General features: G+C 45.6%; 2 protein-coding genes across 2 annotated transcripts; one reads left to right on the top strand and one right to left on the bottom strand.

The window, feature by feature from the left end:
• Positions 1–30,613: 30,613 nt before the first annotated feature.
• On the bottom strand, positions 30,614–35,375 carry LOC123097735 (uncharacterized). The gene is made up of 2 exons (XM_044519553.1): positions 34,771–35,375; positions 30,614–31,171 (listed from the first exon to the last, which is right to left on the bottom strand). Exons 1-2 carry the CDS (start codon positions 35,032–35,034, stop codon positions 31,007–31,009), a joined length of 429 nt encoding a protein of 142 aa, XP_044375488.1. The 5' UTR covers positions 35,035–35,375; the 3' UTR covers positions 30,614–31,006.
• Positions 35,376–35,954: 579 nt separating this feature from the next.
• LOC123097734 (CASP-like protein 4B2) lies at positions 35,955–38,427 on the top strand. The gene is made up of 3 exons (XM_044519552.1): positions 35,955–36,386; positions 36,471–36,606; positions 38,044–38,427. Exons 1-3 carry the CDS (start codon positions 36,085–36,087, stop codon positions 38,233–38,235), a joined length of 630 nt encoding a protein of 209 aa, XP_044375487.1. The 5' UTR covers positions 35,955–36,084; the 3' UTR covers positions 38,236–38,427.
• The last annotated feature ends 33,662 nt before the right edge of the window (positions 38,428–72,089 follow it).

Raw genomic sequence — 72,089 nt, 5'->3', positions numbered from 1 at the left:
TGTTGCAACGGGCAACCTTGGACGCAAGATACATGTAACAGAAGCTGGAAGCTTCATAGCATTGTACTATCTCGCTGATAAATTACAGTACGTACTATACAAGTACTTCCTCCGTTCCTAAATATAAGTCTTTGTAGAGATTTCACCATGAACCACATACGGATGTATATAGATGCATTTTAAGTGTAGATTCATTCATTTTGTTCCGTATGTAGTCCACCTAGTGGAATCTCTACAAAGACTTATATTTAGGAACGGAGGGAGTACTATGTAAAGAGTTAGGTGTCGCACGGTGTCCAGAAAATATGGTGATAGTGTGAGGTGGGCCATGTAATCACTGAGCCTGCGTGTTTTCACTGCTCTTGCACTCCTCCGCCGTAAGAATGGAGAAAATTGTAATCTAGTAGTACCTCCTTTCGCCGAAAGCGTGGGACATCCAGCAGTCCTACCACCTCAGTAATAATGACCAATGAGCCGTCAAATCACATAGACCCAGCAGTAAGTTGGACGGACGAAGCAACCATCACTCTTGAATCCGCTTCTCCCTTCAACGCAGGCGCCAGTGAGAGGTCGCGTCCGCTCTGCCCGGGCATGAATGCGGCACCGATTCTTTGGAGCGGCGCTGACCGTTTCGGGCGGGAAGCGCGCGCGGGCGATGGAGGGGCTTTGGGTGGGCCAGGCTGGTCAGGAGCGGGCGTGGCAGCTGTCCGCCTGTCCCTACCGGACGCCCGGAAACGAGAGGATGCACCGACTCTCGCGGCTAAAATCGTACACTACACACCATCTCTCTGTAGGAGTAGGTCGATCTGTCGCTCTCTCTAACACACACATGCTGTTAAACACACACACGCACACGCACACGCACACACAGGTTCATAGAATAGGAAAATCGTGCGAGTGCGAAGCCACAGGAAGTGAGATACAAATGGAGTACGTACAAGAAGAGAAGAGGCATCTCTTAGTTGTTTGGATTAATTGTTGCGTTTAGAGACAGAAATCAGGGCTTTGATTGGAGGAATGACCGGTCAAGTTTCTCCTTCTCCTCCAATCTGCTTGCACCTTGGTCCCGCTGCACCTTCTAACGTGACTTATTACACCTAGACGGAGGGAGTCGTACGAGATACGGTGGCACACTGACTTAGGTCGAATACAAGTGCCCAAAATTGTGTGCATGTTATAATAAGGATTCACTTAAAATAGTACGTGAGCGAACAGAGGGATCAATTGGACAGTGTTCCCGAGCAGTAGCGAGATGTGTGAGGTAAGATACACCGCTGGCGCTTTTAATTTTTCTTATTAATTTGTTTGTTTCACCCTCTGACTGGTGGGACCCAACGTACTACGTGGAGAGAGGTAAGGTGACTAAGGCTGCATTATTTCTGCACCACTGTGGATAGTCTTACCACCAAAGCCACATGACACGATTATGATTTAAATCCCAATGACTCCCACACACACAAAAAAACACGGCATGCTTGTCACACGAATGCAGGAATGTATAAAAGGTTATTTTCCTCTCGTTGAACATAACGGGAGGGTTGTGTAGCTGGTTAGCCTGTTCGCTCATCAAACTTGAGGTCTCGGGTTCGATAACTACACTTGAGCATAATTCGTGCCAGGAGGATTCTTTGACTGGTCAAAATGGATGGATACGGAGCTATACGATCTCGTAGTGACCGTATAATCACCTCATCACGTATAAGCTGCAGCCTCGGCGCTTGTTTTCTAGGGTTTGCACTCTTCACACTCTCTCCAGTATATATATACACGCTGGAGCCTCAGCGCTTGTAGTTGCTCTCTTCACACTCTCTCACCCTCTCCAGATCTAAACAAGACTTCGTTGGCCTCTCTCTCTCCCCTCACTGCTGGTCTGCTTGTAGTTGCTCTCTTCACACTCTCTCACCCTCTCCAGATCTAAACAAGACTTCGCTGGCCTCTCTCTCTCCCCTCACTGCTGGTCAAAGAGCCGGCAGGATCCGTCCGCCGGGAAGGGAAGGAGGCTTAACGCTGTCGCCGTCGGCGAGGGAGGGAATCCACTACCGGCGCAGCTGTTCACTTTCACCCAGCGGCGGCGCGGGAGGGCCTCCGACCCCTTCTTCTTCGCCGCCGTACATAGTGTGGGTCGAACGGCCTCCGGTCGCCCACCGAACCACACCCCAAGAACCTTAAGGTATAATTTACTTATTCCACATGCATTGCTCTAGCTGCATGTGGGCTTTTTCCGCTTCTGCACTCGAATCTAGGTGTTGGATCAAACAGGAAAGTAGTGGGGAAAGTTGTATACCATGAATCTAGGACGTGGTTCAAAGAGGAAAGGAATGGGGGAAAGTAGTGGGAAAAGTTGTATAGCATGAATCTAGGACGTGGTTCAAAAAGGAAAGGAAGGGGGAAAGTAGTGGGGAAAGTTGTATCGCATGAATCTAAGACGTGGTTCAAAGAGGACAGGAATGGGGGAAAGTAGTGGGGAAAGTTGTATAGCATAAATCTAGGACGTGGTTCACAGAGGAAAGGAAGTGGGGAAAGTACTAGTACAGACTGGCTATCCAGCACCTACGTTGGTCGAAAAGGGAAAACAATGACAAACGCAGTACGCACATCTGTAACGAACTGATCTTTTGTTTTGGGGGACAAGGCTGTAGAGTTTGAGCAGGACTAGATTTGCTGCGCTCACATAGGGAAAGGTGTCTAAAGATAACAAAACTGGGACCAACACAAATATGCTCCTTGGTTGTTTGTTCTTTGTTGCAACAGACTGTGCATCACCCCAGTACATCGGTAGATGCACATGGTGCTGGTGCGTCCACTGTCCCGTGCAACTCTTTAGCTGTTGTTAATCTAAGGCCCTGTTTGGTTAAAAACTCCCTAGTCCCTACCTGCTTGGTTCCAGGGACTAAACATGGACTAGAGGTTATTAAATGACATGCTAAAAGACCATGTTACCCCTAGTAGTGAACTAATAGAGACAAGGTGCGATGCGTGGCAGGGGCAACTGTTGGAAAAAGTCCCAAAAAGACTCTCCCTCGGGGTCTTCTTTCTTTAGTCCCAAATGCCCACTTTTAGTCCCTAAAAGTCCCTCCTGTTTGGTTTAGATGGGACTGACACGGAGTTTTTTTAGTCCCTCCACCAAAATGTCCCTGTAAACAAACACCCTCTAATAATGCCGCTGGAAAATTGATGCAATGCCACAGTTAAAAGCAAATTACATGTTTAACGAATTTTATTGTTAATATAATCTCTCTGTTAATATTAATCAATGCCACCGTTTGAGAAATGCTACTGTCTTGCTTTCTTTCCCATTTAGATAAGGTAGATGCTTCTTTTTGTTGGCTTCTGTGTCATCCACCGTTATTGACCACTAGTTGTTTCCTTTGCACCTCTGTGTAAACAGGGTTATCTACTTCACCTCGTTGCCATTGTGACCTTTTGTTGCACTGCACAAAACACTTTTGTTTTAAGAGTGTTTTGTGCAGTTCAACCAAAATGTCACACCGACAACGTTGCTTGATTGCTTGATCTTAGTGGAACTGCACAAGAGGAGATCTTACTTCCTATCCGTGTTGGCAAATTTGGTTCAGATCTTCTTCTTGTGAGTTGTTTGAATTCCGCGTCATGAGAGGTCAGTACTAGCCTTCTTTCACATGATTCTGCAGTGTGCTTTCATATGTTGTGCTACTTGTACGGTAATGTTGCTTGATTTTAGTGAACTGCACAAATGGAGACAAGACTTCCAATCTGTATGTGCACCGTAATATCCCATTGAGGTAAGATAAGGGTATTTCACAACTGTTGGCCTGTATTTTGCCACTTTCATCAGAAAATTAATGTCATTGTTTAGTGCTATACTTGTGCAACCTAATTGACATGCCAAATCTTACATTGAAGGCGAAGCTTGTCTGTTATTGAACCAAGTGATGAAGGGGAAGAACAAGCGGAAGAAAAACAAAAATCAACTCCTGGTGCTGTAATGAAGCACTGGAACTGTGATGACACAAGTAATGATATAGTTTTGCATCTTAATTTATTGCTATGGCTGGAACGAGCAATTGTTTTGCCACTGATTTGATGCCACTCTTAATGTAATACGTAATTATCTCTACTTGTGCAAACAGGGATCTTCTTTGAAGATACCATATATTTTAGTGGAACTGCACAAGAAGATGTTGGAAACATTAATCTAATCGAGGAGTATATAGTAAGCATGGCCACCACAGTAGATAGCAACAGATGGTTCCGGAGAAGTGCTTCATCTGTATGCTCTACACAATAAGCCTCCTGACAAAGGTTGGTACTCGCCCACTGATTTCATCCATATGATTGAGCTTTGTCATCTCTATTGGTGTTGTGCTACTGTTTAGATGCTGTCATCAAAAAGTGGTATTGTCCTTGAGAAGTGCTTCATCTGTGCTGTTTTAAATATTTCCTTTCCTTTTTTTCGAGCAAACAGGGATGCTAGCATTTAGTTATCCTCTTGTCTTTGCACAACAGGATCATCCTCCTCTGAAGAAGAATATGGAGTACGTGAAGTGACTAGTTCCGATTATGCCAGGATGAAGAAGCCCTGTCTATCTTCTCATCAGAAGGAGCAGTTGAAGGATGGTTACATTACCCCCCACAAGACCAAACTAACTTCAGCTCAGAAGGACTGACAAATCTCCATTTTCTTGCTGTGATGCGCGAGTACAATGTTGTTCTAGGATTCTTTCCGGTGAGTTCCATTTTTGTAAAAGTGTGCTCTACATGGACCATGTAGGTGCCTGTTTAAACTGTCAATTCATAGTACAGTTTGCTTTATACTAATCACTTTTTTGTATTTGTGCAAACAGGGGTGCTCAGCTTGATTTCAATGGGAACTGCACAAAATGTTCATGAATACATCGAATCATTCATTTCCACCACAAGAAAGGAGGTGCCGATAAGTTCAAGGCGTTGCAACATATAAGGGCGAAATCATACAAGCTACGCGCGAATTTGGTTGATTTTGGTGGAACTGCACAAAAAGAACAGCTGGTTTATTTAGCACGAGGTGCCATGTCAATGTCCGAACTGATGGCAAACCCTGCCCATTCCACAATCGTAGGCATTTGATATTTTGGAATGGGAAAACCTTGTCAAATTTTGCTCATTGATTTTAGCAAGAAGACATGCGTTTGATATTTTCGAATGGGACGCCCTTTGCTGTCAGCAGCGTCGATCCATTTTTTCTTTATTCTTTAGTTGTGAAGTAAATATTGGCTCTGACATGTGAATCGCTGAGATGCATAATCATCGATTGTTTTGAATGTTCTCTATGACATGTGAATCGCTGTGATTGCAATGTACAGGAACGCTAAAAAGCTGCTCAAACTCTTTGTACTCCTTCTGTTCCTTTTTACTTCGCACATTGTCCGGTAGCATACAACTGAAGTGCTCAAGTTCTCTAGCAAATGACTGTATCTCATGAGCTTGCTCAACCACGGAGCGCTCTTCAATCATCCTGTAATCATAGAATTGCTCCATGATGTACAGCTCAGTGCCAGCAACCGGAGGGTAGCAGCGGTGGCCTTACTTGGACCCGAGCGGCGGCGACCTACCGTGTTCTACTCTTCCTCGTTTTCTGTGTGGCGCGGCCTCGTTGGCAGCGGGGCGGGGCCTCGGCGGAGCCGGCGATGTCCTCTGTCTCGTTGCCGGCGGGCGGCGCCTCGGCGGAGCGGGGGAAAATCCTCCCCCTCGTTGCCGGCAGGGTGGGGCCTCGGCGGAGCCGGCGGTGTCCTCTGCCTCGTTGTTGGCGCCGCGGGGCCTCGGCGGAGCAGGGCCTCGTCGACGCCAGCGGAGCGGGGACTCGTCGGAGCCGGCATTGTCCTCTGCCTCGTCCTCGGTCTCGCCAAACAGCGCCTCGGCCGCTTCATCGCCCTCTTTGTAGGCGGCCGCAGCCTCCGCCACCCGCATGCGGTACCGCCAGCGCTCGAGGCGGCCCTCGCGGGCGGAGCGGTACGAGTCGAGCAGCGCCTCCTGCTCCGCCCGCTCCGCGGCGATCTGCTCCTCCGCCTGCAGGTGCTCCTGGAGGAGATGGTGGTTGTAGGCGGCGTCGGCCTGCGCCTCCCGGAACTGCTCCTCACGCTTCTGCCTCACCGTGTCCATATATTGGGCACGGGCCTCGCCGATGGTCATGGTGCAATGCACCGGCGAGGATGGCGCGGAGGAGGGGGTTGGCGCCGGATCGTCGACTACCATGTTCTCCATTGGGACGTCGTCGTCCTCCGGCTGCCTGCCGGCCAGCCAGTCGGCAGCAATGGCTGCCATCTCCTTGTGGTCCGTCGTCCGCCCGTCCCGAAGAGCGCTGGAGCGCGAGGAAGCCATGGTGGGCAGTAGTGGTGTGGACAGGAGAATAGGAACGGATGCGGATGACTGCGGCTATGGCCGGCGCAGCAGTTTATATAGCAATGGTGGGCGGCGGAGGGACGGACGTGTGGCGCCGGAGTAGCCGCCTCGGCAACCGCGTATCATTAATGTGGGCGGCAGAAGGACGGACGGACGACACTTGTGTCGTTTGAAGGCGGAGCAATCGCATGCACCGGGAAGCGGGGCGGGCGGCGCTGACCGTTTCGGGCGGAAAGCGCGCGCGGGCGAGGGAGGCGGTCTGGGTGGGCCAGGGCAGTCAGACTCGTGCTTGGCAGCGGGTCGGTCCAGCAGCCGGACATGCTGGCTCGCCAGCTACCTCGCCGAGCTGAGCGACGACAATCAGACGATGGACGTAGCTTCCGACCAGGAGCCGGCGCCACTGTCCAAGCCGGTTCATGCCGTGTTCACCATAGAGCAGGTGCGGCCGCACTTCGACGCCCTAATGGCGGAAGAGCTACCAGCGCAGGAGGACCTGTGCTGCAACCTCCGTCTCCTCAACGAGCACCGGTGAACAAGCGAACGACAATGCCGTCGCGGACATGTGGCCCTATGATCCTGGCTTCCCGAATGAGCAGCGGGCGCTGTATCAGACCATCCGTAGGGCCCGCGAGGCCCTCTCCGTCGTCCTTCGAGTTGTTGCGCTCGCCGTGGCGCCGCCGTCTCGCGTTGTCAACATGGTCAACGGACATGAGGATGAGGAGATGACTTTACTTGGAGAGGATGACAGCAAGTGCCTCCTTATTAGTATATAAAACTATAATTTTTTTGCTTCCTCCTGGTTTCCTGACATCACGGTCCCACACCATTGTGAACCTATGTAGTCAATAAACGAGAGAATTGCACAAGAAGCGGCCGACAGCTGGGACCAAGCAGCTCGAGCAGTATTTGTGTTTTTGAGGTGTGAGCACTGCAGAGTTTTTCTTGAGCGATGTTTAGCCCAGATATTAATTTTTCTCCTCTGAACAACAACGAAAACATCGCTGCAGCTATTAACTGGGCGGGCTGTGGCCCGTCTAGCCCAGGCCAGATATCCAGCCCAGATATTAATTTTTTTCAAGCTGAAAATGGCTAGCCCAGCTATACTTTTTTTAGGAATACCCAGGCAAGGTCAAGTTGTTATTCTCCGCCCCGCTGGGCTGCAAATCTTTCCTAGGAGGGATGCATTAGGCTTAACAAGAAAATGGGCTTTAAGAAATAATAAATGGGATGTAATTATAAAAACTGGGCAGTAACTATAAAAAATGCACCAAACACGTAATTACTTTATAAAATATTATTTTTGGATATTGAAAATTTTAATTTCATTAATTGTTGCGAGCGCAATGTTTCGTTGGATTTTTACGTAATATAAATTTATATTGAAATTGTATTTAATCTGACTAGAAATTTCGGGATAAAAATATTTCGGATCCCATCAAAATGTGGGAAATTTTATTGAATTCTGTTTTGAACGGTTGGTTGAAATGGGCTGTACTTTTAACAAACTGTAAATGGGCTGTAGTAAATTCCATTAGAATTCAAAAATTGGCTGCACATTCTTACAAATCACAAATGGGCTATAAGTTCTCTGCCACACACTTGTGGCCTTACTAAGTTGACGCGTCCCCTAAAAAAAAGAGTTGACGCGTATGCAAGGCTTTGTCAACTTATAGTCAACACACGGTTCTAGCAGCAGTGGCCGTTGGATGTCCATCCAACGGATGCCGTGCTTCTTCTTCAATCTCGGATATTCTAGCTTCACCCGCCCAAAAAATGATTCCTCCCCCTGACATCTGGGGCGCACCGTTTCGGAAGCTGACCTGTGGGCCTACTAAGTTGACGCGTACCAAGGGCTTTGTCAACTTAGTCAATATAAACGATTCTAGCTGCAGTGACCGTACGATGTCCATCCAACGGCCGTAGTGCTTCTTCAACCTCTGGTCTTCTTGCTCCAGCCGCCCAAAGCAGCGCCGGTCGTGCCGCATGCTCCTGCCTCCCGTGGCCGGCTGTGCTGCCGCAGAGGCCTCACCGCCCCCTACTATTCCCACCGCTGGCCAGGCCCTGCGGCGACGGCAGCCTCACACCGCAGCCGAACCAGTGAACCCTCGTACTCCTCTCCGCGCGGGCTTCCACTGCCGCGTCTTCCCCGGCTCCGCGTCGTCCCCTTCCTAGGCCTCGCCGTCGTCCACCGCCCTGGTGCTCTCGGCGCGGCGTGGTCAACGTGGTCAAGGAACGGCTTCCATCAGACGTGGACTGTACGTGGAGAGGCTGACAGCTGGGTCCACGACGGCAGCAAGGAAGTGCCTCCTTATTACGCGGAAAATAATGATTCCTCCACCTGACAGCAGGGACCCACCGGACGGGCCAACGTATTTCGGAAAAAAACGTTTCCCCCTGACTGCTGGGACCCACTGGACGGGCCACCGTATTGCGCGAAAAAAACGTTCCCCCCGCTGTCAGCTCGGACCCACCGGAAGTGCCTCCTTATTACGCACAAAAAAATGAATACTCCCCCTGCTGGTTGGGACCCACCTTGGTGGGAGGCTGACTTGTGGGCCTACTAAGTTGACGGGGACGGAGTGCTTTGTCAACTTAGTCAATATGAACGATTCTAGCTCCAGTGACCGTACGATGTCCATCCAACGGCCGTAGTGCTTCTTCAACCTCTGGTCTTGTTGCTCCAGCCGCCCAAAGCAGCGCCGGTCGTGCCGCATGCTCCTGCCTCCCGTGGCCGGCTGTGCTGCCGCGGAGGCCTCACCGCCCCCTACTATTCCCACCGCTGGCCAGGCCCTGCGGCGACGGCAGCCTCACACCGCAGCCGAACCAGTGAACCCTCGTACTCCTCTCCGCGCGGGCTTCCACTGCCGCGTCTTCCCCGGCTCCGCGTCGTCCCCTTCCTAGGCCTCGCCGTCGTCCACCGCCCTGGTGCTCTCGGCGCGGCGTGGTCAACGTGGTCAAGGAACGACTTCCATCGGACGTGGACTGTACGTGGAGAGGCTGACAGCTGGGTCCACGGCCGCAGCAAGGAAGTGCCTCCTTATTACGCGCAAAATAATTATTCCTCCACCTGACAGCGGGGACCCACCGGACGGGCCACCGTATTTCGCGAAAAAAACGTTTCCCCCTGACTGCTGGGACCCACCAGCTACATCTTCGCACGCAAGGAAGTGCGTCCGGGCAAAAAAAAAAACGATTCGCCCCCCTGACTGCTGGGACCCACCAGCTACATCTTCGCAGGCAAGGAAGTGCCTGACAGTCGGGACCCACCTGGTCGAAGCGTACGTAGCGTTGTCATTCTAGTCGCGAACGTGTACGTACATACTGGTCGATGTAGAGGCGCGCACGTGTCGTAGTAGAGGCGCGCACGTAGCATGTACACGTACGTACAGCGGCCAGGGTGCAAGAAAGAAAATACGGCCACGTACGTACATACGGGCAGGGGTCTCGAACGCCTACTCGCGCATACGTACGGCCAGGGCTCCTGTACATGGCTGGGTCGGAACGGAGAAACATCGTCGTCGTCGTGTTCATGGGGAGCCAACCGGCTGGGTCGGAACGAAATGCGTCGTCATGTTCATCGGGAGGGCTTGGATGGAACAGCCGATGGAAACGAGGCCTGGCGTACCGCAGAACGGAGGAAACGGCCTTGTGTTCGACCGACCACGTTCGAAACGGGATCCTGTTCATCGGGAGGGGTCTGGCGTGCCGCAAAACGGAGGAAACGGACCTCCTACGGTCGAAACGGGGGTCCTGTTGATCAAGAGGGGTGTGGCGTACCGCAAAACGGAGGAAACGAACTTGTGTTGGAGCGCTACGGTCGAAACGGGGGTCCTGTTCATCGGGAGGGGTGTGGCGTACCGCAAAACGGGACTCCACGGGATACTATTCATCTCCACCGTCGACCCCCTCCAGCCTCCACGGGCTACTGTTCATCCACCGTCGACCTCCTCCAGCCTCCACCTGCGACTGTTGATCCACGGGCTCCTATTCATCCAGCCTCCACCGCGCGCTACTCCACCGGCTACTGTTCGACCAACCCTTTCCACGGGCTCCTGTTCAACCACCCTCCACGGGCTACTGTTCATCAAGCCCTCCATTGTCTACTGTTCATCCTGCCCTCCACGGGGTGGTCCTGTTCATCCTGCCCTCCACGGGGTCTTGTTCATCCAGCCCCAACCAGCTCGATCGATCAGGGTACTGTTCATCCAGAGGCAACACCACGGGGTCCTGTTCATCCACCCCCACCGGGAACTGTTCATCCAACCCCCCCCCCCAACGCTCACTCTTCATACAAGAGGCAGCATCGATCGACTTCAGTTAGCAGCAGTAGCGAAGGAATCACTCGATCGGGTTCAGTTAACAGCCATCGATCGATCGCTCGGGTTCAGTAACGCGTAGCCTGCAGTGCAATCTCTCGGGTTCAGTTAGAGCCCAACGCCTCACTCGGGTTCAGTTAGAGCCCAACGCCTCGCACACACGCGCGTACGTACGAGAGAAACGCGCATCGCTCGGCCCCCGACGACCCACCGTAACCGGGGACTCCCCGATATTTTCTGCGCCCTCGCTTCTACCATGGTTTTTTCCATCATGGACGGCCCAAAGAATGTCATGCAGCTGCGTCTCCGGCCCGCCCAGGATGAAAAGCCCATTTTCTGTCATGATTTTTTGTCATAGAAGTAGGACCCCACCACATCTATGATGATACCGGGTTTTGTCACAATTATCGTCATAGAAGTGTCATAAGTATGACAGAATTTTTTTTCGTTCGGCCCAAAATGTCACGGATGTGTCTTTTTTTTGTAGTGCATATATTTCAAAGAAAATCTCCGTCAGTTTTTATCCCGTTTGGACTCCGTTCGGTATGGATTTTCTGCTTAACAAAAAACATGCAACAAACAGGAACTGACACTGGGCACTGGATCAATATGTTAGTCCCAAAAATAGTATAAAAAGTTGCCAAAAGGATATGAAAGTTGTATAATATTGGCATGGAACAATAAAAAATTATAGATACGACGGAGACGTATCAGCCAACTAGATTGGTTTTTCTTGCAATGGGAGAATTGCTTAGCTTTGGGTTCAATCTTGCGGTGCTCGATCCTAGTGACAGAAGGGGAACCGACACGTATTGTATTGTTGCCACAGAGGATAAAAAGATGGGGTTTTCATCATATTGCTTGAGTTATTTCCTCTACATCATGTCATCTTGCTTAAGGCGTTACTCTGTTCTTATGAACTTAATACTCTAGATGCATGCTGGATAGCGGTCGATGTGTGGAGTAATAGTAGTAGATGCAGAATCGTTTCGGTCTACTTGACACAGACGTGATGCCTATGTTCATGATCATTGCCTTAGATATCGTCATAACTTTGCGCTTTTCTATCAATTGCTCGGCAGTAATTTGTTCGCCCACCGTAATAATTTCTATCTCGAGAGAAGCCTCTAGTGAAACCTATGGCCCCCGGGTCTATTTTCCATCATATAAGTTTCCGATCTACACTTTTAGTTTCCTATTTACTTTCTTTGCAAACTTTTACTTTCCGTTCCATAAACCAAAAATACCAAAAACATTGCTTTGCCGTTTATCTGTCTCTATCAGATCTCACGTTGCAAATAACCGTGAAGGGACTGACAACCTCTTTATCGCGTTGCGTGCAAGTTGGTGTTTGTTTGTGCAGGTATTCGGTGGCTTGCGCGTTGTCTCCTACTGGATTGATATCTTGGTTCTCAAAACTGAGGGAAATACTTACTCTACTTTGCTGCATCACCCTTTCCTCTTCAAGGGAAAAACCAATGCATGCTCAATAGGTAGCATGCATCCAGCTTCCGCTATTGGTTATTGACCAGAGATGTGTCTCGGTCATGTCTACATAGTTCTCGAACCCGTAGGGTCAGCACGCTTAACGTTCGGTGACGATATATATAGTATTATATGAGTTATGTGATTTGGTGACCGAATGTAGTTCGGAGTCTGGGATGAGATTACGGACATGACGGGGAGTCTCGAAATGGTCGAGAGGTAAAGATTGATATATAGGACGATGGTATTCGGACACCGGAAGTGTTTCGGGGGGTACTGGGTACTTATCGGGTCACCGGAAGGGGTTCCGGACACCCCCGGCAAAAGATATGGGCCTTATGGGCCAAGAGGGGAAACGCACCAGCCACAAGGGGCTAGTGCACCCCCCATATAGGTCGGCCTAAGGAGGAGAAGGAAAGGGGAGAAGGGAAAGGTAAGTATGGATTAGGATTCCGACTTCCTTCCCTTTCCTCCCCTCTTTCGTTCCCCCTCTGACAAACATGGCAGGGGGGCGTGGCCAAGGGCAGGAGCCCAAGTAGGATTCGGACCTACTTGGGGGGCCCTTGGCCTCTCCCCTCTCCCTCCCACCTATATATATGAGGAGCGGGCGCCTAGCACACACCAGACAATTGCCTAGCCGTGTGCGGCGCCCCCTCCACCGTTTACACCCCGGTCATATTTTCGTAGTGCTTAGGCGAAGCCCTGCGGAGATCACTTCACCATCACCGTCACCACGCCGTCATGCTGACGGAACTCATCTACTACCTCGACGTCTTGCTGGATCAAGAAGGCGAGGGACGTCACCGAGCTGAACATGTGCAGAACGCGGAGGTGTCGTGCGTTCGATACTTGATCGGTTGAAGCGCGAAGAAGTTCGACTACATCAACCGCGTTGAGAAATGCTTCCGCTTATGGTCTGCGAGGGTACGTATACACACTCTCCCCTCGTTTCTATGCATCTCCATGGATAGATCATTGCGTGTGCGTAGATTTTTTTTGTTTTCCATGCAAGGATTCCCAACGGTGGCATCATGAGCGAGGTCTATGCATAGATGATATGCACGATTAGAACACAAAGAGTTGTGGGCGGTGATATTCATACTGCTTACCACCAACGCCTTATTTAGATTCGGCGGTATTGTGGGATGAAGCGGCCCGGACCAACCTTACATGTCCACGCACATGAGACCGGTTCCACCGACTGACATGCAACTAGTTTTGCATAAAGGTGGCTGGCGGGTGTCTGTTTCTCCTACTTTAGTTGAATCGAATTTGACTACGGCTGGTCCTTGAAGAAGGTTAAAACAGCAAACTTGATGAAACACCATTGTGGTTTTATGTGTAAGTAAGAACGGTTCTTGCTAGAAGCCCGTAGCAGCGACGTAAAACTTGCAACAACAAAGTAGAGGACGTCTAACTTGTTTTTGCAGGGCAGGTTGTGATGTGATATGGTCAAGACGTGATGTGATAAACGTTATTGTATGAGATGATCATGTTTTGTAAAGTTATCGGCAACCGGCAGGAGCCTTATGGTTGTCTCTTTATTGTATGAAATGCAAACGCCATGTAATTGCTTTACTTTATCACTATGCGTTAGCGATAGTTGTAGAAGCAATAGTTGGCGAGATGATCACGACGCAACGATGATGATCAAGGTGTTGAGCCGGTGATGATGGAGATCATGACGTTGCTTTGGAGATGGAGATCAAAAGCACGAGATGATGATGGCCATATCATGTCACATATTTTGATTGCATGTGATGTTTATCCTTTATGCATCTTATTTTGCTTAGAACGGCGGTAGCATTATAAGATGATCCCTTCACTTGATTTCAAGATAAAAGTGTTCTCCATGAGTATGCACCGTCGCTACAGTTCGTCGTTTCGAGACACCACATGATGATCGGGTGTGATAGACTCTACATTCACATACAACGGGTGTCAGACAGTTTTAGACACGCAGAATAATTGGGTTAAACTTGACGAGCCTAGCATGTACAGACATGGTCTCGGAACACTGGAGACTGAATGGTCGAACATGAGTCATATAGTAGATATGATCAACATAGAGATGCTCACCATTGATGACTACCCCATCTCACATGATGATCGGACATGGGTTAGTTGATTTGGATCATGTATCACTTAAATAACTTGAGGGATGTTAATTTAAGTGGGAGTTCATTAGTAATTTGATTAATTGATCTTAAATTTATCATGAACTTAGTCTTAATAGTTTTTGCATGTCTATGTTATAGATCAATAGCTCGCACTCCCCTATTTTTGATATGTTCCTAGAGAAAAATAAGTTGAAAGATGATAGTAGCAATGATACAGATTGGGTCCATGATCTGAGGATTATCCTCATTGCTGCACAGAAGAATTATGTCCTTGATGCACCGCTAGGTGACAAACCTATTGCAGGAGCAGATGCAGACGTTATGAACGTTTTGCAAGCTCGATATGATAACTACTTGATAGTTTAGTGCGCCATGCTTTACGGCTTAGAACCAGGACTTCAAAAACGTTTTGAACACCACGGAGCATATGAGATGTTCCAAGAGCTGAAATTTGTATTTCAGACTCATGCCTGTGTCGAGAGGAATGGAACCTCTGACAAGTACTTTGCCTACAAGATGGAGGAGACTAGCTCAGCCAGTGAGCATGTGCTCAGAATGTCTGGGTACTACAATCGCTTGAATCAAGTGGGAGTTAATCTTCCAGATAAGATAGTGATTGGCAGAGTTCTCTAGTCACTATCACCAAGCTACTAGAACTTCATGATGAACTATAATATGCAAGGGATGATGAAAACAATTCCCGAGCTCTTCGTGATGCTGAAATTGGCGAAGGTAGAAATCAAGAAAGAGCATCAAGTGTTGATGGTTAATAAGACCACTAGTTTAAAAAAAGGGCAAGGGAAAGAAAGGGAACTTCAAGAAGAATGGCAAGCAAGTTGCCACTCCCATGAAGAAGCCCAAAGCTTGACCCAAGCCTGAAACTGAGTGCTTCTACTACAAAGGAAATGGTCACTAGAAGCGGAACTGCCCCAAACATTTGGCGGATAAGAAGGATGGCAAAGTGAACAAAGGTATATTTGATATACATGTTATTGATGTGTACTTTACTAGTGTTCATAGTAGCCCCTGGGTATTTGATACCGGTTCAGTTGCTAAGATTAGTAACTCGAAACAGGAGTTGCACAATGAACAGAGACTAGTTAAGAGCGAAGTGACGATGTGTGTTGGAAGTGATTCCAAGGTTGATACGATCACCATCGCACACTCCCTCTACCTTCGGGATTAGTGTTGAACCTAAAATAAATCTTATTTGGTGTTTGCGTTGAGCATGAATATGATTAGATCATGTTTATTGCAATACGGTTATTCATTTAATTCAGAGAATAATTGTTGTTCTGTTTACATGAATAAAACCTTCTATGGTCATACACCCAAGGTGAATGGTTTATTGAATCTCATTCGTAGTGATACACATATTCATAATATTGATGCCAAAATATGCAAAGTTGATATTGATAGTGCAACATATTTGTGGCACTGGCGTTTAGGTCATATTGGTGTAAAGCGCATGAAGAAACTCCATGCAGATGGGCTTTTGGAATCAACTGATTATAAATCATTTGATACTTGCGAACCATGCCTCATGGGCAAGATGACTAAAACTCCGTTCTCCGGTACAATGGAGCGAACCAATGACTTATTGGAAATAATACATACCGATGTATGCGGTGCGATGAGTGTTGAGGCACCCGACGGGCATCGTTATTTTCTGAACTTCACAGATGATTTGAGTAGGTATGGGTATATCTACTTGATGATACACAAGTCTGAAATATTTGAAAAGTTCAAAGAATTTCAGAGTGAAGTAGAGAATCATCGTAACAAGAAAATAAAGTTTCTACGATCTGATCGCGGAGGCGAATATTTGAGTTTAGAGTTTGGCCTTCATTTAAAACAATGTGGAATAGTTTCACAACTCACGCCACCTGAAACACTACAGCGTAATGGTGTGTCCGAACGTCGTAACCGTACTTTATTAGATATGGTGTGATCTATGATGTCTCTTACCGATTTACCACTACCGTTTTGGGGTTATGCATTAGAGACAGCTGCATTCATGTTAAATAGGGCACCATCTAAATCCGTTGAGACGACACCATATGTGTTGTGGTTTGGCAAGAAACCTAAGCTGTCGTTTCTTAAAGTTTGGTGTTGCGACACTTATGTCAAAAGGCTTCAGCTTGATAAGCTCGAACCCAAATCGGAGAAGTGGGTCTTCATAGGATACCCTAAGGAAACAATTGGGTACACCTTCTACCACATATCCGATGGCAAGATCTTTGTTGCCAAGAATGGAACATTTCTAGAGAAGGAGTTTCTATCGAAAGAAGTGAGTGGGAGGAAAGTTGAAATTGATGAGGTAATTGCACCTTCTCTCGAATTGGAAAGTAGCACATCAGAGAAATCTGTTCCTGTGATGCCTACACCAACTAGAGAGGAAGCTAATGATGGTGATCATGAAACTTCAGATCAAGTTACTACTGGATCTCGTAGGTCGAACAGAACACATTCCGCACCAGAGTGGTACGGTAATCCTGTCCTAGAAGTCATGTTACTAGACTATGGAAAGCCTACGAACTATGAAGAAGCTATGATGAGCCCAGATTCCATAAATGGCTTGAGGCCATTAATCTGAGATAGGATCCATGTATGAGAACAAAGTGTGGACTTTGGTGGACTTGCCCGATGATCGGCGAGCCATAGAGAATAAATGGATCTTCAAGAAGAAGACTGACGCTAATTGTAATGTTACTATCTACAAAGCTCGACTTGTCGCGAAAGGTTTTCGACAAGTTCAAGGAGTTGACTACGATGAGACTTTCTCACCCGTAGCAATGCTTAAGTCTGTCCGAATCATGTTAGCAATTGCCGCATTTTCATGATTATGAAATTTGGCAAATGGACGTCAAAACTGCATTCCTTAATGGATTTCTTAAAGAAGAGTTGTATATGATGCAACCAGAAGGTTTTTTCGATCCTAAAGGTGCTAACAAAGTGTGCAAGCTCCAGCGATCCATCTATGGACTGGTGCAAGCATCTCGGAGTTGGAATATACGCTTTAATGAGGTGATCAAAGCATATCATTTTATACAGAATTTCGGAGAAGCATGTATTTACAAGAAAGTGAGTGGGAGCTATGTAGCATTTCTAATATTATATGTGGATGACATATTGTTGATTGGAGATGATGTAGAATTTCTAGATAGCATAAAAGGTTGCTTGAATAAGTGTTTTTCAATGAAAGACCTTGGTGAAGTTGCTTATATATTGGGCATCAAGATCTATAGGGATAGATCAAGATGCTTAATAGGACTTTCACAAAGCACATACCTTATAAAAGTTTTGAAGAAGTTCAAAATGGATCAGTCAAAGAAAGGGTTCTTGCCTGTGTTGCAAGGTGTGAAATTGAGTCAGACTGAAAGCCGACCACTGCAGAAGATAGAGAGAGAATGAAAGTCATTCCCTACGCCTCAGCCATAGGTTCTATAAATATGTCATGCTGTGTACCAAACCTATTGTGTACCTTGCCATGAGTTTGGAAAGGGGGTACAATAGTGATCCAGGTGTAGATCACTAGACAGCGGTCAAAATTATCCTTAGTTACCTAAGAGGACTAAGGAAATATTTCTCGGTTATGGAGGTGATAAAGATTTCATCGTAAAGAGTTACGTCGATGCAAGCTTTGACACCAATTCAGATGACTCTGTGTCTCAATCTGGATATATATTGAAAGTGGGAGCAATTAGCTAGAGTAGCTCCATGCAGAGCATTGTAGATATAGAAATTTGCAAAATACATATGGATCTGAATGTGACAGACCCATTGACTAAACTTCTCTCACAAGCAAATCATGATCATACCTTAGTACTCTTTGGTGTTAATCACATGGCGATGTGAACTAGATTATTGACTCTAGTAAACTCGTTGGGTATTGATCACATGGCGATGTAAACTATTGGTGTTGTTCACATGGCATTGTGAACTAGATTATTGACTCTAGTGCAAGTGGGAGATTGAAGGAAATATGCCCTAGAGGTAATAATAAAGTTGTTATTTTATATTTTCTTATTCATGATGAAGGTTTATTATTCACGCTAGAATTGTATTGATCGGAAACCTAAATACATGTGTGAATACATAAACAAACACCATGTCCCTAGTAAGCCTCTACTAACTAGCTCGCTGATCAAAGATGGTTAAGGTTTCCTAACCATAGACATGTGTTGTCATTAGATAATGGGATCACATCATTAGGAGAATGATGTGATGGACAAGAACCATCCGTTAGCTTAGCATAATGATCGTTCAGTTTTATTGCTATTGCTTTCTTCATGTCAAATACATATTCCTTCGACTATGAGATTATGCAACTCCCGGATACCGGAGGAATGCCTTGTGTGCTATCAAACGTCACAACGTAACTGGGTGATTATAAAGATGCTCTATAGGTATCTTCGAAGGTGTTTGTTGAGTTGGCATAGATCGATATTAGGATTTGTCACTCCGAGTATCGGAGAGGTATCTCTGGGCCCTCTCGGTAATACACATCATAAGCTTGCAAGCAAACGACTAAGGAGTTAGTCACGAGGTGATGTATTACGGAACGAGTAAAGAGACTTGCCGGTAACGAAATTGAACTAGGTATGAAGATACCGACGATCGAATCTCGGACAAGTAACATACCGATGGACAAAGGGAATTACGTATGTTGTCATAACGGTTCGATCGATAAAGATCTTCGTAGAATATGTAGGAGCCAATATGGGCATCCAGGTTCCGCTATTGGTTATTGACCGGAGAGGTGTCTCGGTCATGTCTACATAGTTCTCGAACCTGTAGGGTCCGCACGCTTAACGTTCGATGATGATATAGTATTATATGAGTAATGTGATTTGGTGACCGAATGTTGTTTGGAGTCCCGGATGAGATAACGGACATGACGAGGAGTCTCAAAATGGTTGAGAGGTAAAGATTGATATATAGGACGATGGTATTCAGACACCGAAAGTGTTTCGGGGGGTACCGGGTACTTATCGGGTCACCAGAAGGGGTTCTGGACACCCCCGACAAAAGATATGGCCATATGGGCCAAGAGAAGAAACGCACCAGCCACAAGGGGCTGGTGCACCCCCCATATGGGCCGGCCTAAGGAGGAGAAGGAAAGGGGAGTATGGATTAGGATTCCCACTTCCTTCCCTCTCCCCCCCTCTTTCCTTCCCCCTCCGACAAACATGGCACGGGGGGTGTGGCCAAGGGCAGGAGCCCAAATAGGATTCAGACCTACTTGGGGCGCCTCTTGGTCTCTCCCTCTCCCTCCCACCTATATATATGAGGAGGGAGGGCGCCTAGCACACACCAGACAATTGCCTAGCCGTGTGCGGCGTCCCCCCCCTCCACCGTTTACACCCCCGGTCATATTTTCATAGTGCTTAGGCGAAGCCCTGCGGAGATCACTTCACCATCACCGTCACCACCACGCCGTCGTGCTGACTGAACTCATCTACTACATCGACATCTTGCTAGATCTAGAAGGCGAGGGACGTCACCGAGCTGAACGTGTGCAGAACGCGGAGGTGCCGTGCGTTCGGTACTTGATCGGTTGAAGCGCGAAGAAGTTCGACTACATCAACCACGTTGAGAAACGCTTCCACTTACGGTCTGCGAGGGTACATAGACACACTCTCCCCTCGTTGCTATGCATCTCCATGGATAGATCATTGCCTGTTGATGTCTACTACACAACCTTCTTCTTGTAGACGTTGTTGGGCCTCCAAGTGCAGAGGTTTGTAGGACAGTAGCAAATTTCCCTCAAGTGGATGATCTAAGGTTTATCAATCCTTGGGAGGCGTAGGATGAAGTTGGTCTCTCTCAAACAACCCTGCAACCAAATAACAAAGAGTCTCTTGTGTCCCCAACACACCCAATACAATGCTAAATTGTATAGGTGCACTAGTTCGGTGAAGAGATGGTGATACAAGTGCAATATGGATGGTAGATATAGGTTTATATAATCTGAAATTACAAAAACAGCAAGGTAACTAATGATAAAAGTGAGCAAAAATGGTATTGTAATGCGTTGAAACAAGGCCTAGGGTTCATACTTTCACTAGTGCAAGTTCTCTCAACAAGGATAACATAATTAGATCATATAACTATCCCTCAACATGCAAAAAAGAGTCACTAATAGCGGAGAACAAACGAAGAGATTATTGTAGGGTATGAAACCACCTCAAAGTTATTCTTTCCGATCAATCCATTGGGCTATTCCTATAAGTGTCACATACAGCCCTAGAGTTCGTAGTAACATAACACGTTAAGACACAAATCAACCAAAACCCTAATGTCACCTTGATACTCCAATGTCACCTCAAGTATCCGCGGGTATGATTATACGATATGCATCACACAATCTTAGTTTCATCTATTCAACCAACACAAAGAACTTCAAAGAGTGCCCCAAAGTTTCTACCGGAGAGTCAAGACAAAAACGTGTGCCAACCCCTATGCATAGATTCCCAAGGTCACGGAACCCGCAAGTTCATCACCAAAACATACATCAAGTGAATCAATAGAATACCCCATTGTCACCACAGGTATCCCACGCAAGACATACATCAAGTGTTCTCAAATCCTTAAAGACTCAATCCGATAAGATAACTTCAAAGGGAAAACTCAATCCATTACAAGAAGGTAGAGGGGAAGAAACATCATAAGATCCAACTATAGTAGCAAAGCTCGCGGTACATCAAGATTGTGCCAAATCAAGAACACGAGAGAGAGAGAGATCAAACACATAGCTACTGGTACATACCCTCAGCCCCGAGGGTGAACTACTCCCTCCTCGTCATGGAGAGCGTCGGGATGATGAAGATAGCCACCGGTGATGATTCCCCCCTCCCGCAGGGTGCCGGAACAGGGTCCTGATTGGTTTTTGGTGGCTGCAAAGGGTTGCGGCGGGGGAACTCCTGATCCAGGTTTCTTTTCGGGGGTTTCTGTATTTATAGGATTTTTGGCGTCGGTCTCACGTCAGGGGGGTCTCCGAGTCATCCACGAGGCAGGGGCGCGCCAGGGGGTAGGGCGCGCCCTCCACCCTCGTGGAGGGCTCGGGACTCTTCTGGCCCAACTATTTTACTCCGAGGGCTTCTTTTGGTCCATAAAAAATCATCAAAAATTGGCACGTCAATTGGACTCCGTTTGGTATTCCTTTTCTGTAGAACTCATAAACAAGGAAAAAACAGAAACTGGCACTGGCACTGGGCGCACTAGGCTCTAGGTTAATAGGTTAGTCCCAAAAATCATATAAAATAGCATATAAAACATCCAAGATGGATAATATAATAGCATGGAACAATCAAAAATTATAGATACGTTGGAGACGTATCAAGCATCCCCAAGCTTAATTCCTGCTCGTCCTCGAGTAGGTAAATGATAAAAACAGAATTTTTGATGTGGAATGCTACCTAACATATTTATCAATGTAATCTGCTCTATTGTGGCAAGAATATTCAGATCCATAAGATTCAAAACAAAAGTTTAATATTGACATAAAAACAATAATACTTCAAGCACACGAACAAAGCAATCATGTCTTCTCAAAATAACATGGCCAAAGAAAGCTATCCCTACAAAATCATATAGTCTGGCTATGCTCTATCTTCATCACACAAAATATTTAAATCATGCACAACCCCGGTTTCAGCCAAGAAATTGTTTCATACTTTAGTATTCTCAAACTTTTTCAACTTTCACGCAATACATGAGCGTGAGCCATGGACATAGCACTATAGGTGGAATAGAATGGTGGTTGTGGAGAAGACAAAAGGAGAAGATAGTATCACATCAACTAGGCATATCAACGGTCTATGGAGATGCCCATCAATAGATATCAATGTGAGTGAGTAGGGATTGCCATGCACGGATGCACTAGAGCTATAAGTATATGAAAGCTCAAAAAGAAACTAAGTGGGTGTGCAACCAACTTGCTTGCTCATGAAGACCTAGGGCATTTGAGGAAGCCCATCATTGGAATATACAAGCCAAATTCTATAATGAAAATTCCCACTAGTATATGAAAGTGACAACATAGGAGACTCTCTATCATGAAGATCATGGTGCTACTTTGAAGCACAAGTGTGGTAAAAGGATAGTAGCATTGCCCCTTCTCTTTTTTTCTCTCTTTTTTTTTCTTTTGGGCCTCTCTTTTTTGGCCTCTTTTTTTATTATTTTTCATTTCGCCGAGTCTCAACCCGACTTGTGGGGGAATCATAGTCTCCATCATCATTTCCTTACTGAGACAGTGCTGTAATAATGATGATCATCACACTTTCATTTACTTACAACTCAAGAATTACAACTCAATACTTAGAACAAAATATGACTCTATATGAATGCCTCTGGCAGTGTACCGGGATGTGCAATGACTCAAAGTGACATGTATGAAAGAATTATGAAAGGTGGCTTTGCCACAAATACGATGTCAACTACATGATCACGCAAAGCAATATGACAATGATGAAGCGTGTCATAATAAATGGAACGGTGGAAAGTTGCGTGGCAATATATCTTGGAATGGCTATGGAAATGCCATAATAGGTAGGTATGGTGGCTGTCTTAAGGAAGGTATATGGTGGGTGTATGGTACCGGCGAAAGTTGCGCGGCACAAGAGAGGCTAGCAATGGTGGAAGGGTGAGAGTGCATATAATCCATGGACTCAACATTAGTCATAAAGAACTCATATACTTATTGCAAAAATATATTAGTCATCAAAACAAAGTACTACGCGCATGCTCCTAGAGGAAGGGTTGGTAGGAGTTAACCATCGCGTGATCCCGACCTCCACTCATAAGGAAGACAATCAATAAATAAATCATGCTCCAACTTCATCACATAACGGTTCACCATACGTGCATGCTACGGAATCACAAACTTTAACACAAGTATCTCTCAAATTCACAATTACTCCACTAGCATGACTCTAATATCACCATCTTCATATCTCAAAACAATCATAAAGAATCAAACTTCTCATAGTATTCAATGCACTTTATATGAAAGTTTTTATTATATCCCTCTTGGATGCCTATCATATTAGGACTAAATTTATAACCAAAGCAAATTACCATGCTGTTTAAGACTATCAAAGTAATATAAGTGAAGCATGAGAATTCATCAATTTCTTCAAAATAAAACCACCGTCATGCTCTAAAAAGATATAAGTGAAGCACTAGAGCAAATGGCAAACTACTCCGAAAGATATAAGTGAAGATCAATGAGTAGTCGAATAATTATGCAACTATGTGAAGACTCTCTAAAATTTAAGAATTTCAGATCTTGGTATTTTATTCAAACAGCAAGCAAAACAAAATAAAATAAAATGACGCTCCAAGCAAAACACATATCATGTGGTGAATAAAAATATAGCTCCAAGTAAGGTTACCGATGAACGAAGACGAAAGAGGGGATGCCTTCCGGGGCATCCCCAAGCTTAGGCTCTTGGTTGTCCTTGAATATTACCTTGGGGTGCCTTGGGCATCCCCAAGCTTAGGCTCTTGCCACTCCTTATTCCATAGTCCATCGAATCTTTACCCAAAACTTGAAAACTTCACAACACAAAACTCAACAGAAAACTCGTAAGCTCCGTTAGTATAAGGAAATAAAATCACCACTTTTGGTACTGTTGTGAACTCATTCTTTATTTATATTGGTGTAATATCTACTGTATTCCAACTTCTCTATGGTTCATACCCTCCGATACTACTCATAGATTCATCAAAATAAGCAAACAACACATAGAAAACAGAATCTGTCAAAAACAGAACAGTCTGTAGTAATCTGTAACTCTCGAATACATCTGTAACTCCAAAAATTCTGAAATAAATTGGTGGACGTGAGGAATTTGTCTATTAATCTTCTGCAAAAAGAATCAACTTAAAAGCACTCTTCTGTAAAAAATGACAGCTAATCTCGTGAGCGCAAAGTTTCTGTTTTTTACAGCAAGATCACATTAACTTTCACCCAAGTCTTCCCAAAGGTTATACTTGGCACTTTATTGAAAAAAAGCTATAAAACATGATTAATACAGTAGCTTAATCATGTGGACACACAAAAACAGTAGGGGTAAATATTGGGTTGTCTCCCAACAAGCGCTTTTCTTTAATGCCTTTTTAGCTAGGCATGACGATTTCAATGATGCTCACATAAAAGATAAGAATTGAAACATAAAGAGAGCATCATGAAGAATATGACTAACACATTTAAGACTAACCCACTTCCTATGCATAGAGATTTTGTGAGCAAACAATTTATGGGAACAAGAATCAACTAGCATAGGAAGACAAAACAAGCATACCTTCGAAACTTTTAACACATAGAGAGGAAACTTGATATTATTGCAATTCCTACAAGCATATATTCCTCCCTCATAATAATTTTCAGTAGCATCATGAATAAATTCAACAATATAACCATCACATAAAGCATTCTTTTCATGATCTACAAGCATAGAAAATTTACTACTCTCCACATAAGCAAAAATCTTCTCATTTGGAATAGTGGGACTATCATAAGAAACTCGAATTCTATAAATTGTTTCCACATTAAAAGAGTAATGTTCAGAAAAAGGGTAATCATAATCATGACAAGTTTTGTAAATATAATCATCACTACTTTTTATAACATAAGTATCATCACAATAAACATCATAAGTAGCAACTTTGTTCTCATCATAATCAATTGAAACCTCTTCCAAGATAGTGGAATCATTACTAAATGAAGTCATGACCTCTCCAAATCCACTTTTATAATTATCACAATAAGATTCAACATCCTCCAAAATAGTGGGTCCATTACTTCCTAAAGTTGACACTCTTCCAAACCCACTTTCATCAATATAATCATCATAAATAGGAGGCATGCTATCATCATAATAAATTTGCTCATCAAAACTTGGGAGACTAAAAATATCATCTTCATTAAACATAGCATCCTCAAGCTTGGGCCTTTTCATATCATAAGCATAATCACTCTCATCATTAATAGTATGGATAGCACCAATAGTATAGGAATTATCATCATCACAATGAGTAATAGGAGCAACATCATTTGGGAGGGATACCTTTTTACCTTTGCTTCTCCGTCTTTTCTTTTTCTTCTTCGCATCATGTGTGGGTTTAATCCTCTTTTTGGAGCTCCTTATTAATGAGATTGGTTGAATAGAAAGCTCCTCCTCATTACCTGATTCATCATAAGAAAGAATAGGAGGATATTGGGAAATCTCTTCCCTTTCATTAGTATTCTCTTCATCTTCTATTTGTTTTCTTGTCTTTATGTAATTGGCAATATAAGGATTTTCAATGCAATTCACTTCACAATACATATAAATTTCCTCTAGATCAAAATCAAGAACTTTATGTAGAACAAATTCGGGAAGATCATTAGTTAGACGTTTCATTTGTTCATTACGATGCGCAAGGGAAATCAAGTCATCACAATTTTTGGACACGATTCGATCATGAAACAATTTGCATTGGAGATTTAAATGATCACGTTCATTGCAAAGTTCACAAGGATGGCAAAGAAATTTTAAATTTTCAGCACAAGCATCTAGCCTCTCTTGCAACCATTTAGTTTCTAAATACTTATGCCTCTTGCAAAATCTATCTTCCCTATTTGGTGTGTGCTTGCAAGCTCTATGCACTCCACAAAAATTGACACGTATAAGAGATATTTTTATCATGACTAGTGCAATCATCATTAGTACTCTGGATATTCAAAGAGTTCATACTAACAACATTGCAATCATGCTCATCATTCAAAGATTTTATGCCAAACATTTATTGAATTCTTCTTCTAACACTTTGGCACAATTATCGGAATCCTTATTTTCACGAAAGACATTAAAAAGATGCAGCATATGAGGCACCCTCAATTCCATTTTCTTTTTGTAGTTTTCTTTTATAAACTAACTAGTGATAAAACAAGAAACTAAAAGATTCGATTGCAAGATCTAAAGATATACCTTCAAGCACTAACCTCCCCGGCAAGGGCGCCAGAAAAGAGCTTGATGTCTACTACACAACCTTCTTCTTGTAGACGTTGTTGGGCCTCCAAGTGCAGAGGTTTGTAGGACAGTAGCAAATTTCCCTCAAGTGGATGACCTAAGGTTTATCAATCCGTGGGAGGCGTAGGATGAAGATGGTCTCTCTCAAACAACCCTGCAACCAAATAACAAAGAGTCTCTTGTGTCCCCAATACACCCAATACAATGCTAAATTGTATAGGTGCACTAGTTCGGCGAAGAGATGGTGATACAAGTGCAATATGGATGGTAGATATAGGTTTTATAATCTGAAATTATAAAAACAGCAAGGTAACTAATGATAAAAGTGAGCGAAAACGGTATTGCAATGCATTGAAACAAGGCCTAGGGTTCATACTTTCACTAGTGCAAGTTCTCTCAACAAGGATAACATAATTAGATCATATAACTATCCCTCAACATGCAACAAAGAGTCACTCCAAAGTCACTAATAGCGGAGAACAAACGAAGAGATTATTGTAGGGTACGAAACCACCTCAAAGTTATTCTTTCCGATCAATCCATTGGGCTATTCCTATAAGTGTCACATACAGCCCTAGAGTTCGTAGTAACATAACACGTTAAGACACAAATCAACCAAAACCCTAATGTCACCTAGATACTCCAATGTCACCTCAAGTATCCGCGGGTATGATTATACGATATGCATCACACAATCTCAGATTCATCTATTCAACCAACACAAAGAACTTCAAAGAGTGCCCCAAAGTTTCTACCGGAGAGTCAAGACGAAAACGTGTGCCAACCCCTTATGCATAGATTCCCAAGGTCACGGAACCCGCAAGTTGATCACCAAAACATACATCAAGTGAATCAATAGAATACCCCATTTTCACCACAGGTATCCCATGCTAGACATACATCAAGTGTTCTCAAATCCTTAAAGACTCAATCCGATAAGATAACTTCAAAGGGAAAACTCAATCCATTACAAGAAGGTAGAAGGGGAGAAACATCATAAGATCCAACTATAGCAGCAAAGCTCGCGGTACATCAAGATCATGCCAAATCAAGAACACGAGAGAGAGAGAGAGAGAGAGAGAGAGAGAGAGAGAGATCTACTGGTACATACCCTCATCCCCGAGGGTGAACTACTCCCTCCTCGTCATGGAGAGCGTCGGGATGATGAAGATGGCCACCGGTGATGATTCCCCCCTCCGGCAGGGTGCCGGAATAGGGTCCCGATTGGTTTTTGGTGGCTACAGAGGCTTGCGGCGGCGGAACTCCCGATCCAGGTTTCTTTTCGGGGGTTTCTGTATTTATAGGAATTTTTGGCGTCGATCTCATGTCAGGGGGGTCTCTGAGTCATCCATGAGGCAGGGGGCGCGCCCAGGGGGGTAGGGCGTGCCCTCCACCCTCGTGGATGCCTCGAGACTCTTCTGGCCCAACTATTTTACTCCGGGGGCTTCTTTTGGTCCATAAAAAATCATCAAAAATTGGCACATCAATTGGACTCCGTTTGGTATTCCTTTTCTATAAAACTCAAAAACAAGGAAAAAACAGAAACTAGCACTGGGCTCTAGGTTAATAGGTTAGTCCCAAAAATCATATAAAATAGCATATAAATGCATATAAAACATCCAAGATGTATAATATAATAGCATGGAACAATCAAAAATTATAGAGACGTTGGAGACGTATCACTTGTGCGTAGATTTTTTTTTGTTTTCCATGCAACGATTCCCAACAACAACATGTAATCAACACTACTAGCAACCCATAGGTACCAATCTGAGGTTTGAGACAAAGATTTATACAAGAGATGAAATAGGGTTTGGAGATGAGATGGTGCTAGTGAAGATGTCGATGGAGATGAGTCCTCCCATTATGAGAGGAGCGTTGGTGATGATGATGGCTTCGATTTCCCCCTCCCGGAGGGAAGTACCCCCGGTGGAATCGCTCCGTCGGAAAGCAAAAGATATATGTGAAGTGCAAAGAGTATTCTATAAATCAACCAAGGACTATCTCATACCAGCATGGAGAAAGGAAAAAACAAACACAAAATACACTCCAAGAATTTTCGCATATCATGTGAACAAATAAAAAATGAGACATACCTATAATTGTTGAGGAAGAAAGATGGGATGCCTCCTGAGGCATCCCCAAGCTTAGACGCTCGAGTCTCCTTGAATATTTACTTAGGGCCTTGGTCATCCCCAAGCTTGAACTCTTGCCTCTCCTTATTCTCGTCATATCGATGCCTCCTCGGTGTTCCAATACTTCATGCACACAAAACTTAACCAAACTTTTAAGAGGGGTGAGTACATATAACATCAAATCCCATCATGTCTTGCTGTAAAAATATTGTATAATTATAATACATACATTACCTATTGTATGCTAACACAATTCTAATGCTCCCACATCAATGAGGCTTGGCAAAGTTCTAAACACAAGCAGATAAAGAAACTATAACAGCAATCTGTGAAAATAAGATAGTTTGTAAAGATGCAGATGGTAAATATACTTATTAACTCCAAAAATTCTGAACAATTAGGACATAGTAAACAATTTGTATAGAAGTAATGGGTAAAAATTGCATGATTTTTCCACTTTCCAGTAAAATATGAAAATTTAAAAACTACAGGAAAAGTTTTTTATTTTTGCATTGCACATACCAAACAAGCAATTTAAACACCCTAAAGGTAAATCTTGGTGCATTATTTTTATAATATAATGAATTTGTACAAGGTGCTGATTATTTTTGATGAAAAGTTTCCGTAATCAAGGTTCACAAAGTTTCCATGGGCATGAACAAAGTTCAAGGCTAGCCCCCACTTCCACATTGCTCATTCGTCTCACTTTCACTTTTCTTTATGAAATAGTTTTAGGTTCCCCTCTATATATTTTTTGTTTTAAAACTTTTGAAAAGCATACAAAAAAATAAAATGACTCTCTAAAACTTTCACGTTGTCTTCTAGGTAGCGATTTATTTAAAGTTGTTAAGCTAGGCATAAAGTGCTCAAGTAATCAATCCAATCGAATCCCAAGGTATATGAAACAATGATTTATAATTTAGTAGTGAGCACAAAGCAACATATATCATAGAACAACGGAGTCTAACTCTCTTCCTATGCATCGGCATGTCATAAAAGAACTACTCATGATCACCAAGTAAATGCCAATGCATAGTATAAACAGTTTCTCGCAATTTTATCATACTAGAAACATAGAGAGGTGGGGATGTAGTTCCTCTCTAATACTAATTGCAAGTAGGATCAGCAAGCACATGCACATTATATCCATCAAAATCATCGTGTGTAACGATAAGACGCAACCCATCAATATAAGCCTTAATAAGTGCAAACTTCTCCGATATAGTGTAGTTGGGAGAATTAAAAAAGATAACAGGACTATCATGTGTGGGTGCAATAGTAACGATTTCATGTTTAACATAAGAAACTATAGAAAAATTACCTCCATAAGCATCATTCATATTGGCATCATGGCCACAAGCATAGTAAGCATCAAGTTCATTAAAAAGGGATGTTTCAAACGAATCTAAGGGACCATAGCATTTATCCTTCGGTCAGCACGAAGAGAAATTAAACAATGTATGGTTTGAAGAGTTACTCTCATTAGAAGGTGGGCACGGGTAGCTAATCCGCTCTTTCTCCTTTTGTCCTTCGCTTTGCTCCTCATCTTTTTCATCTAATAAGCTCAGAGTTATCACAATTTCTTCTTCCATAGATTCCTACAAAACATTAGTCACTTCTTGAACAGCAGAGACCTTCTCAATAAATTCAATAATATCGGCATCGTATTTATAATTTTTACATCAATATTTAAGTATAACATAATTTTCAGATTTATAAAGAGCATCATCATAATCTTCATACTTTTCAAACAAAGATTCAATTTCATAAGCACATTTAAAAGCAACAAATTCTTCTATTTGTTTCACATTATAGTAATCATATACACCATTAGCATAAGAAGCCAATATTTCATTATCATTAAATTCACATTGAAAGGAAAGGTGTGGAGCCTCCATGTTAGAGTAACAAGTATAATCATACATAGAGCACATATTCCAAGCATACCAACGCAATATTTTAATTTGATCCCATAAATGTTTTCCTTTTTGAGACAAACAATAATCTCTAAAGTATTCCTGGTGATCCAAAGTATCTTCCATTATCAAGTTGAATGGGGATTTATCAGGATTATTAAAGTATTATTTTAGGAGGTTCCTCGTCTCCGTGAGTAGCAAGTACAACTAATTTTTGTTGGTATTTCGTGTTTCATATTCATGATAAAGATATAAAACAACATAGAACAGAAAACAAAATATATTTAGAGATAAAGCCAACAAGCGCACACGAGAATATTCATCCCACGCTATTGTTCCCCCGCAACGGCGTAGAGTCTTTTTCGATAAATAAGAGTTTCGAACCCAACGAGGAGCTAAAGGTAAGATTTATATTCTCTTACAACTCTACGCACCCCAACTCTTGCTCTACCTAGAAACAAGTAATAAAACTGCTTTGTAGGAATAAAATTAGAAGTACTCCCTCCATCCCGAATTATAAGAGCGTTTTCCAGAATTCCGACAGCATCGATATGTGACAAAAAGTCATTTCTACCCCTGCTATCGTCGTCCCTGTGATCACCTTCCCTGCGATCCCACTAAGCTGCGGAGGATTTCAAATTCAAAATCCTCCTACTCCTAGGCGAGGAAAAGCTCCAGCGCCTGGGCACCTCCCGCTCCAGCCCCGGGCATCTCGCCGCTCCCGCCCCTGGGCACCTCGCCGCTCCCGCCCCTGGGCACCTCCTCGCCCAGGCCCCCAGCTCCTCCACACCTAGCGCATCTTGTTGCTCGCTGCGTTCCGGGCTGCAGCAAATTCAAGAGAAATCAGTAGAGAAGATTACAGGGAAGGTCACCAGAAGATTACAGTGAAGCAGAGAAGATTAAATTGACAGCAAGAAGCTTACATGGAAGGAGAGTAGATTAAATTGACAACAAGAAGATTACAGGGAAGGAGAGTAGCTCCGGCTCCAGTAGCAACATCAACAGAGAAGAGAGAAAATTGACAGCAAGAAGATTACAAAGACAGAGAGAATTGACAGCAAGAATAATTGACAGTAGAGAAATCAGCAGGTTCCTGTTCCTATGAGAGAGGCTTGGTTCATGTTGCTGTAGGAAGATTACAAAGACAAGGTGTACTCCAGGAAATTTAATTGACAGCAATTATCACCAATATTACAATTTACTCCATGAGTAGCTACATTGACAGAAATACTGCTTGAATTGTTTGCACGAATTTGACATCAACAAAACTGCTCCAAGAGTAATGAAGTGCTCATGATCTACTGTGAATATTTAAATTTATGCTAACAAAGCTCATGATCTGGAGTACTCCATTATGCACAGTAGGATCAGTTTATGTCAAAACAATGTTTGATAATCTAGTACTCTTGCATATTCATTTCATGACACAATGATTGGAAATTTTGCATATTCATTTCATGAACAAAGGATATACTATGCTTTTGCATATTAACAATAACAACTACTCCACCTGTTCATGTTGTACTAGGAGTAAAGATTACAGCACATCTCCGAAGATGGTTCTCCCAGATCTAAACTGCACTCCACCCGGACAAGAAGAAGAAGATGCTAATATGCAAGATGAAAATGTGAATATGCAAGATGAAGAACTAGCACAAGTAGAAGCAGGAGGTATACTTCATGTTAACTGAATTTGAATTCAGCTAACATAAAAATTCAGTTAAATGCTTTTGCAAGCACTTAGCTTAGTTTTTGTGCACCTAGGTGCATTTAAATTCAGCCAAATGCTTGTAAAAGCATTTTGCTGAATTTAAACGCACCTAGGTGCATGAGTTTTTATGCACCTAGGTACTTTTATAAGCAGTTACGTGCATTTTTGCTGAATTTATATTCACATAGGTGCATTTTCTTGTTGCATTGATACAGTAGGTGTTGAGCAAATAAAGAGGCAAAGAAAATCACTAACAGATGAGAAGAGATATGCTACTTACATGGCTATGCAAGCCCTAAGTATGAAAAGGGGTGGGGACTTGAAAGGGAAGGATAAGAAGGATGTGGCTGCATTGTTTGATGTACACATCCAACTTATTCGGAAAATTTGGAGGACAACAAAGAAATAGATTGCTCTTGGTCAGGAGGTGAAGGTGTCAAGCCAGAAAAAAGGAAAAGTTGGCAGAAAAGCGGCTGATGGCTTTCTATCACAAATCCCCACAGTTCCACTAAACAGAAGGTCAAGCATAAGATCACTTGCTGTTGCACTGGGTGTCAGTCGGACCACGCTACACAGGACGTTCCAGCTTAAAAAGATAAGGAGGCACTCCAACAGGGTGAAGCCCCCTTCGAAAGAGAAGAATAAGGGAGAAAGGGTTCAATTCTGCATGTCTATGCTTGACCAAAGAACCCTAGGGAATGAAAGAATTAGCTTCAATAGTATGCACAATATTGTGCATATTGATGAAAAGTGGTTCCTTATGACTAAAAGGGATAGAAACTACTACCTATTGCCGGATGAAGAAGACCCGGTAAGACCAGTTCCAAACAAGATCGGAAAAGTGATGTTTCTCACAGTAGTTGCCAGGCCCAGATACGACGCTGACGGGAATGTCACTTTCTCAGGAAAGATTGGGGTTTGGCCTTTCGTCATGGAAGTTGCAGCTCAAAGAAGGAGTGGAAATAGAGAACGAGGAGTCCTAGAGATCAAGTCGCTCATAGTCAACAGAGTAGTCATGAGACAATACATGATTGAGAAAGTTGTTCTGGCGATAAAAAATGTGTGGCCTGTAGAAGATGTTGGACAAACAGTCTTCATCCAACAGGACAACGCAAGGACACACATTCTGCCTAATGATGCTGAGTTCGCACAAGCAGTGGTTGAGACCGGTATGGACATCAAACTGATGCAACAGCCCCCAAATTCTCCCGACTTGAACGCTCTTGACCTTGGTTACTTCAGATCCCTCGAGTCTCTAACGGACTGCAGAGCCCCTACCACCATTCCGGAGCTAATTCAAGGGGTCCAGGAAGAATTTGATGACTATGAAGTTGGAAAGCTCAATAGAATCTTCCTCACACTTCAAACATGTATGGTGCAAATAATGAATCATGCATGAGGAAATGCTTACAAAATTCCGCATGCGAACAAAGCAAGATTTGAAAGGCAAGGAACTCTACCTCTTAGCATCCATTTCCCTCGTGAAGTGTATTACAATGCCTTAGAGAATCTGGAACAAGATGAACACTGAAGAGAGGCTAGTTGCCTGTGATCAGAGGCTTTGTGTGGAGAGGCTGGTTGCTTGTGATCAGAGGCTTTGTGTGGAGAGGCTAGTTGGTTGTGATCAGAGGCTTTGTGTGGAGAGGCTAGTTGCTTGTGATCAGAGGCTTTGTGTGGAGAGACTAGTTGCTTATGATCAAAGGCTTTGTATGGAGAGGCTAGTTGCTTGTGTGGAGAGGATTGTGATCCATATGTTTGTAGTCCTTGTGAAGTGTAATCCATACTCCATATATTGTTACTCCATATATTTGTTGATGATGTGGATACTCCATTGTGGATTTCTCAAAAGTTGTTTGTGAACTTTTTTATTTCTTAAAGTTTTTTCTAAATTTTTTGATTTCTCAGAGTTGTTTGTGAATTTTGTTTCCGAATTCAAAGAGAGGAGAGGAGAGCTCTCGCACTACATCATCTACTCTAAATTTTCAGAGTACTACCACCAGAAGTACTCTGCATTTCTGCATCATCTTCCAAGTACTCCTCTAAGTGCTTGGGAAATTTTTCCACAAGCTTATCTAAAGGAGTAGATGAAGTACAATAAACAGGAGTACACCTACAATAAACAGGAGTACATCCATTACATCAGATATGTACTGGCATCATGACCAGCTAGCTCCCGGACACTACTCATGAGTCAACTTTGAAAGATACAGATAAACCTACTGTAAAATTCAGTAAACAACACATAGTCACTGAACTTACTGTAAGAAATTACTCCATGAACTAAACTGAATTAAACAGGAGTAAAACCTAAAAGTTTGCTGAACTAAACTGAATTTATACTTATAAATTTAGTTAAGTTTACACTTAACTTAACTGAATTTATACTTACAAATTCAGTTAACTTTAGTGAAGTTTAACTGAATCCTACTCAGTGAGTACTTAATGTTTTCTTCTTGGTCAGCTTTGCAGAAAATAAATTAACCGGTGAAGCAAGCGGCGCTTTGGGAAGTTGCTGTAACAGCAATGTTAAACAAGCAAGAACGGGGAGGGGGCATTTCTGTAAGCTTTGTTGTCTGTTAGTACTATTGCTTTGTTCAGCAATGGAGTAAGCCTAATGTAAAATTTAGTACCAACAATGGAGTAAGCCTACTGTAAAATGGAAGTAAGCCTACCAACAATGGAGTAAATACCAGCTATGGAGTAAGCCTACCAGCAATGGAGTACTCTGTTCGGTGCTACTGTTGGCCATGTAGAGGGGCGGGAGGTCGTGGATCCAGTCGTCCTTGGCGTTGTCGTCTGCCCTGAGCGAATCCAGCCGGATCCAATCGTCCTTGCAGGTGGTGAATCCAGCCGGAGTCACAGAGGCCCCTTCCGCCGCCGCAGGCGAGCTTCTGGTCCCGCAGCGCCGCGCCGGTCGCTGTGCAGGTGGGCGGATGGGAGCAGAGCCGCGGCGCCACAGCTGCTGTGTGGGCATCGACCCCCTCCCCCACAAGCTCGCTCACCTCATCGCCGCGCCGCCGCAGCAGTCGCCGATGCAGATCCACCTGAGTAAAAAGGTGATCTTTGACACGGCGACACCATCTTTGGAGGGGAGTGGGTGAGCGAGGGGAATGGGATAGGAGACGCTGACGAGAGGGAGGCGGGGACGACGCCGACGAGAGGGGGGCGCAAACGACGCCGGCGAGAGGAATGGGTGAGTTGTAGAGAGGCTGGCGAGGGAAAAGTGAGCTTACAGAGGAGCGGGCGAGGGGAATGGGAGCTGTCGGGGTGAGGGTAAAATCGAAAAGCGAGAAAGTTTCCTTACGCTCGCGATTTTGTACATGGAGAGCAAAACGCTCTTATAATTCGGGACGGAGGGAGTATTTTGCAAAAATAATAAAAGTTTGTTTGTTTAGTAAAGAACTTTTATAGAACAGTGAGAAAGATTGTCCCTAAGTAATTAAATATAACACGACAGATACTTATCATATACAATGAAGAAGAGACATCACTAACATACTTTCCGTACTTGAATCACATGTTCTTATGATTGAAACTCTAACAAGTATCCACAACTATTAAAGATCATTAAGGTAAAACCCAATCATAGATTTAAGTAACAAGATCCCTTTACTTCCATACACAACAGCCCCTTTACTCGTGTTTAAGCTTCTAACTTTCGCAAGCCAATATAAACAAATCATAAACGTATTTAATAGTTTCCACACATGCGGGTGGCACAACTCATATCAATCACACCATACCATAATTAACCAGTAAGATAAAAGGAATCAGTCAAACTACACTCCACCTGACACGTGAGGAAAGCACCGAAACCTCACTGACTGAAGGGCCCGAGCACAACAAAGCAGCGGCGGTTTAGTCATTGACAAGAGTCAAGAGGTGAAGAGGTTCGCCGGCTAATCCCGGTCTTGCTCTCGCCTCAAGTGCTTTTCCGCCTTCACACACAAAGCAAACACCTCAGTTCAGCTCTCCCCGTTCACCACCCAGGGCCAGGGGTCAGGCACTGTTCCACTGGTGAGCGATGGCGATGGTCACGGCTGACGCCTCCGCCGCCGCCGACGCCGCCACGAAGCAGCCAGAAGCCGACAAGGATTACAGCTCCTACAACGGCGCCTCCACCGCGGGTGTGGGCGGAGGGGCCCGCCGCGGCGGCGGCGGCGTTGTGGAATCTGTGGTGGCGCGGTGGAAGCGGGAGGACATGCTCGACAAGTGCCCCCTCGCGCTGCACGCCGCCGCCGCCGCCTTCGCCTTCGTCGCGCTCGTGCTCGTCGCCTCCAACCAGCACGGCGACTGGATGCAGTTCGACCGCTACCAGGAGTACATGTGCGCCGATTTGAGCTTGGCCGCCTAGGGCTGGTCTTCGATCCGTGCTTCTTAAGCGTCTTACATCTGCTGTGTTGTTGCTAGATACCTGCTGGCGATCGCGGCGCTGGCCTTCGCCTACTCGCTGGCGCAGGCGCTGCGGCACGCGCACCGGATGCGCAGCGGCGCCGACCCCATCTCCGCGCCGTCCGCGAGGCTTTTCGATTTCATTGCTGACCAGGCGAGTTCTTTCGACCTGCTAGTTTGCAGCTGTTATCATCATTTCTCCTTGTTATCTGATAAGAGTTCATGTGGTTTGAATCTCTCAATTGGACCAATGTTTGCTGCTCAGGGAAGGGAAAGTAGGGGACCGTATAATATTAAGAGATAAGAGAACTCAGCAGATAAAGTGTGGCCGAAATTTACCATGTTAAAGTAAGAATAGCGACAGGGGAGTAGAGATTCCAAATCCATTTGTAAAGGAGACATCAATCCACTAGACTAGGTTTTTTTTCTATGTGTGTGGAATCCAAATGAGCTGAGCGCTCAATACACTGATACCCTGATAGGTACTGTATTGTTCTTCGATTGGCTTTGGAATGGGGGCGTCTTTATTCTTTAACTGTCAGAGTAAGATTGGTCTATGGAATGTAGAACACAGCAGTATTCTGGTTCAAGACATAGCTACAATTTCACAAATTACAACCCATACCGCCTCTTGTTTCTTTGTGGAAACAACTAAAATATGGTACATGTAGCTCTCGATAATGGTCCAATAATTCAATCTGTATGGCAACCCAACAACAACCATCTCTGATAATGTTGTGGCGTTGGAATGGGGAGATTAGAGTGGTTGGGGAGTGGTTAGGGCCAGCCATGAGCTATTAGAAGTTGCTCCGTGTTTGATGTATGTTCTCAATCATTGGTTTGCTTCGAGCTTTGGAATAGTACAATACTAGATGGCAAAAAATAGTTCATGTTGTCCAGTGCATGTTGCGTAAATACAGATAAATGGATGTAATCGTCAACTTTCAAATGTTTTGGGACCACATTTACTTAGGATGCCCTGGAGGGTATGAATGTTTTAAACCCGTGTTGTTGCTACTTAATTAAGGTTCTTTTATGAGCTTCTGCCTTCTGCAAATAATATGATTGTTTAGCAGCTTACTTTCATGGCTTTGAATCCCATGTGAAGAAACAATGGAATTTGTATTAGTGGACCCCAATATGCTACTGATACTTGAAGTAGTTTTGCTGGAACTTGGCCCTTGCTAAATTTACTTTACCGGTGCAAATAGCTAGGTTTTGTTAATTAATGAAAGTATGACTAATAATGTGGCTAGTCAGAATGTTGCAGTCCATGAAATTCTTACACATGCATGCTTAAGGAAATCAGTTTTTGGACCAAACATGTTTTCCATGTTAACCCTTGGGTTTTTCGGATAATGGCTAAACTACTATTGTGGTTATATTTTATCTCAGGCTTTTGTTTCGTGCCATGGTACCATGTTGAATGCAAGATTACAAAATAGTAGGATATTCTGGATTGAGCTAGCTTCCAAAACCTGCATTGGACTTGCCTGTCAATTGTTGTGTTTCTTGAAAACATGTCAGTCAAAATTTCATAATGATGAAATTTGTTGCCCCTGCTAATAGAAACTGGTGAACATATTCGCAGGTAGTCGCATACTTGTTGATGTCTGCTCTATCAGCGGCTATTCCTATCACGAACCGCATGAGAACAGCTGTGATCAACAACTTCACTGACGCGACCGCTGCTGCGATCAGCATGGCCTTCCTTGCATTTGTTGCCCTCGCCTTGTCAGCCACGGTTTCGGGCTACAAGCTCTCCAGACAAATGTACATGTGATGATGTGAATCTTCACTGTAAAAGAGTTAACTGTGACACGAATCATTCATTTCAGAGAAGCAAAATGTGTGGTGTCCCTCTTCCGCACGAATGTGTTGTGCCTTACGGTGATTGGTGTTCATTTTTGGTAGCCACCACATTTGTACATAGGTTTACATGCAGCATTCCTTAATAGTACAATGCTATTTTCAAGTTCTGTTCTTCCATTGTGACTCCGACAACATATTGCTGCTGTGGTGAGATAGGCTGGAGCTATGCTGCGGAGGAGCCTCTCCCTGAGGATCAAACTTTAACTCTGAACATACCATATTTGGCGTACGCTACATGGCACACTCCCGGGTACGAAGCATCTGTGAAGTAGATCTAGCTGGTGAGGCGGTGCTGCGGTATTTACTTCTTCTGCCAGAGCGGGATTTGTGTCTCATGGGTAATCAGAATGTGCGTGAAAAATGATTGCCATCTCAGCCTAGTACTTGTTGTGGGAAAGAGCGGGATTTGTCTCATGGGTAATCAGAATGTGCGTGAAAAATGATTGCCATCTCAGCCTAGTACTTGTTGTGGGAAAGACGTAAATTGGTGCACTGTCATCTCAGCCTAGTACTTTGTTGTGGGAAAGGCATAAATTGCTGCACAAGGAGACAACTCAGAATACAGACTAGATATTTATGAGGATATGTGCTCTTATGGCCAGTTTTGTTATTGCTTCATCTCCAAAGATCTCCATGAAAAGAGGGGGTTGGTCATGCCCTCCCGGGGGTTTTGTTAAACTTAATGTTGATGCTTTTTTTACCATGATTTGCGTAGGGGTACGATTGAGGCGGTACTAAGAGATGACAAAGGCAGATTCATCGTTGGGAGGAATTGAAAGATAAACTGGTGCGCGGATGTCCTGTTGGCTGAAGCTTTGGCTCTCAAACTCGATATATCGCTTGCGCAAAGGACGGTATGCAATCGTATTATTATTAACTCGGTCAACCTGAAGGAGATTAATACCATGGAGGATGGAGAACGGTCGGAACGGCTGGTAGCGGCAGCCTTTGATGATTGTTTTTATTTTGCTTGAGATTTCCCTATTTCTAGGTCCGAGCATTGTGATATAAAAACAAATAAAGTTCCTCACGAGCTTGCTAGATTAGCTCAATTTTCTTTGGCTTCTGATTGGTTTGAGGAGCCATGAAATGAAGTTGTACACGTCCTCACAATTTTTTAAGAAGGAGGATATACCCTCGGCCTCTGCATCGGGGCGATGCATGCAGCCATTTTATTATTTATTCACAAAGACCATACAAAGTAATACATCGGTAAGCCTGAAGCCACCATCTAGGCAACACTTGTTGCTACTCTTATCCCCTTGATGAAGGTGTGCCGAATGTCCGAGCCGAATACCAAACAAACATCGCACCAAAACCTAACATCTGAAGCCGGATGCCCTAGCCCAGCCACACACCTGGACTGGGTCGCACACCGGTCCGGCACACTCTCAGAGGCTGCCGCTGCCATCTTCCACTAGTCCATCTCCAGAGCAGGAACTGACGCGTCGACCTTGCCTGGCCTGCCGTCGACGCCACCACGGCGCCAGACAACGCCACTATCCTACACGTATCCGTCCACACACGTCCGTCGCCGAACCTCCACAACGCCATGCCGCCGGGATCCTTCATCAGCCTTGCGGTAGGTGTAACACCACTCCTCCTCTTGTCCCCTCTAGCCAGCTGTTGCCCCAAAACGATGCCCCAAGAAGGGACACCGGCATCGAAGGTGCCATCATCGTCGGATCCGGTAGACCCAGATCTAGAGTTTCCCCCGGAGCATCACGAGTGGGGTGCCACGACCTGCAACAACGATGCCTCGAGAAGGGAACGACGTCACAGACGCCGCCATCGTTCGCCATGACCGTAGTCGACTCAATTTTCACCGGAAGTCGCGTCCCCCGGATCTCACAGCTAGGTGGAGCCGAAAGGAGCCTCGCCGTGGAGACGAGGGACGTCGTCGGCATGCCGGCAGGGAGCCTCCAGCAGGCCGTCACCAGTCCTCCTCGTGCCACCGGCCGGGCAAGACCAAACCGTGATGGATCTGGACAGGACGCCAGATCCACAACCATCGATGCCATCCATCTACACGCAGCCGCCACCCTCGCTGAGTGGAGCGCTGCCGCCGCCACCACCACCACCCAACCTCAGGTCACCGCCGGCCATGGAGGCATCGATCGCCGCCATGCAGCAGGGGCGCCGCCCTGACTACCGCCTGGGCCTCCCTGCATGAAACTCCTCCTCACAGGGATACCGCGGCGACCACCCGCCCTGGATCTGGCGTCGGTTGAGGGCGCCGCAGCCCTGCTGAAGTCGACACGCTGATCCGCTCGAGGCCTTCAGCGAGCCGCCACTGACGGGATCCAAGCAGGAAGAGAGAGAACGCCCCACCGCCGCCGTCCTCGAACCCGCACAGTCTTTACCGACAAGGTCTCAGGCGGTGGCGAGACAAGGAGGAGACTGGTGGATTGCCTCGGCGGGGAGATAGATCGCCCCCGCGGTCACCCGAGCCCACGTCCTCACAAATGATGTAATGGTTATTACAAAGGAATAAAGTTTGTGATTTTCTTCAAAAATAAACTCTAGGGTTGTGAACTGGGCCTATTGTTTTGAAGCCCTCCTCACGGCTAACTTTTACGTTTTTTCTGGATTAAAATTACCATGCATTAACATGTGAGTTGCTGAACAAATCAGAGCTAGTCACTGACATTAAGAAGTTACTCCCTCTATTCCAAAATAATTGAAGTTCAAGAATTATCATAAGCAAAAAAATTAAATGTAAGTAACACGTTATTAAGTTTTATCATGTCTATACAAAATCTGCTAAGATCTATAATATCAAATACCTATATAAAATATGCTAAGATCTACAACATCAAACACATACAAAATCTGCTAAGATCCACGACATTAAATACATATAGTACGGAAATATAGTTTATAACGAGCCTACTAAAACTAATTTGGTATTGTAGATGTTGAAATATTTTTCTATAAACTTGGTCAAACCTAAATAGGTTAGACTTAGGAAAAACCTAGAACTTCAATTAATTTGGAACATACGAAGTATCTAGTCGGTAATATGTGAGTTCCTGCCTATCCATAAGTAGTTATTAGTTTCACATTATACCTTGTGCGTGTTAATAGCCACTAATATGCAAGTTATTGTGATATTCCCAGATAGTCAACGACTTCAAAACTAGACTTTACTTGAGTCATGGGGTAAGGGTGCCATAGTGATAAGTGTGACAGGGGCAACTAGGTAACTACATCAAGACCATGTTGGTATGGTACCTTTCCATGAACAATTAAGTGTGCACATGCAACACACGTATCTTCAAGGGGTCATGATTCACTCTCTCCTAACGTATACCGCTAAGAGGATACGGGTGGCCACAGTTTGCCCCTCCCCTTTGTCATCGAGTTAGTGGGTCTCCGGCTCCTTAGTCCTGCTCCCACTCGCTTTGTTGTCGAGATAGTGGATCACCACCTCCTTAGTCCGTCGCTCCAACGACGAGAGGTCTTAAGGGCACCATGGCGCTTCCACGACAGCGTGTACATAGGTTTCACATTGCCGTTTGTAGGGGCATCACATCACTAGCAAGGAAATCGTTGCACTTTACCCTGCTCGCCTCCACATGGGTCGTGTTGTAGTGAACCAAAAAATGATCGGAAACGTAATATTCGTGCAATATTTTTATTCTTCCAGGGGAAACAACAATATGTTAATCATCATGAAAAGAGTTACAATGTCACTTACGACCAGCGGGCTAATATCATCAGGGTATTCATCTAACCAAGCTATGAGCACATCAATTTCTTGACAACGCCACTAGTTCATTTGCTACTTTAATGCTCACTCTCTCCCCAACGTCCTTTGAAACAAACTTAAATTAGTCTTCAAATGGTTAATGTCTTTGTAGATGTTCGAAATGAGGCACCAAAATCTTTGTTGCTTTTGAAGACATTGACAACATAAGCATTATCCTATTTCAAAACAATGCGAGAAACAAGGAGGTCTTCACGAGGAGGAGGCCGATTTAGCATGCTCAGGCTTCGGCTTCCACCATGTCCCCAATGCAGGTTTGGTCATTATTTTGACGAAAAGAAGCATCGATGTTTACCTTTTCACAATGTTTCTCCAGTCTTGACCGCCTATTTAGCTACCTGACCACTTGTATAGTGAAAATCCGCATCATGTGTACCTGCAAAATAGAATTTTTACAATTGTCAGGGGGTTGAGTTTTTGCATCATTTCCCCATGTCATATTGATGGTGCTTCAAAAAACATAAAAAATAATTGATTCCACTCCATCAGAAAATAAACACTAGTGGGTCTCAATATGTTCGACCAATTGCCTTGGAGCTTATCTTGTATGGACAGCCAAAGTATTGGTCTTGAGGGCATGTTGATTACATCTTGGCCTACCACTCCTATAAAGGATGTTGTAGTACCTGCCTCCAAGGGGCATCCGTGCTTGCGTGTGCGCCTCGCGCCGATGCCTGCCTATCACCCTCCCCGTCGTCTGATCGTGCCCGAGTGTTCCTCATCGATTCGGCGTCCTTGGGGGCTGATACGTCTCCAACGTATCTATAAATTTTGATTGTTCCATGATGTTATATTATCAAACTTGGATGTTTTATATACATTTACTAGTAAATTTATATCATTTTTTGGGATTAACCTATTGACATAGTGCCCAGTGCTAGTTGCAGTTTTTTGCTTGTTTTTTACTTCGCAGAATATCAATACCAAACGAAGTCCAAATTTCACGAAACTTTTTGGAGATTTTTTTTATGGTGATAAAGGTGTTGGGGAACGCAGTATTTCAAAAAATTTCCTATGATCACGCAAGATCTATCTAGGAGATGCATAGCAACGAGACGGGAGGGTGTGTCCACGTATCCTCGTAGACCGAAAGCGGAAGCGTTTAGTAACTGATGTAGTCGAACGTCTTCACGATCCAACCGATCCAAGTACCGAATGTACGGCACCTCCATGTTCAGCACACGTTCAGCACGATGACGTCCCTCGAGCTCTTGATCCAATAGAGGGTCAAGGGAGAATTCCGTCAGCACGACAGCGTGGCGACGGTGATGATGAAGTTACCGGCGCAGGGCTTCGGCTAAGCACTACGACGATATGACCGAGGTGTTAAACTCTGGAGGGGGGCACCGCACACGGCTAAGAGATTGTATGTTGTACTTTGGGGTGCCCCCACCCCCGTATATAAAGGAGGAGGGGAGGAGGCGGCCGGCCTAGGGGGCGCGCCAAAGGGGCGAGTTCAACTAGGACTCCCAATGCTAGTTGGACTCCCTTTCCTTTTTCCGGAAGGGGGAAAGAGGGAAGGGAGAGGAAGAGGAGAAGGAAAGGGGGCGTGACGATGACGTGTACCTAGGGTAGGGTAATAGGCCTGACCTAGGCACCCTTCCCAAGGACACTGCCCTGCAGTCAAAGACATTCAAATGACAACAACATCTACCGACTGAAATCACCACAGAGTGCAACCCACTCGACCAACAGTTCCACTCGGATAACACAATTCCATTCGACCAGGATAAAACCATTCGACCATATCAGAAACCACTCGGAGTACAGAAGATCTAAAGTCACTCAAGATGGCAACGGTCAGGCGTTCACTCCGTAGTCTTAATGATCATTTATATGACTTTATTGCTGGCGTTACCAGTAACATCCTACCTTTATGTACATTGAACCCCTTGTAACGTGGGTTGGCTGGGGTCCTGACGCACTCTATATAAGCCACCCCCTCCACTGGCACAAGGGTTCGCACCCCTTGTAACTTCACGCATAATCTAGTCGACCGCCTCCGGGCACCGAGACGTAGGGTTGTTACTTCCTTCGAGAAAGGCCTGAACTCGTAAATCTTGCGTGCACAACCTCATCGTAGCTAGGATCTTGCCTCCTCCTACGTACCCCTATTCTACTGTCAGACTTAGAACCACGACAGTTGGCGCCCACAGTGGGGCAGGTGTCTTAGCGACTTTCCGGTGAGGTTGCGATTTTTTCCAATTCCCATCATCATGGTTTCCGGGGGAGGATTGGCTGAGGGCCGCGAGATCCGTCTCGGCGCGCTCGTTTTCATCACCGACGACTCGGCCTGGCTCCAGGAGGGCCCCCCTCGACGTCGAGGCACTCCCCGTCCGCGGGGCGACGCACTTTCGCGCGTGCGTCCGCGGCATTCTTCTGCGGCAGCCGTCGACTCATTATCGGCCGGCTCCCGCAATGTCTTCACTTCCTGCTGCTCGTCGCCGCAAGCGATCTGGTCGAGCGTGACTTCAACGGTGGGTGAAGCACGCGGTGGCCCGTCAGTCGGCCACCCCTCAAGTCGCGGCAATCAAGCCCGACGAATCTCTCTACGGGCTATTCGACCTGTCGACTGGCTCCGTCGAGACCCTGTCCGAGTGCGACAGCAGCGACCCCGTGGCAGAAGTCCTGATGGTCGACACGCCATGCAGCCCGCCTGGTTTCTGTCGTGGCGACAGCGGCGGCGATCCATCGCGTGTTCATGAGGAATATCATCCCGAAGCCCTCACTTCGCGGCAGAGGGAGGAGCTGCACCGCCGCAATGTGGAGGCCCTCCACATTCCCATCATCGGGGAGACCGCCGAGGCCTGGGCCTTGGAGGCTGCGCACCTGGCCACTTTGGCTGAGCGCGCACGGCTGGAGAACCTTCAACATTCACTCGACGAGCGCGCTCGGCAGCAGATTCCTGAATCCAGGCGACAGTTGTTCCCACGTGGACCTCAGGTATACCGCACTCCGATTCAGAATCTTACAGCTGCAACCCGTATAGCAGAGTCAATCCAGCCGTCCCAGTCAGAGGCTGGAAGAGGTTTGATGCAGATCAGGGCGCTGCTCCGGGCAGTAGGAGAACAAAACACAGTTGTTTCTCAGTCTCGCAACAGGATCCACAGCAGATCTGTGGTGGCTGACACAGTACAGTCGGCTCACAGCCCAAGATCGCCCCTGTGGCGTGAGGGACGTGGGCATCGCCAAGAGCAGTATTTGGGTCGGAATCACGAGCAGTATGATCATCGACTCGGCCGTGATGACCGCCGTCGAGTGCCTATGCCCCCTCCGAGGAGCGGATCATATGTGCCCCGGCAATATGGTGACAGGCGCCCGTACAGCAATGAGCGGAGGGTCCCAGTCGTCCCAAGGGAGCCAGGGTTTGATGCGAGGCCGATCCTCGTTCAAGGCATGGTCGACAGGAACAGAGCACACAGAGAAGGACTCGACAGAGACCGCCCGGCTGGCAGCAGAGTTCATGTCTCCGGACCTGAGTGTTTCAGTAGAGCTATCAGAGCCGTTGAGATTCCTCCCAACTTTAGGTTGGCAACGGGAGTGAGCAAGTTCACCGGTGAGTCGAAGCCTGACACTTGGCTGGAGGATTACCGAGTGGCTGTACAGATCGGTGGTGGTAATGATGAGGTAGCCATGAAGCATCTTCCCCTGATGTTAGAGGGTTCGGCCAGAGCATGGCTGAATCAGTTGGCTCCAGACAGTATATTCAGTTGGGAAGAGTTGGCCCGAGTGTTTGTCAGGACATTTGAGGGCACATGCAAATGACCTGCAGGGTTGGCAGAACTACAACATTGCGTACAAAAACCGAATGAAACTTTGAGGGATTACATCCAGAGGTGGACCACTTTGCATCACACAGTGGAGAATGTGTCTCAGCACCAAGCAGTTTGCGCCTTCAAGGAGGGCGTTCAGTATAGAGAGCTTAACCTGAAATTCGGTCGGATAGGAGACATGACCCTGACCCGAATGATGGAAATAGCCACTCCGTACGCTAACGGCGAAGAAGAAGACCGACTCCGCAGTGGAAAGAGCAAACCAGTCGGCCAGGACACCGGAGGAGGTAATTCCAATCGGAAGCAGAAACGCAAAGCCGAGCCCGCGGGTCCTGGAGAGGCTGCAGTTGTGACCCAAGGAAAGTTCAAGGGAAAGCCTAAGGGGCCCTGGATCCCCAAGAAGGTAAAAGATGAAGCAGGAAATGATGTGTTGGATTCGCCATGTCATATACACACCAAGAAGGATGAAGAGGGGAACCTGATTTATCCCAAGCATAACACTCGACAGTGTCGACTCCTTATCCAGCAGTTCCGAGAGAACCAACCCAGTGAGAAAGAAAAAGAATCTGATAAGGATGAAGACAAAGAGGAGGATGATGGTTTCCCCAATGTCAATTCCACCTTAGTGATTTTTGCTGACGTCGAGAACAAAAGTCGACTGAAAGTCATAAATAGAGAGGTGAACATGGTTGCCCCGGCAACAACGACATATTTCAAGTGGTCAAAGACTCCTATCACATTGGACCAGTCCGATCACCCAGCACACGTAGCCACCCCCGGGAGGCAAGCGTTGGTGGTCGACCTGGTCGTTGGGGGCACCCGACTGACCAAAGTACGGATGGATGGTGGCAGTGGCTTGAATATTTTGTATGCTGAGACCCTTAGGGGGATGGGCATTCCGATGTCCAAACTTAGTGAAAGCAACATGCGGTTCCACGGCGTCATCCCTGGGAAGAAAGCCGATTCACTCGGCCAGATCACTCTTGACGTGGTTTTCAGTGATTCGAGGAATTACTGCAAAGAAAAGTTGACATTTGAAGTTGTGGATTTTCACAGTGCCTATCATGCTATTATGGGCAGACCTGCATATGCCCGTTTCATGGCTCGACCATGTTACGTATACCTCAAGCTGAAGATGCCTGGTCCCAGGGGCGTGATCACAGTCACTGGTAATCGGCAGAGAGCGGAGAGTGCCTCCAAAGGGGCTCAAAGATCGCTGATGAACAGATGGCAGCAATGGAAATGCAAGAATATCAAAAGAACGCAGATCCGAGTGATTTGTTACGTTCCAAGAAGCCTGCTTCAGAATCTGCATTTCAGTCGTCTGGTGAAACGAAGCCAGTTCACATTCACCCGACCGGTCCCAATGCTCCTCCGACTCATATTTCAACAACACTCGACAGAAAATAGGAAGAAGCGCTCATCTAGTTCCTTCGTGATAACTGGGACATCTTTCCATGGAAGCCTTCTGACATGCCAGGTGTACCCAGGGGACTAGCTGAGCACCGTTTGCGGGTCGACCCGAAAGCAAAACCTGTCAAAGAGCATCTCCGTTGGTCCGCCGTGGAGAAGAGGAAGGCCATTGGCGAGGAGGTGGCTCGGCTTCTGGTAGCTGAGTTCATCTGAGAGATATACCACTCCGAGTGGCTCGCCAATGTCGTCATGGTTCCCAAGAATGACGATTCACTTCGCATGTACATCGACTTCAAGCATATCAATCGGGCCTGCCCGAAAGATCACTTCCCTCTTCCCCGCATCGATCAGATTGTTGACTCGAGTGCGGGATGTGAGCGATTGTCCTTTTTGGACGCTTATTCCGGGTACCATCAAATCCGACTGTATGGACCCCACGAGATAAAAACAGCTTTTATCACCCCATTCGGGTGCTTTTGCTATGTTACCATGCCCTTTGGTCTCCAGAATGCTGGTGCCACATTCATGCGCATGATTCAGAAGTGCCTGCTCACTCAAATCAGTCAGAATGTGGAAGCATACATGGATGACATCGTGGTTAAGTCGCGTAAAGGTTCTGACCTGCTGACTGACCTTGCCGAAACCTTTGCCAACCTGAGGAGATATGATATCAAGCTTAATCCATCAAAGTGCACATTCAGAGTCCCAGGTGGAAAGTTACTCGGTTTCCTCGTTTCCGAAAAAGGGATCGATGCAAACCCAGAGAAAGTTGGCGCAATCCTCCGAATGAAGCGCCCTGTGCGTGTGCATGATGTTCAGAAGCTCACTGGTTATTTGGCCGCTTTGAGTCGATTCATCTCTCGTCTCGGTGAAAAGGCATTGCCTCTTTACCGATTGATAAAGAAATTTGATAAGTTCGAGTGGACTCCTAAAGCTGACGCAGCGTTTGCAGAGATCAAAACCCTGCTGTCCACCCAGCTGGTGCTTGCTGCCCCAGTCAGCAAAGAGCCTTTACTGCTTTATATTGCAGCCGCTGGACAAGTTGTCTGTACAGTACTCACGGTCGAGCGGGAAGAAGGTAAAGCCTACAAGGTTCAGCGCCCAGTGTACTATATTTCTGAAGTCTTGACTCCATCCAAGAAGAGATATCCGCATTATCAGAAGCTTGTTTATGGAATTTACTTGACCATGAACAAGGTTGCACATTACTTCTCAGATCATTCGATTACAGTCGTCAGCGACGCTCCATTGTCAGAAATTCTGAACAAGAGAGATGCAACTGGTCGAGTGGCAAAATGGGCGATTGAACTCCTTCCGTTGGATATCAAGTTTGAAGCAAAGAAAGCAATCAAGTCCCAAGCAATAGCAAATTTCCTCGCCGAGTGGGTTGAGCAGCAACAACCGACTCGGATTCACTCGGAGCATTGGACTATGTTCTTTGATGGATCCAAGGGCTCAAACCCCGGTTGATGCGTGACCTCAAGCATGCGGCTGGTGCTTGGGTGGACGAGTTACCATCAATCCTTTGGGGATTGAGAACAACACCAAATCGGTCGACTGGTCGGACCCCTTTCTTCATGGTCTATGGGGCTGAAGCCGTGCTTCCGAGTGATTTGTTTCACAATGTGCCCCGAGTAGAACTTTTTTCAGAAGCAGAAGCAGAACATGCTCGACAAGATGCTGTTGACCTTCTGGAAGAAGAAAGAGAGATGGCTTTGATCTGGTCGACCATTTATCAGCAAGACCTCCGTCGATTCAACGCCAGAAACGTGCGAGGTTGAGCATTTCAGGAAGGTGACCTTGTGCTCCGAGTGGATCAGCAATGTCCCCACAAGCTTGCTCCTGCTTGGGAAGGTCCCTTCATCATCACCAAGGTGCTCCACAATGGAGCATATCACCTCTACAATGTGGAGCACAAGAAGGATGAGCCACGTGCTTGGAATGTAGAGCTGCTCCGCCATTTTTATACTTAAACACTCGAGTCGACGAGTTGTAATAAGAATCGTTCAGTTTGCTTATGAAAGACAAGATTTCTGTAATATCTTAATGATTGTTGTCCTGTCAATACTTGTGTCCAAATCCCCCAGTGGGTGTCTTAGCTGCAAACCCGATTCGCCTAAGTCTCAAAAACTACTTCGAGTGAAGAGCAACCCTCTCACTCGGGGGCTTAGCTGCAGTCCCATACTCGCCTAAGTTTGAAAAATCCTACCGAGTGATGAGCAACCCTCTCACTCGGGGGCTTAGCTGCAGTCCCGTACTCGCCTAAGTTTGAAAAATCCTACCGAGTGAAGAGCAACCCTCTCACTCGGAGGCTTAGCTGCAGTCCCGTACTCGCCTAAGTTTGAAAAATCCTACAGAGTGAAGAGCAACCCTCTCACTCGGGGGCTTAGGTGCAGTCCCGTACTCGCCTAAGTTTGAAAAAACCTACCGAGTGATGAGCAACCCTCTCACTCGGAGGCTTAGCTGCAGTCCCGTACTCGCCTAAGTTTTAAAAATCCTACCGAGTGAAGAGCAACCCTCTCACTCAGGGGCTTAGCTGCAGTCCCGTACTCACCTAAGTTTTAAAAATCCTACCGAGTGATGAGCAACCCTCTCACTCGGAGGCTTAGCTGCAGTCCCGTACTCGCCTAAGTTTTAAAAATCCTACCGAGTAAAGAGCAACGCTCTCACTCGGAGGCTTAGCTGCAGTCCCGTACTCGCCTAAGTTTGAAAAATCCTACCGAGTGAAGAGCAGTCCTCTCACTCGGAGGCTTAGTTGCAGTCCCGTACTCGCCTAAGTTTAAAAATCTCCGAGTGAAGAGCAATCCTCTCCCTCGGGACTTGGCTACATGCTCCATCCTGATCCGCAAGGACGATGAGGTGCAGGTCGTCTGTGACCTTCTCCTCGGAGCTGCGCCACAAATACAATGTGCACTCCATCCTGATCCGCATGGACGACGAGGTGCAGGTCGTCTACGACCCTTTCCTCGGAGCTATGCCACAAATACAATGTACGCTAAATCTCGATCCACAAGAACGACGAGGTGCAGGTCGTCTGCGACCTTCTCCTCAGAGCTGCATGACAAGCACAAAAGTCTGTTCCGAGTGAAGAAACAAGTTCCACTCGGAGACAAAGACAAGCATGTTCAAGGAAAAACCAAGTTTAGATAAATCCCACGAGGTTCCGAACCGCAGATAAAAGTACTCGGGCATCAGGACCGAAGGAGTTTAACGGTTACAAAATCACTCGGCATCCCGAGGCAAATTTAATCAGAGCATAAAGTTTGTTCACTCCGCAGGAGGAGGGCTGGCAGGCTCGACGAACTTGTCCAAGTCGTTTCCATCTGCAATGCGAGTGGCTGCTTCGATGAAGGTTTCCATGAAGGACTGGAAGTCAAGCTTCTTGGTATTGGCGACCTTTAGCGCCGCTAGTTTCTCTTCCTTGGCTTCTTTGCAGTGGACACGAACCAGAGACAGAGCCACGTGCTACCTCTTGAGCACTGCGTTGGTTTTCCCTTGAAGAGGAAAGGGTGATGCAGCAAAGTAGCGTAAGTATTTCCCTCAGTTTTTGAGAACCAAGGTATCAATCCAGTAGGAGGCTACGCGCGAGTCCCTCGCACCTACACAAACAAATAAATCCTCGCAACCAACGCGATAAGGGGTTGTCAATCCCTACACGGTCACTTACGAGAGTGAGATCTGATAGATATGATAGGATAATATTTTTTGTATTTTTGTGATAAAGATGCAAAGTAAAGAAAGCAAAATAAAAACGGCGCCAGAAATAGCTTGTTGTCGGGAGATTAATATGATGGAAAATAGACCCGGGGGCCATAGGTTTCACTAGTGGCTTCTCTCAAGAGCATAAGTATTTTACGGTGGGTGAACAAATTACTGTTGAGCAATTGACAGAATTGAGCATAGTTATGAGAATATCTAGGTATGATCATGTATATAGGCATCACGTCCGAGACAAGTAGACCGACTCCTGCCTGCATCTACTACTATTACTCCACACATCGACCGCTATCCAGCATGCATCTAGAGTACTAAGTTCATAAGAACAGAGTAATGCCTTAAGCAAGATGACATGATGTAGAGGGATAAACTCATGCAATATGATATAAACCCCATCTTGTTATCCTCGATGGCAACAATACTATACGTGCCTTGCTGCCCCTACTGTCACTGGGAAAGGACACCGCAAGATTGAACCCAAAGCTAAGCACTTCTCCCATTGCAAGAAAGATCAATCTAGTAGGCCAAACCAAACTGATAATTCGAAGAGACTTGCAAAGATAACCAATCATACATAAAAGAATTCAGAAGATTCAAATATTGTTCATAGATAAACTTGATCATAAACCCACAATTCATCGGTCTCAACAAACACACCGCAAAAGAAGATTACATCAAATAGATCTCCACAAGAGAGGGGGAGAACATTGCATTGAGATCCAAAAAGAGAGAAGAAGCCATCTAGCTAATAACTATGGACCTGAAGGTCTGAGGTAAACTACTCACACTTCATCGGAGAGGCTATGGTGTTGATATAGAAGCCCTCCATGATCGATGCCCCCTCCGGCGGAGCTCCGGAACAGGCCCCAAGATGGGATCTCACGGGTACAGAAGGTTGCGGCGGTGGAATTAGGTTTTTGGCTCCGTATCTGATCGTTTGGGGGTACGTAGGTATATATAGGAGGAAGGAGTACGTCGGTGGAGCAACGTGGGGCCCACGAGGGTGGAGGGTGCGCCCAGGGGGGTAGGCGCGCCCCCCTACCTCGTGGCTTCCTGGTAGCTTTCTTGACGTAGGGTCCAAGTCCTCTGGATCACGTTCGTTCCGAAAATCACGTTCCCGAAGGTTTCATTCCGTTTGGACTCCGTTTGATATTCTTTTTCTGCGAAACTCTGAAATAGGCAAAAAACAGCAATTCTGGGCTGGGCCTCCGGTTAATAGGTTAGTCCCAAAAATAATATAAAAGTGTATAATAAAGCCCAATAATGTCCAAAACAGAAGATAATATAGCATGGAGCAATCAAAAATTATAGATACGTTGGAGACGTATCAAGCATCCCCAAGCTTAATTCCTGCTCGTCCTCGAGTAGGTAAATTATAAAAACAGAATTTTTGATGTGGAATGCTACTTGGCATAATTTCAATGTAATTCTTCTTAATTGTGGTATGAATATTCAGATCCGAAAGATTCAAGATAAAAGTTCATATTGACATAAAAATAATAATACTTCAAGCATACTAACTAAGCAATTATGTCCTCTCAAAATAACATGGCCAAAGAAAGTTCATCCCTACAAAATCATATAGTTTAGTTATGCTCCATTTTCGTCACACAAGAATGCTCTCATCATGTACAACCCCGATGACAAGCCAAGCAATTGTTTCATACTTTAGTAATCTACAACTTTTTCAACCTTCACGCAATACATGAGCGGGAGCCATGGACATAGCACTTTGGGTGGAATAGAATATGATGATGGGGGTTATGTGGAGAAGACAAAAAAGGAGAAGGTCTCACATCAACGAGGCTAATCAATGAGCTATGGAGATGCCCATCGATTGATGTTAATGCGAGGAGTAGGGATTGCCATGCAACGGATGCACTAGAGCTATAAATATATGAAAGCTCAACAAAAGAAACTAAGTGGGTGTGCATCCAACTTGCTTGCTCATGAAGACCTAGGGCACTTGAGGAGGCCCATTGTTGGAATATACAAGCCAAGTTCTATAATGAAAAATTCCCACTAGTATATGAAAGTGACAAAACAAGAGACTCTCTATTATGAAGATCATGGTGCTACTTTGAAGCACAAGTGTGGTAAAAGGATAGTAACATTGTCCCTTCTCTCTTTTTCTCTCATTTTTTTTGGGCCTTCTCTTTTTTTATGGCCTTTCTCTTTTTTTTATTCCTCACTTGGGACAATGCTCTAGAAAATGATGATCATCACACTTCTATTTATTTACAACTCAATGATTACAACTCGATACTAGAACAAAGTATGACTCTATATGAATGCCTCCGGCGGTGTACCGGGATATGCAATGAACCAAGAGTGACATGTATGAAAGAATTATGAATGGTGGCTTTGCCACAAATACTATGTCAACTACATGATCATGCAAAGCAATATGACAATGATGAACGTGTCATGATAAACTGAATGGTGGAAAGTTGCATGGCAATATATCTCGGAATGGCTATGGAAATGCCATAATAGGTAGGTATGGTGGCTGTTTTGAGGAAGATATAAGGAGGTTTATGTGTGAAAGAGTGTATCATATCACGGGGTTTGGATGCACCGGCGAAGTTTGCACCAACTCTCAATGTGAGAAAGGGCAATGCACGGTACCGAAGAGGCTAGCAATGGTGGAAAGGTGAGAGTGCGTATAATCCATGGACTCAACATTAGTCATAAAGAACTCACATACTTATTGCAAAAATCTACAAGTCATCAAAAACCAAGCACTACGCGCATGCTCCTAGGGGGATAGATTGGTAGGAAAAGACCATCGCTCGTCCCCGACCGCCACTCATAAGGAGGACAATCAAAGAACACCTCATGTTTCAAATTTGTTACATAACGTTTACCATACGTGCATGCTACGGGACTTGCAAACTTCAACACAAGTATTTCTCAAATTCACAACTACTCAACTAGCACAACTTTAATATCACTACCTCCATGTCTCAAAACAATCATCAAGCATCAAACTTCTCTTAGTATTCAAAACACTCATAAGAAAGTTTTTACTATTCTTGAATACCTAGCTTATTAGGATTTTTTAAGCAAATTACCATGCTATTTAAGACTCTCAAAATAATCTAAGTGAAGCATGAGAGATCAATAATTTCTATAAAACAAATCCACCACCGTGCTCTAAAAGATATAAGTGAAGTACTAGAGCAAAAACTATATAACTTAAAAGATATAAGTGAAGCACATAGAGTATTCTAATAATTTCCGAATCATGCGTGTCTCTCTCAAAAAGGTGTGTAAAGCAAATATGATTGTGGTAAACTAAAAAGCAAAGACTCAAATCATACAAGACGCTCCAAGCAAAACACATATCATGTGGTGAATAAAAATATAGCTCCAAGTAAAGTTACCGATGGAAGTAGACGAAAGAGGGGATGCCTTCCGGGGCATCCCCAAGCTTTGGCTTTTAGGTTTCCTTAGATTATCTTGGGGGTTCCATGGGAATACCCAAGCTTAGGCTCTTGCCACTCCTTGTTCCATAATCCATCAAATCTTTCACCCAAAACTTGAAAACTTCACAACACAAAACTCAGCAGAAAATCTCGTGAGCTCCGTTAGCGAAAGAAAACAAAAGACCACTTCAAGGTACTGTAATGAACTCATTCTTTATTTATATTGGTCTTAAAACTACTGTATTCAAACTTCTCTATGGTTTATAAACTATTTTACTAGCCATAGATTCATCAAAATAAGCAAACAACACACGAAAAACAGAATCTGTCAAAAACAGAACAGTCTGTATTAATCTGTAACCAACGCAAACTTCTGGAACTCCAAAAAATCAGCCAAAATAGGAAGACCTAAACAATTTGTTTATTTATCAGCATAAATTGGAATCAATATTTTATCACGTTCTGGTGATTTTTAACAATTATTTTCGTGAATAGAAAGTTTCTGGAATTTTCTGCAAGATCAAATAACTATCATCCAAGAAAATCCTACAGGTCTAACTTGGCACAAACGCTAATTAAAACATAAAAATACATCTAACCAGAGGCCAGAACAAATATTTATTCCTAAACAGAAGCAAAAGGCAAAAAACTAAAAATAAAATTGGGTTTCCTCCCAACAAGCGCTATCGTTTAACGCCCCTAGCCAGCCATAATAGCAAGGATAGATCTAGGTATTGCCATCTTTGGTGGGCAATCCATAAGTGGCTCTCATGATAGATTAATATGGTAATTTTATTTTCTTCCTAGGGAAGTGTTCCATGCCTTTCTTTAATGGAAATTGGAATCTAATATTCCCTTCCTTCATATCAATAATTGCACCAATCGTTCTAAGGAAAGGTCTACCAAGAATAATAGGACATGAAGGATTGCAATCTATGTCAAGAACGATAAAATCTACGGGCACATAGTTCCTATTTGCAACAATAAGAACATCATTAATTCTTCCCATAGGTTTCTTAATAGTGGAATCCGCAAGGTGCAAGTTTAAAGAGCAATCATCAAAAACACGGAAACCTAGCAAATCACACAAAGTTTTTGGAATCGTGGAAACACTAGCACCCAAATCACACAAAGCATAGCATTCATGATCTTTAATTTTAATTTTAATACTAGGTTCACACTCATCATAAAGTTTTCTAGGGATAGAAACTTCCAACTCAAGTTTTTCTTCATAAGATTGCATCAAAGCATCAACGATATGTTTGGTAAAAGCTTTATTTTGACTATAAGCATGAGGAGAATTTAGCACGGATAGCAACAAGGAAATACAATCTATCAAAGAGCAATTATCATAATTAAATTCCTTAAAATCCAATATCTAATGTTTTGATCTCTTCAATCCCACTTTTATCAATTTTAGCATCAAGATCTAAAAACTCCGAATTTCTGGAACGCCTTTTAGGTAAAGGTGGATCATATTCAGTCCCATCATTGTTAATATTCATATTGCAAAACAAAGATTTAATAGGGGACACATCAATAACTTTTAGATCTTCATCTTTGTTTTCATAAAGATTAGAAGAATACGCTTTTATAAAGCAATCTTTCTTAGCATGCATCCTAGCGGTTCTTTCTTTGCACTCATCAATGGAAATTCTCATGGATTTGAGAGACTCATTGATATCATGCTTAGGTGGAATAGATCTAAGTTTCAAAGAATCAACATCAAGAGAAATTCTATCAACGTTCCTAGCCAATTCATCAACTTTAAGCAATTTTTCTTCAAGCAAAGCATTGAAATTCTTTTGCGAATTCATAAATTCCTTAACACTAGTCTCAAATTCAGAGGGCATCTTATTAAAGTTTCCATAATAATTGTTGTAGGAATTACCATAATTATTAGAGGAACTACTAGGGTAAGGCCTAGGATTAAAGTTTCCTCTATACGCGCTTTTACCAAAATTATTCCTACCAACAAAATTCACATCCATAGATTCATTATTATTCTCAATCAAAGTAGAAAAAGGCATATCATTAGGATCAGAAGAAACACTCTTAGTAGCAAATAATTTCATAAGTTCATCCATCTTTCCACTCAAAACATTAATTTCTTCTATCGCATGCACTTTTTTATTAGTAGATCTTTCAGTGTGCCATTGAGAATAATTAACCATAATATTATCTAGGAGTTTAGTAGCTTCTCCTAAAGTGATTTCCATAAAAGTGCCTCCCGCGGCCGAATCTAAAAGATTTCTAGAAGCAAAATTCAATCCGGCATAAAATTTTTGTATAATCATCCACAAATTCAAACCATGAGTGGGGCAATTACGTATCATTAATTTCATCCTCTCCCAAGCTTGTGCAACATATTCATGATCAAGTTGCTTAAAATTCATAATATCGTTTCTAAGAGAGATAATCTTAGCGGGAGGAAAATACTTAGAGATAAAAGCATCCTTGCACTTGTTCCAAGAATCAATACTATTTTTAGGCAAAGACGAAAACCAAGCTTTAGCACGATCTCTAAGCGAAAAAGGAAATAGCTTCAATTTAACAATATCATTGTCAACATCTTTCTTCTTTTGCACATCACACAAATCAACGAAGCTATTTAGATGAGTAGCGACATCTTCACTAGGAAGGCCGGCGAATTGATCTTTCATAACAAGATTCAACAAGGCAGCATTGATTTCACAAGATCCAGTATCGGTAAGAGGAGCAATCGGAGTGCTAAGGAAATCATTATTGTTGGTATTGGTAAAGTCACATAATTTGGTATTATCTTGAGCCATCGTGACAAGCAAGCAATCCAACACACGAGCAAACAGAAGCAAGCGAAAAAGAGGTGAACGGAAAAAAGAGGGCGAATAAAACGGCAAGGGTGAAGTGGGGGAGAGGAAAACGAGAGGCAAATGGCAAATAATGTAATGCGGGAGATAAGGGTTTGTGATGGGTACTTGGTATGTTGACTTTTGCGTAGAGCTCCCCGGCAATGGCGCCGGAAATCCTTCTTGCTACCTCTTGAGCACTGCGTTGGTTTTCCCTTGAAGAGGAAAGGGTGATGCAGCAAAGTAGCGTAAGTATTTCCCTCAGTTTTTGAGAACCAAGGTATCAATCCAGTAGGAGGCTACGCGCGAGTCCCTCGCACCTACACAAACAAATAAATCCTCGCAACCAACGCGATAAGGGGTTGTCAATCCCTACACGGTCACTTACGAGAGTGAGATCTGATAGATATGATAGGATAATATTTTTTGTATTTTTGTGATAAAGATGCAAAGTAAAGAAAGCAAAATAAAAACGGCGCCAGAAATAGCTTGTTGTCGGGAGATTAATATGATGGAAAATAGACCCGGGGGCCATAGGTTTCACTAGTGGCTTCTCTCAAGAGCATAAGTATTTTACGGTGGGTGAACAAATTACTGTTGAGCAATTGACAGAATTGAGCATAGTTATGAGAATATCTAGGTATGATCATGTATATAGGCATCACGTCCGAGACAAGTAGACCGACTCCTGCCTGCATCTACTACTATTACTCCACACATCGACCGCTATCCAGCATGCATCTAGAGTATTAAGTTCATAAGAACAGAGTAACGCCTTAAGCAAGATGACATGATGCAGAGGGATAAACTCATGCAATATGATATAAACCCCATCTTGTTATCCTCGATGGCAACAATACTATACGTGCCTTGCTGCCCCTACTGTCACTGGGAAAGGACACCACAAGATTGAACCCAAAGCTAAGCACTTCTCCCATTGCAAGAAAGATCAATCTAGTAGGCCAAACCAAACTGATAATTCGAAGAGACTTGCAAAGATAACCAATCATACATAAAAGAAGTCAGAAGATTCAAATATTGTTCATAGATAAACTTGATCATAAACCCGCAATTCATCGGTCTCAACAAACACACCGCAAAAGAAGATTACATCGAATAGATCTCCACAAGAGAGGGGGAGAACATTGTATTGAGATCCGAAAAGAGAGAAGAAGCCATCTAGGTAATAACTATGGACCCGAAGGTCTGAGGTAAACTACTCACACTTCATCGGAGAGGTTATGGTGTTGATGTAGAAGCCCTCCGTGATCGATGCCCCCTCCGGCGGAGCTCCGGAACATGCCCCAAGATGGGATCTCACGGGTACAGAAGGTTGCGGCGGTGGAATTAGGTTTTTGGCTCCGTATCTGATCGTTTGGGGGTACGTAGGTATATATAGGAGGAAGGAGTACGTCGGTGGAGCAACGTGGGGCCCACGAGGGTGGAGGGCGCGCCCCCTACCTCGTGGCTTCCTGGTAGCTTTCTTGACGTAGGGTGCAAGTCCTGTGGATCACGTTCGTTCCGAAAATCACGTTCCCGAAGGTTTCATTCCGTTTGGACTCCGTTTGATATTCTTTTTCTGTGAAACTCTGAAATAGGCAAAAACAACAATTCTGGGTTGGGCCTCTGGTTAATAGGTTAGTCCCAAAAATAATATAAAAGTGTATAATAAAGCCCAATAATGTCCAAAACAGAAGATAATATAGCATGGAGCAATAAAAAATTATAGATACGTTGGAGACGTATCACCACGTCAGCACCACACCGAGCAGGTGACTTCTTCCATTCCTGCACTCGACCGGGGATCTCATTGAGTCGAGTCATCAGAGACTCAAGATCATTTTGGAGCGTCACCCTTGGCCAGAGCGCTGTGTCGATCCGCGACACCTCAACCTTCAGTCGAGCGAGGTAATCAATGACGCTGGCAAGACGAGATTCCAGTCGGAGCACGTTCATGGCAGCTTCATCTTTAACAAGGGAGTTGATGGGGTCCAAGCTTGTCTCGATTCGCCCAGTCTCTTCCTTGATGTTTTGGCAGAATTCTGCACTCACAGAGAAATAATGAGTCGACAGTTATATGACGAGTCGACGGTAGGAAATCAATTGGACAAGGAAAAGTACCTTCAAGCATAAGGAACAACTTCTTGGCGAGTCCTTCCAGATAAACCTCCAGCTTGTCTTTCTTGCGGGTGAGGTCTTCCACTTTGTCGGTCAGAGTCCCCTTATCCTTCTTCAGTCGCGTCACTTCCTTATTGGCTTCCTCAAGAGCAGTCTTCAGCCTGGTATTTTCTTCTTCTAACTTTCTGACTGAAGCCAGCTTCTGATCGACGAGTGTTGTTTTCTCTTCTGCCGCCTTCTGCGCGGCCGCAAGGTCGATCCTTCTTCTCCAAGGCCTGGCTCATTTTTTAAAAGGATAACGCTCGGGTCAGAAAAAAGGAGGGAAAGGATGGCAAGAGAATTAGTCGACAAGTTTTAACTTCCCATACCAGCAGTTTCATCCTTAGCCTTCTGCAAGTTTTCCTTGGCCAACTCCAGATCAAGATTGAGCTGGATCTGCTTCTGCTCCAAGTCAGCAAACCGAGCTCCAAGCTCACAAGATTTCTGCGGTCAGTGAATAGTCAGTCGACGGAAACAAAGTTTGGTTGCTTCCGAGCAATAAATTTCAAGTTCAAAGAGTTCTAAGACTACTGCCGAATCAAACATTCAACAGTAGTCTCGGGGACTACACCCAGTGGGTGCACTTAGCGCGCCCCCACTGGTTCGGCTTTCCAATTGACTTGGTCCGTCCAGTCAGAGAAAAAAAAGAGAGAAGAAGCAACAATTATTCTCAGACCACAACCGACTGCCCGCAGTCGACTGTGGTCTCGGGGACTACACCCAGTGGGTGCACTCAGCGTGCCCCCACTGGTCCGGATTTCACTCGACCAGACCTGTCTAGACCGAGTGGAAGAACTGAAAAGAGACATTTTTATAAAGACCCCCGCCGAATTACACATTCGACGGTGGCCTCAGGGACTACACCCAGTGGGTGCACTCTGCTTGCCCCCACTAGTTCAAAGATACAATCGACGCAACCTAGTCGACTCAAAGTGGAAAAACTACTCAACAAAAATTGAAACACCCAGTGGGTGTATAGATGCAAGGTGCAGACTGACAATAGATGCACGATTAAAAGTTTTCAGATAGCATATCCTAACAGAGCAAGCGTCAAGCTAGAAGATCGGTCAGAAATTAGCTAACCTGGACATTGGTTTGGAGTGCTGAGCCGGCGTCATAGGCAGCCTGACTGGCCTCGTGCACCACTTTCATCTGCTCCATCATAAGGCCTGCCTGGCGTATGGCTTCCTTGGCAGCGCTCACTTGGTCCTCTGGGACATGATGGGTGGTGAAAAGTGGAGAAGGTGGAACAACCGCAACAGCTTGATGATCTGTGGTATGGAGTTTCACGGACAAAGCAGGGACTTGGACAGTCGACGATGAAGGACGCTCAGTCGACACAGGATCAACAAAGGTAACAGAAGCTCGATTGAGGTCCCCTAACTTCTGGATCACTGGTTCTGACACTGGTGTCGACCGAGGTGCCTTGCTGGCTGGCACCCCCTGCCTGAGGTCCCGCCCCTCCTTCCCGTAGGCCTCTGGGCATATCTTCATCGTCATCTAGAAGTTCAATAACATTCGGCGGCGCTGCAAAAGACTCGACCACAAAAGGCTCAGTTGGCCGATAAATCAATCGACAAGGTGAAGACAAGATGGCAGGAGTCTTACCTGCTTTGGAAGTGACCGCATCTTCCATCCCCTCATCATCTTCATCCTTGTAAATGGAAGTCCCAGAAGTAGCAGCACTGCAAGTTCAGGATTCACTCGGTCAAGATGGAAGATGAGTCGATCGTAGTACAGAAGTTCCCAAACAGCACAAGAGCAAAGAAACAAAGTAAAATACTTACGCAGAGGCAACGGGAACATCCACCTTGATTTTAGGCAGGGCCTTCCGAGGCTTTGCAGGCGCAACTTTGGGCTGCTTTGGAGCCTTCTCGGCCTCGTCATGAGTGGATGTCCGAGTGCGCTTCAAGGCTTGCGTACTTGACGCAATTGTTTTGCCCCGCCCACCTGCTGGGTCGTGTGTCTGCTTGGTACGCCTTTCGGAGCGGGGTGGCGACTTGACTTCTTCGCTACTGCTTGAGTCGTCGCTCTCCTCGCTGTCCGAGTCCCCTGATTGCCACTGAGCGCTTTCATCCGCGCTTGCCTCGCCTTCCTGGGCCAGATCCCCGTTCGGCATTGAGTACATTTCAGTATATATCTACAAGACAAAGAGTCAATCAAATTCGAAGAAGATTGCGAGTCGGAATTATAAGACACTCGGTAACAAATATCAGGCCTTATCCGGTTCGTGTTCAGAGTCGATGGCGCCACTCTTCTAGACCCCCTGGGGTTGTCTTTGTTTCCGGTGATGCTCTGCAACCACTGCGCCACTGTCTTCTTGTCAACCTCCTCAGGATGGATCCGAGCGGTGTCATTCGCGCTCGAGTACATCCACATCGGATGGTCGCGTGCCTGGAGAGGCTGGATGCATCAACTGAGGAACACCTCCAACAAATCCATGCCAGTCACTCCATCACGGACCAGCTAAACTACCCACTCGACTAGCATCAGCACTTCGGCTTTCTCCTCTAGGGTCTCGAGCAACGAGGGAGGTTGGTGGACTCAGTCCATGGTGAATGGAGGAAGACCGGTCGACTAACCAGGAGTCGGAACATCCTTACAGTAAAACCAACTCGACTGCCATCCCCTAACCAAGTCAGGAAGGGTCATTGCAGGGAAAGCACTCCTACCTCTTGTCTGGATCCCAAAACCCCCACACATCTGGATCACTCGGGTCTTATCATCAGTCGGACTGGCCTTCTTCACAGACTGAGAGCAACAAGTAAAGATGTGCTTGAAAAGACCCCAGTGTGGTCGACAGCCCAAGAAGTTTTCGCACAAAGATACATACGCGGCAAGATATGTGATGGTGTTGGGAGAAAAATGATGAAGTTGGGCTCCGAAAAAAATCAAGAAACCTCGGAAAAAAGGATGGGGAGGCAAAGAGAAGCCGTGGTCGACATGAGTAGCGAGGAGGACGCACTCACCCTCCCGCGGCTGCGGCTGCGGCTCGAGTTCATTCCCCGGTAGCCTCCCATATCTAGGGGCAATCAAGCCCCCATCTTCCAGATCATCCAGATCTTCTTGCCGGATTGCGGACCGGATCCAGTCCCCCTGAATCCAGCCGGGCGGCAATTCGGACCTTGATGACGACCCCCAACTCGTCTTCTTGCCCTTCGACTTCGCCGTCGCCGTCGCCTTCTTGGCGCGCTCCAGGGCCGCTGTCTTGTCCTTCCCCATCGCCGAGGATTGCTCTCGGGTGGAACGGCGGCGTCGAGAGTAGAGAGGGGAACGGTGGAGAAGGAGAGGAGGAAGAAGGGGAATAAGGAACACTGTGCAATCGCATCGATCTCAACGCCTTTTATGGGCTCACTTCCGAGTGGTTGACGCATGGGCCCAAACGATCCTGTCAAATCCCGCAACAGTCGCGCGCTCGGTACGTAGCGAAAAAGGCGTCATGAGGATCGAGGCGTCCCTGCCTAATCCGCCCCGTTTACTGCGGTGCCCTCCGTCCCGCGTGCTTCTCCAAATTTCGAATCCCGTGAGATCCGGGAACAGCAGCGCAACCAATCGCGCCCAAGATTTCATGCCGCTCTAACACTCGAAGCATATCTGCAAAAGTTCACTCGACAAACTCTGAATGGATCAAGGCGACTGAAGATAGGACTCGAAAGTTCTAGCATGGTTCACGACCCCGGTAAAATGCCCCTGAAGCATAAAATTCAGGTCGGAATCATCTTCAACCGCTTCTCCACTCGGACCCCAATCCATTTGGGGGCTAATGACGATGACATGTACCTAGGGTAGGGTAATAAGCCTGACCTAGACACCCTTCCCAAGGACACTGCCCTACAGTCAAAGACATTCAAAGGACAACAACATCTATCGACTGAAATCACCACAGAGTGCAACCCACTCGACCAACAGTTCCACTCGGATAACCCAATTCCATTCGACCAGGATAAAACCATTCGACCATATCAGAAACCACTCGGAGTAAAGAATATCTAAAGTCACTCAAGATGGCAATGGTCAGGCGTTCACTCCATAGTCTTAATGATCATTTATATGACTTACCAGTAACGTCCTACCTTTATGTACATTGAACCCCTTGTAACGTGGGCTCGCTGGGGTCCTGGCGCACTCTATATAAGCCACCCCCTCCACTGGCACAAGGGTTCGCACCCCCTGTAACTTCACGCATAATCCAGTCGACCACCTCCAGGCACCGAGACGTAGGGCTGTTACTTCCTTCGAGAAAGGCCTGAACTCGTAAATCTTGCGTGCACAACCTCATCGTAGCTAGGATCTTGCCTCCTCCTACGTACCCCCTATTCTACTGTCAGACTTAGCACCACGACAGGGCGCGCCCCCCTCCCTAGTCCAATTTGGACTCCCTATAGGGAGGGGGCGCGGCCACCCCTTGTGGGCTTCCTTACCTCTCCCCTATGGCCCATGAAGGCCCAATATTCCCCCGGGGGTTCCGGTAACCCCTCGGTACTCCGGAAAAATACCTGAATCACTCGGAACCATTCCGATGTCCGAATACAACCTTCCAATATATGAATCTTTACCTCTCGACCATTTCGAGACTCCTCGTCATGTCTGTGATCTCATCCGGGACTCCGAACAAACTTCGGTCATCAAATCACATAACTCATAATACAAATCGTCATCGAACATTAAGCGTGCGGACCCTACGGGTTCGAGAACTATGTGGACATGACCAAGACATATCTCCGGTCAATAACCAATAGCGGAACCTGGATGCTCATATTGGCTCCTACATATTCTACGAAGATCTTTATCGGTCAAACCGCATAACAACATACGTTATTCCCTTTGTCATCGGTATGTTACTTGCCCAAGATTCGATCGTCGGTATCATCATACCTAGTTCAATCCCATTACCGGCAAGTCTATTTACTCGTTCCGTAATACATCATCCCGCAACTAACTCATTAGTTACATTGCTTGCAAGGCTTATAGTGATGTGCATTACCGAGAGGGCCCAGAGATACCTCTCCGATACACGGAGTGACAAATCCTAATCTTGATCTATGCCAACTCAACAAACACCTTCGGAGACACCTGTAGAGCATCTTTATAATCACCCAGTTACGTTGTGACGTTTGATAGCACACAAACTGTTCCTCCAGTATTCGGGAGTTGCATAATCTCATAGTCAGAGGAATATGTATAAATCATGAAGAAAGCAATAGCAATAAAACTAAACGATCATAATGCGAAGCTAACAGATGGGTCTTGTCTATCACATCATTCTCTAATGATGTGATCCCGTTTATCAAATGACAACACATGTCTATGGTTAGGAAACTTAACCATCTTTGATGAACGAGCTAGTCAAGTAGAGGCATACTAGTGACACTCTGTTTTGTCTATGTATTCACACATGTACTAAGTTTCCGGTTAATACAATTCTAGCATGAATAATAAACATTTATCATGATATAAGGAATTATAGATAAATGTTTATTATTCATGCTAGAATTGTATTAACCGAAAACTTAGTACATGTGTGAATACATAGACAAAACAAAGTGTTCCTAGTATGCCTCTACTTGACTACCTCGTTCATCAAAGATGGTTAAGTTTCCTACCATAGACATGTGTTGTCATTTGATAAACGGGATCACATCATTAGAGAATGATGTGATGGACAAGACCCATCTGTTAGCTTAGCATTATGATCGTTTAGTTTTATTGCTATTGCTTTCTTCATGACTTATACTTATTCCTCTGACTATGAGATTATGCAACTCCCGAATACTGGAGGAACACTTTGTGTGCTATCAAACGTCACAACATAACTGGGTGATTATAAATATGCTCTATAGGTGTCTCCGAAGGTGTTTGTTGAGTTGGCATAGATCAAGATTAGGATTTGTCACTCCGTGTATCGGAGAGGTATCTATGGGCCCTCTCGGTAATGCACATCACTATAAGCCTTGCAAGCAATGTAACTAATGAGTTAGTTGTGGGATGATGTATTACGGAACGAGTAAAGAGACTTGCCGGTAACGAGATTGAACTAGGTATGATGATACCAAGGATCAAATCTCGGGCAAGTAACATAGTGATGACAAAGGGAATAACGTATGTTGTTATGCGGTTTGAGCGATAAAGATGTTCGCAGAATACGTAGGAGACAATATGAGCATCCAGGTTCCGCTATTGGTTATTGACCGGAGATATGTCTTAGTCATGTCTACATAGTTCTCGAACCCGTAGGGTCCGCACGCTTAACGTTCGATGATGATTTGTATTATGAGTTATGTGATTTGATGGCCGAAGTTTGTTCGGTGTCCCGAATGAGATCACGGACATGACGAGGAGTCTCGAAATGGTCGAGAGGTAAATATTCATATATTGGAAGGTTGTATTCAGAGATCGGAATGGTTCCAAGTGATTCGGATATTTTTCCGGAGTACCGAGGGGTTACCGGAACCCCCTGGGGAATATTGGGCCTTCATGGGCCATAGGGGAGAGGGAAGGCAGCCCACAAGGGGTGTCCGCTCCCCTTCCCTATAGGGAGTCCGAATTGGACTAGGGAGGGGGGGCGCCCCCCCTTTCCTTCTCCTCTTCATCTCCCTTCCCTCTTTCCCCCCACCGGAAAAAGGAAAGGGAGTCCAACTAGGATTGGGAGTCCTAGTTGGACTCCCCCCTTTTGGCACGCCCCCTAGGCCGGCCGCCTCCTCCCCTCCTCTTTTACATACGGGGGTGGGGGCACCCCAAAGCACAACAAACAATCTCTTAGCTGCGTGCGGTGCCCCCCTCCATAGTTTAACACCTCGGTCATATCGTCATAGTGCTTAGGCGAAGCCATGCGCCGGTAACTTTATCATCACCGTCGCCACGCCATCGTGCTGATGGAACTCTCCCTCAACCCTCTACTGGATCAAGAGCTCGAGGGACATCATTGAGGTGAACATGTGCTGAACACGGAGGTGCCATATGTTCGGTACTTGGATCGGTTGGATCGTGAAGACGTTCGACTACATCAACCGCGTTACTAAACACTTCCGCTTTCAGTCTAGGAGGGTACTGAAGGAGTCCTGGATTAAGGGGTCCTCGGGCGTCCGGCCTGTTGACATGGGCCAGACTGATAGGCTGTGAAGGTACAAGACCGAAGACTCTTACCCGTGTCCGGATGGGACTCTCCTTGGCGTGGAAGGCAAGCTTAGCGTCCAGATATGAAGATTCCTTTTTTTGTAACCGACTTAGTACAACCCTAGTCCCCTCCTGTGTCTATATAAACCGGAGGGTTTAGTCCGTAGGGATAGTCATAATCATAATCATACATGCTAGACTTCTAGGGTTTTAGCCATTACGATCTCGTGGTAGATCAACTCTTGTAATACTCATATTCATCAAGATCAATCAAGCAGGAAGTTGGGTATTACCTCCATAGAGAGGGCCCGTACCTAGGTAAACATCGTGTCCCCGTCTCCTGTTGAGGATATAACCATTAGAGTCACCCGCCCAGGAGGGGCCGGGTTACGTCATAATGATCATCACGTGAAGCCCAGTACCAAGCTTGAGGATGGCGGATCAATAATGGGCTTAAGACCCGGAGGCGGCTTAAGGCCCGTAGTGATAACCCGCCGTTATGGCAAGACTTGTAATGTAAGGCAAGAGTAGTTAAGAGTCCGAGCCGGATACTGTTATAAGCCGGCCGGGACTCTGAGAGCCGCGGGGCGTCAACCTCTCTATATAAAGGGATGACCCAGCGGCGGTTCAGGGGGGACAACAGATCGACAGCCAGGCATAGCGATTAAGCTCCCTGGTCATCGAAACCTTAAGTATATACCACCTCAACTGGACGTAGGCTTTTACCTTCATCGTAAGGGGCCGAACCAGTATAACCCTCGTGTTCCTTGTCCCGCTTAACCCCTTTAAGCTTCCTAGCTGCGATGGCTCCACGACTAAGTCCTTGCACGAGGACATCTGCCGTGACAATTCCACGACAGGACCCCCTACCCGAGATCCGCCGGTTTTGACACCGACATTGGTGCTTTCATTTGAGAGTTCCGCTGTGACGTCAAAGACAGGATTGATGGCTCGCCTTGTTATCAAGGACAGTGTCACCTCCGGAGGAGCACTGGCCCCAGGCCAAACCCTCTGGCTGGGTGGCTTTACCATGACCACCCGATCGGCCGTTAAGCTGACGATGACTTCTCGAGTCATCAAAAATCCCCTCCGTGTTGACTCCGAATACTCCAAACAAATGGATCCAGCGGAGTTGTCGTCTTTGAACGAGCTCCTAGATCGCATCGCCGCCTTGGGGGTCGCTACAGACTACGATCGGATTGGGCTTAAACCCGACCAGAGAGAAATTAAACCTCCACCGATCACCCACCAGATAGCGGTAGTAGAGGAGCAAGACAACAACTCTTCCTCTATACTGAGGACGAACTATGTTCAGATCTTCGAGCTCGAAGAGCCGGATAACTGCCTTCGGAAAGACACGCCCTGCCCTCCGAACCTAGAATCGGACGACGGGCCTAAAAAATCAGTTGATATCCCGGAGCCCGAGCTATTAAGTTCGGAAGTTTTTCAAACTCCGGATCCCAAATTATAAGCGATCTCATGCACATACGACAACAGTCTCAGGAAACAGTCCATCACTTTTGGGCCAGATTCCTCCTTGTCAAAGACAAGATTAAAGATTGCCGCGACGAAGACGCGATCTCAGTATTCAGCAACAATCGCACGGACGAAGGAAACCTCAGCGCCATAAATCGTCGTTGCGTATTACACTTCGCTGACTTGGCAACCATGGTATAGAAGTACTGCGCAATGGAAAGCGCCTGGAAAACCCAGGCGGCTCGCTGGGAACCACCGGTCTCCACTCAACCCCCCGTCCGGACAAAAAGGATGCACCCTCGTGGGGCGCCCGACCCAACAGTAAAGAAATTTAAGCCCATTACGGGGCGCGGAACCGTTTTGGAGGGATGTATCGATAGGCCATGCAAAATACACACAACACCGGATACCATACCAACCCACAGCCTGAGAGCATGTTGGATACTCCGGCAAGTGGCCAAGAGCGGCAAGGAACTCCTCACCACAAATACCTCAGATCAACACCCCCCGGAAGACGACGACCTCAGAGTATTGACGGTCTTCGAAACCTTCGCTTCAAATAACAGGCGCAAAAGGGCACTCCGTGACCTCGCCGAAGTCTGCCAAGTCGCAGCAATAAACCCCTGGAATGACACGGCTATAACTTTCAATGCCGGTGACAAACCAAAATTCAGGATAGTCCGGGCACCAGCCGCCTTGGTCCTTAGTCCAATTGTGGACGGTATTCGGCTTACCAAAGTGCTCATGGACGGCGGCAGCGGATTAAATGTAACGCCCACGATGCGGCTATATCTCCCACGTGTCGAGGCACGACTTAGAGGCATAACCGCATTGTGGTTTTGTCGCAAGAAGGGTCATCTTCACACAATCCCATGTAATGAACAAGAATGGGATAACGAGAGTTGGCTTACAATCGCCACTTCACACAATACATAAATATAATTCATACATCATCCAAAATACACACATAGACCGACTACGGTCAAAATCCATCAGAAAATAAGATAACCCCAAATGCTAGATCCCCGATCGTCCGAACTGGGCTCCACTACTGATCATCTGGAAAAGACACATAGTAACGACCACGTTCCTCATCGAACTCCCACTTGAGGTCGATCTCATCAACTGCACTGGCATCGTCGGCACCTGCATCTGTTTTGGTAGAATCTGTGAGTCACGAGGACTCAGCAATCTCACACCCGCGAGATCAAGACTATTTAAGCTTATAGGAAAGGATGGTGTAAAGAGGTGGAGCTACAGCAGGCACTAGGCATATATGGTGGCTAATATACGTAAAAGAGAGCGAGAAGAGAGAAACAGCGGAACGGTCGTCATCTAGCAATGACCAAGAAGTGATCCTGAACTCCTACTTACGTCATTCATAACTCAAACCGTGTTCACTTCCCGGACTCCGCCGAGAAGAGACCATCACGGCTACACACACGATTGATGTATTTTAATTGGGTCAAACGACAAGTTCTCTACAACCGGACATAACAAATTCCCATCTGCCTCATAACCGCGGGCACGGCTTTCGAAAGATAATACCCTGCAGGGGTGTCCCAACTTAGCCCATTATAAGCTCTCACGGTCAACGAAGGATAAACCTTCTCCCGAAAAGACCCGATCAATCTCGGAATCCCGGTTTACAAGACATTTCGACAATGGTAAAACAAGACCAGCAAAGCCGCCCGATGTGCCGACAAATCCCGATAGGAGCTGCACATATCTCGTTCTCAGGGCAACATCGGATGAGACATCCTACGAGTAAAACCAGACCTCGAGTTTCCATGAGGGGGGCCCGCAGTCTACTCAGTTCGGACCAACACTCGAAGGAGCACTGGCCCGGGGGGTTAAAATAAAGATGACCCTCGGGCTCGCGAAAACCCGGGGGAAAAGGCTTAGGTGGCAAAAGGTAAAACCAGAAAGGAAAAAATTCTAGACCTAGAAAGCTGATACAGAGAAGTTCATAAGCTCAGAACGAGGTCTTTTTGCGGACAAAAGGGATCTACTAGCATAAAAATGAGTGAGAAACTACTACCGCAGGGAGTCTATACCGTTTTTAGATCAAGAGGAATCTCGGTGGCGGAACTGTGAAGAACTCGAAGATGAACTACGAAGAACAGGGGAAGAACGACCGAACCCTAATGCGAATCTACTGTATGGAGTGGCAAGGACTTACTGGCGCTGATGAGATGCGGAGGCTGCCGCCGTTTCTCTGGACCAGTTCAGGGTGATGCAGCGGCCGAGGTTGAGGAAAACAAGGGGCGCGGCGGCGGCGGCGGAGCTCGAGCTCTCGGGCGTCAGAGGAGGAAGACGATGGAGGAGAAGAGTGACGGAGACCTATGGGCCGGGCCTATTTATAAGGGCCGACTGGTAAATGGGCGCGGGAAAAGAGGAGGCGGAAGACATGATTATATTGCCGCAGAAACGCCTCGATTTTCAGGATGGTCTTTAAAGATAAGATCCGTTGAGATATGACGGAATAAAAAAATGAATTTAATGGAAGATGACGTCATGGCGGGTCACCAAGAATCCAGAAGATGACGTCACGACGGGTTATAACCTTCACACGATCCGTTGAGGTGAACATGTGCTGAACACGGAGGTGCCATATGTTCGGTACTTGGATCGGTTGGATCGTGAAGACGTTCGACTACATCAACCGCGTTACTAAACACTTCCGCTTTCAGTCTATGAGGGTACTGAAGGAGTCCTGGATTAAGGGGTCCTCGGGCGTCCGGCCTGTTGACATGGGCCAGACTGATAGGCTGTGAAGGTACAAGACCGAAGACTCTCACCCGTGTCCGGATGGGACTCTCCTTGGCGTGGAAGGCAAGCTTAGCGTCCAGATATGAAGATTCCTTTTTTTGTAACCGACTTAGTACAACCCTAGTCCCCTCCTGTGTCTATATAAACCGGAGGGTTTAGTCCGCAGGGATAGTCATAATCATAATCATACATGCTAGACTTCTAGGGTTTTAGCCATTACGATCTCGTGGTAGATCAACTCTTGTAATACTCATATTCATCAAGATCAATCAAGCAGGAAGTTGGGTATTACCTCCATAGAGAGGGCCCGAACCTAGGTAAACATCGTGTCCCCGTCTCCTGTTGAGGATATAACCATTAGAGTCACCCGCCCAGGAGGGGCCGGGTTACGTCATAATGATCATCACGTGAAGCCCAGTACCAAGCTTGAGGATGGCGGATCAATAATGGGCTTAAGACCTGGAGGCGGCTTAAGGCCCGTAGTGATAACCCGCTGTTATGGCAAGACTTGTAATGTAAGGCAAGAGTAGTTAAGAGTCCGAGCCGGATACTGTTATAAGCCGGCCGGGACTCTGAGAGCCGCGGGGCGTCAACCTCTCTATATAAAGGGATGACCCGGCGGCGGTTCAGGGGGGACAACACCACTCACTGCAAAGGAACAACTGATTCTCCAATTCCGTGGTTTGTTTTCCTTTCATTCTACCTACCTTCTTTTCGCCGGAGGCATATTTGATACGTTATTTAACATTCCGAAGAAAGTGCAAACTTCCAGATCTGAAGGGGTTTTGGGCATAAAGATTCCATTGACCCGTCAAAAGGGGTCCCAACCCCTGGGGATAGGGTAATACATCTAAGAAATTATTCCATCGAACGTGCTCTCAGGCGAGATTGAACACGAAAAAAGGTGCATCTAGGCGTGAATAAGGAAGAAGTCACCTTTGTCGGTTTTCAAATTGAGGACCAACTGTGCTCTGAGGCCTGCTCAAAGCTAACTTGAATCCGAACAGCTTGCTGCTTCTCCGAAACCTTCACGAGCTTGTGTATCCTTGTAAGGTCGCGGACCCGGCGTAAGAACGAGAAACGTGAATCTAGCATGACATAAACCCAAACCCCGGCACTTTTGATACTTCTCATCTCAGGACAAGTCACAGAAGAGGTAAGGCGCTATAGCCAGTGAAGGAACGGGAAAGAAGAATCAGTGGAATTGACCAATAATTTATACCATTACGACTTTGAATAATCGCTAATAGCTGACACCAATGGAATATTTTTGGACCCTAAGGCTCACGTTGACTCTATCCTTTATTGAATAGCCAAGT

The sequence above is a fragment of the Triticum aestivum genome, chromosome 4D (assembly GCF_018294505.1).
Source record: "Triticum aestivum cultivar Chinese Spring chromosome 4D, IWGSC CS RefSeq v2.1, whole genome shotgun sequence".
Taxonomy (NCBI): domain Eukaryota; kingdom Viridiplantae; phylum Streptophyta; class Magnoliopsida; order Poales; family Poaceae; genus Triticum; species Triticum aestivum.
The sequence above is the reverse complement of the archived record's forward strand: the minus strand, read 5'-3'. Positions and strand labels throughout refer to the sequence as shown.

Bases quoted from the DNA above. Each gene is read 5' to 3' on its own strand.
- LOC123097734 (XM_044519552.1), top strand. From the start codon at position 36,085: ATGGCGATGGTCACGGCTGACGCCTCCGCCGCCGCCGACGCCGCCACG. The intron at 36,387-36,470 runs GTGCGCCGATTT...TGTTGTTGCTAG, and splicing joins GACCGCTACCAGGAGTACAT to ATACCTGCTGGCGATCGCGG. The intron at 36,607-38,043 runs GCGAGTTCTTTC...ACATATTCGCAG, and splicing joins TCGATTTCATTGCTGACCAG to GTAGTCGCATACTTGTTGAT.
- LOC123097735 (XM_044519553.1), bottom strand. From the start codon at position 35,034: ATGCCCACACAGCAGCTGTGGCGCCGCGGCTCTGCTCCCATCCGCCCA. The intron at 31,172-34,770 runs GTAGGCTTACTC...AATTTGCTGCAG, and splicing joins AACAGAGTACTCCATTGCTG to CCCGGAACGCAGCGAGCAAC.